The sequence below is a fragment of the Arvicanthis niloticus genome, chromosome 1, assembly GCF_011762505.2.
Source record: "Arvicanthis niloticus isolate mArvNil1 chromosome 1, mArvNil1.pat.X, whole genome shotgun sequence".
Lineage (NCBI taxonomy): Eukaryota > Metazoa > Chordata > Mammalia > Rodentia > Muridae > Arvicanthis > Arvicanthis niloticus.
The window spans coordinates 45,702,512-45,774,087 of NC_047658.1; the positions used below are offsets into that span (position 1 = coordinate 45,702,512).

Consider the following 71,576-nt stretch of genomic DNA (forward strand, 5'->3'; position numbering starts at 1 on the left):
AAATAAGATAAAAAATAAATAAATTATAAGAAGAGTGATCAGAATTGATATTTTCCCAAGGAAAAGAGAGAACATTGTATTCCCCAAATAGACTTTAAATGACATACCGTCTGCTATTTGATACTGTATTATTCATCCCTTTGTTTTATTCTTCGGTAGTTCTTTGAATCATTTTTAGAGAGCAAAGGAAATTGTGGCAAGCACCATAAACATGTGCCTAGAGGGAAAGCCTCAGAACTATTCAGGTCTTTAACTATCTTTGAAGACAGCCCCTGTGGATCATAAGACAACTGAACATCATAACTGAAAATTGTTACTGACATGATGGTAAACGGTGGTTAGAGGCCTTCAGCCTTAAAGACAAAGGAAAGGACTCCATACAGCAATCCCAGAGTTCATTTACACTTGGACAATTTAAGAAAACTGCAAAGCTTATCACCTTTCTCCACATTGGAAATTTCAGTGGCAACTACTGTCTTTTATGCACATCCATATATCAAAATGAACCATGCATAGAAATGACAGGAAAAGGAGTCTCCCTGTGGTTAGTAAGGTGACAGTTCCTTTCAAAACATTCAGCTTGAAGCTACCATCCCCAGCCAGTATTTCTTGGATACACATCTACCTAAAAAGATATCAATACATGACTTGCACTTGATAAAGAAAACAACAAAATGTACGGGTAGAATCTCTTAGAAAGATAAAACAAGTCAGAGCTAAGATTTGACCTAGCTGAGTTGCTGGAAACACAGTCGGAGAATGGAGTCCTGTGAGGAGAACCCTAAGTGTTTGTGAGAAAACTCCAAGAAACAAAAAGGGTAGTTACCTCAGTTCCTTCAAATGCACGGAATTGTACATGGAATGTACTTTTATGCCCTTCCCAGGTGTAGCCAATAGGAGTGATTTTACTTCAGAGTATTCATTACCACTGGGTATTGGTAGTTTATATGCCTCTAAGGATAAGCATGCTTTCGATACCTGCAGCTTGTCCCTGTGACTCTACACTTTACTCATGAGATTTCTCTTAGCCCTCGGGAGTATAAATCATCTAATGCTCTGAATCAAGTTGGCTAGTGCATGATACTCTCTAGTCAACCCCATTTTTAGGCTCCATTCTCCCAGGTCCTGCCTTTAGAGCAGGAAACAGTGGGTTAATGATATACAGTAACTAGAAGGTTCCAGATGCAATAGAATTAAATATATAATTTGGAATTAAAATGTTTTAGAGTTTTCAAAAAAAAATTCAGATATATTGTAAACTGTTTTTGTAGCAACAACAATGATGACAACAACAACAAGAAGTTTCTTTGTGTCCAGTGTGGTGGGTTAAGCCTGCAGTTCTAACACTAGTGAGGCAGAGGCAGGCAGATTTCTGTCAGTTCAAGTCCAGCCTGGCCTATACAGGAAATTCTATATCGGCCAACCAGGGCATCCCAATGAGACTTTTTCCTCAAAGTAAACAAAACAAACAAAATCACTAAACCATCAACAACAAAACACATTTAGTACAGAATTGTCCACACCTATTTGATAAGTGCCTAAGAGTCAGCAAACAGGGCAGGGGATGGATGTATCTCAGTCGTAGAATACTGCCATACACACAAAAAAAATTAAAATCAGCATCCATTACTAAAAGAATGGCTAATAATTAATTATATTTATCTGTTATAACACTATGCAGATTCTAAAATGTTGAAGAATCAAAAATTTTTTTTAAATTTTTATGGGACTAAGTGATCAGGAGTGGGCCAGTGAGAGCATGGAGGTCGGAGAAGAGGTTAATACAATGGACGATCTCCATTTCTCCCACCCCTGTGTTGTTCTCTGAGATCGAACTCAGGTAAACAGGCTTGCAGCCAGCAAGTGCTGTACCAGCTGACCCTTCACCCCTTTAAAGACTGAACTTCTGTATGAAGCCCAGGCTAACCTCCAATTCAAGAGCATTTCTCCTGCCCGCCACCTCCCAAGTGTTGGTTTACGTGCCACCAATCCAGACTATAAATTTGAAGATTCTTACTGCCATAAGAAAATGCACGTTTTACGTGACAGCACAAAATGTCGAATACAAAGCTGTATGCACACCATGTAATCAACTAGACAATTTGTCTAACGGTAGTAATTCTTGCGAGTGGGATTCTAGATGGTATTTTTCGTTGTAGTGTTCTTTTATTCAGCATTTGAAATAAAACATTTTGGGAGAGGGGGCTGTGGGGGATCAGTATGGATCCTAAGGTCTCATTTAGCTACATATCCCAGCTCCTGAAATGAAACATTTTAAAATAAAGTCAGTAAAGAAGGTACCAGATTCCACACGCAGTCTTCCAAAGAAAACTAATCTATGTTGAAGGCTAAAAATGTCTTTGATTTATTGGAAGATGGCTTCTTTAAAATTTCTTAAATTCTTTTTTTTTTTTAAAGTTTGCTATGATATTTCATTAAAAAGAGATACATTTTATATCAGATTGTCTGTGCTAATGACATTCTGGAGACAAAACTTTAAAGCCCAAGGAACGTTCGTGTTTGACAACTGTAAAGAGTTGCTGGCGACTCTGTCTGAACCATTCCTATGAAGGAGAACGTAAGGAAACACTGAAAAATATACTAAGTCGGCTATTACGCTGCCGACTTAATTGAGGAACTGCTACGGATACAGCTGTATTCTTTCCTAAGACCAAGGAAAGGAAAGATTACAGTCCTTTGTGTTTCAGAATTCCTTCGAATCTCCTCAGAGCTTGGCGCTAACGGTGGCTGGGAATCATTTCGCAGTGTTTTGGTTCTTTGGTTCCTCAGAGGTCTGGAGTGCATTCGGGAATGCCTGCCCAACAAAAGAACAAAAAACCCAAGATGTGGAGTGAAGTAGGTCCCCACATTCCTTGGTCAAAACTGCACATTTAAGCTTGGGCTCCGCCCACCCTGCACCCCCTCTCCCTTTAGTCATTGATCACACCGTCTCATTTGTATTTTATCACTTAATATCAATGCTGTTTTAATCACAAGCTTTGAGATTTGTCATAAAGTACTCCCCCTCCCTCCCAACTAACACCGTAATAGTTCGTTTTATCCAAAATGTTTATTTATTAAACCTCTAACGTCTTTGGGAGCCAGGGAGGGGTCGTATAGAGATAGGCCAAAGGCCTCATAATTCGCAAATATGGTAAAGAATTTGAAACCTATTCTAAAAATCTTTCAAACGTTTAGAATAACGCCTGTTAACTTTTTATTAAAAACGAAACAAAAAACCAAAACAACCCCCCAAACCTCACATAGCTGTTCTCTCAGACCCTTACAAAATAAATTCCACCGGGTCAGGAATGTGTAGGAATGTGTACGGGGTGGGGCAAGTAGAGTTATAAGATTTGGGTAAGAAGGGGAAGTTTCAGGTTTTCGTTGCAAGTCGATAATGCTAGACAATTCTGCCTAATTTCCCTACATTTTAATACATAGAGAAACAGACTTTTAACAAAACAGACACGTTTGGATTCGGCCACACAGGCCGCCCCTATAACGGAAAGATCCCGAAGCGCCCTGGGGTGGTAGGGTGGTGATGGCCGCTTCCCGGCGGGTTCCATCTCTAACCCTGCAGGTACCCGCAGGGTCCGCGATCCGCATTTCTCCAGCCCACGACTGGCCGCGCCCTGATCTAATCGCTCCCCTAGGAGGACGGGAAGGCCCAGAGGAGAAAGACAAAACGGAGAATGCAAAGTTAAAAAAAAAGGCGCCGCGAGACCCAATGGGTGTCCTGGATCCCGGCCAGAGGTCTCGTGACCGGAGAGCCGGCGACCGCACCCTGGGCCTGTCCACGCGGCCTCCCAAACGGGCGGAAGCCGGCTACGCCCAGGACGCGGGACCCAGACCGGCCCTTCCACTCCGCCCTTCCGGACGCTCCAGGCTCCAAGGGCGCAGTCGACGCGCCCCTCCCCCGCGGCGCCATCTTGTTGTTTTCCTGCATTCCTCCGCCTCCTCCTCCCCCCACCCCACCCCGGCCACGTGGCGCGCGGCTGCGGAAGAGACGGCCCCAGCCCAACTTCCGGCCAGACCGGTTCCAGCCGGCTGCGGGCCTCAGACTCGCGGCCGCCCCCTGGTGGCCAGGCGCGGCGCTGCGGCCACGCCTTGCCTCCTCCGCCATTTCCTGCGCGGCGCGCGGCACGTCCACACCCCGCCGCCATCCCGTTGGTGCGCGGGTTGTGAGGGGGAGGCTGACCCGCGCCAGGCGTGGGACCGCCTCTCTCTCTGAGCCCGCGGCGGGGGAGAGGCCGCTGCTGCAGAGATCGGCGCTTGGTTTAAACACTTTAACTTGTGCCGCCCTTCTGCCCACCGCAGCCGGTCCTGGGTTTTCTGATTTACACGTTTCCCGTTAGAGTTTCATTTCCAAACTAGTATTTCTCGGGTGTTTGCTGTGGACGAGACCCGTGCGTCCTCTTAGTCATCATTGATGGCTTCCAGGACAGTGGTCCCGCCCCGGATCACAGACCACTTAGGCGGGGGCTGACGATCCTCTGAGGAACCTATGAGGTTCTCAAATGATGATGGTCAGCATCTTAAGAAGCCTCCTTGGCGGTCTCCCCACACTTAACCTAAACTGAAAGCTTTGGAATGAGTGAGACCTGACAGTCATTAACACAAGCTCCTGTGGGGATTCTGAAACATACTGAAGACCCTTTCTGTACCTGGCAGCCCTTCTAATAATAGGGAAGATACCTTCAGGGGGTGCTAACGCCCAAGCCAGACTTTGTACTCTTCCTGTCACACTGGTTTGTCAGAGAGGAATGTTCACATTTCCACGTACAATGTTAGAGTGTATGGAAATCCTCCAAAATTGTACGTGCATTCGTTCGTACAATATACACATAAAACCTATGGGAAGGGTCAAAGTTTAAACATGGCTTACGTCCAATAGAGGAGGAATTGCACGTGCATTCGCTTGTACAGTGTACACATAAAACCAATGCAAAGGTCAGAGAGAGTTTCAACATGGTTTACCTCCAATAGAGGAGGTAGGTTGCTAGGAAGGACCGGGAAGGTTTTTTTTTTTTTTTTTTTTTGTAAGTGTAATTTTCCAACTTGAACTATTTGAGCGTTTATTCCAAAGAAAATAAGGAGTTATATTCAGAACAGTGTTAGAGCTAAAACTAGAATCAAGTCCAAATGGCTTCAGATTCCATGTCTTCTGTTGACAACACATGAAAATCTAGTTTAAACATAAAATATTCAATAGGGTTGTATCACCCCTAACTGTGCTAGTTGTAATAGCATGTTGTATGATTAAAATAGCATAAATAAAATGAAACCAACCCCTTAAGGATAAGGCATTGCTCTCTGCTGCCTTATGTGTTCTAATGGTCTCGTGGTTCAGGCTGACCCCAATTTCAACTCTATAGTAGTGGAAGAACCAGACTCTGCTTGTCTCTGCCTCCCAAATGCTGGGATCACAAGCCTGTGTCACTTCACCTAACCTTTGTTTTGTTGGGTTTTGTGTTTTAGACAGGGCCTCACTCTAATGTAGGCTGGCCTGGAACTCAGGCTTGAGTTCCTTGATCTCTAGGTAGCTCCCGTGCTTCACTCTCAAAAGGGCTTGGGTTACAGGTGTGAGCCACCATGCCCAATTTAGAAAATAAGTTAACATTATCGCTGACAGAGACAAGCTGAGGGTGGCATCCAAACTGGCAGCCTCTTGCCCCCAGACTAAGTGTGGGATATAGGCACTCACCACCACAGCTATTTTCATGCTTCCTCTGCCCCATCCTCCCCTCCCCACAGACAGAATTCCTCTGTGTAACCCACTCTGCAGATCAGGCTGGCCTCTAACTCATAGAGATCGGCCTGTCTCTGCCTCCCTGCTCTGTTTTGCCACTTTTCATGAGGAGTTGGAAAGCAATGCAAGTGGGTGACTCTGAATATGTTACTTAACCTCTCATGGCTTCAGATTGCTTCTCCGTTTAAAAAAAAAAAAAAAAGTTAAAACCACTTGCCTCACTGGCTTGTGAGGATGAAATGCACATGTAGATGGATCTGAGGATTCAGCCAATAGTGGATCAAAAATAACTGAAACGTGCCTGTACTGAACAAGCACAGATTGTTTCTCGTGTCGTTTTTCCCTAAGCAATATGATTTAACAGCTTCTTACATACATACATTTGCATTGTACTAGGTAGTTATAGATAATTCAGAAATGATGAAAGGGGCTGTGTGTAGATGTTTATAGGTTGCATTTTATATTAGGGACTTGAGCATCCTTGAATTTTGGTACCCATGGCATGGGTGTGTGTAAGTGTTGAGGCCTGCCCTCCCCCAGCATAGCTGAGGCCATTTTGTTCCATGCCTGCCAGTCATTTTATATTGTTGCTGTAATATGCCTGCCAGTCATTGACACCGAAAAACAGCTTAACTCAGAGCAGTGTCATGCTGACAGCATACCCTGTCATGTTCTGTATATTCTGAGGTTTGTTAATCTCGAGAAATCCCACAACCATAAGCTCCACTAAGGACAGATCAGAATAAAGGTCAGTTAGAACTGCTGCGTCTAATCAGCCAGAACAGCTTGAGTAGGCTGACCACTCTGCCACACTGCACACGAGCTCATTACAGCTTGTGTGTGTGTGTGTGTGTGTGTGTGTGTGTGTGTGTGTGTGTGTTTCTTTATGAGATGTTACTTGGGAGCTGTGAGACTCGTTTGAGGTCCAGCCTCAGCTCCCAAGTCTAGGCTGTGACCTTGATCGATCAGTCTTGTGCATTCAATAAATCAGCACTGTTTAACTGATACCAGAGTCTGAGTGGTTTCTGTGGCAATTCCTGAACCCCAACAGTAAGGAATATTTGTCCAGGAATATCTATAATCTCAGAATTTAGGAGGTGGAAGCCACAGGATCAGAAATTCAAGGTCATCCTCAGGTACATAGTGAGTCCAAGGCTAGTTAGTCTAGGATACTTGAGACTTGGTCTCATAAAGATATAAAACCAAACAGATTTTCTAGGCATGATTAAGTTAAGGGTCTTAGGATGGACTCTCAGTGTCACTATCATGTGTATGTTTTTTTGTAGACAGGAAGGTTCAGATACACATAGAAAGGATGGCCAAGCCATTGCAGATGGAGAGACTGGAGCCGCTTTAAGTTACAGAAAGCCCAGAATGACAGGCTGTACTAGACAACACAAAGGGTGAAAACTACCCTCCCCTAGAGTCTTCAGAAATAGGAGTCCTTACCACCTTGATTATACTCCAGGCCTCCAAATCTCTGAGAATGAGTATAAGCCAGCCCTTTCCCCTTTGCCTGTGTTTCTGCTTGCTACAATTTTACTTACCCAAGGTTAGCCACCGCCTCAGAGGTGTCTGCAAGAGCAGGAAGTTCTCTTAATCTCCAGCCCATTACTGTGTCAGGTCACAGAAGGTCTTCCTTTGACTAGTTACTACTGCACTAAAAATAGAACCCTTTCCCTAGTGAGTGTAGAGCCCAAGTATCTGTATTTTGAAATAAAAACAAGAACCACTAAGGAGGCTGAAGCATGATAGAAGCCAGTTTAAGGCCAATCTGGGTTACAGGGTGAGAGCCTGCCTCAGCCTTCCCCCTTCCCTGAATAAAACAAATCAAAACAGAACCCCCAAACAGCAACTAATCTTCATGTGATCTGATAATTCATTCTCTGTAAATCTCTTCATCTGCTGTGTGCTATGTACTAACATTCTATGATTTTACACACACACACACACACACACACACACACACACACACACACACACACACACAGAGTGAAAAAAAATGTAATTTTGGCTAGGTGGTGGTAGTACACATCTTTAATCCCAGCACTCAGGACTTAGAGGCAATTAGAAAGTGTTGCTCTCTGTGAGTTCAAGGCCAGCCTGGAGAAGTTACATATTGAGTTTCAGGTTAGCCAGGGCTACAGAAAGAGGTTCTGTCTTAAAGAAATCTAGTATCAGTGGGTTTTTTTTTTTTTTTTTTTTTTTTTCCCAATGTATATTGCACAGGCTGGCCTTTAACTTTCTGAATTTCTGCCTCAGCTTCATGAGTGCTGGGTTTCAGCATGCACCACTGTCTTCAGCTTCTTGTTAATTTTTAATAAATACTTGTTGAGCTGTTTCTTCAGGTAGGTCACAGACACCATTTCCCTTAAAACCACTCAGAAGGGGCAGACATAGAAGCATATGTCTTTAATTCTAATGAGGCAGAGGCAGAGGTAGAGGCAGGCAGATCTCTGTGAGTTTGAGGCTACCTGGTCTACATAGCAAGTAGGCCAGGACTACATTGTGAGGCTCTGTCTCAAAACAACACAACAAAACCAAAAGCAGCAGCAGCAACAGCAGCAGCAACAACAAAAACAAAACACTCTAAGAGGAAGATAATGGCCTACTTTAAAAATGAGACACCATTGACACAGAAGGTGAAGTAATTCCAAGGGCTTGCAACTTTCTCAGGGATGGTACCGCCCATAGTGGGCTAGGCTGGCACACATCCATCAGCAATCATGAATCACCCCACAGATGTACCCACAGACCAGTCAGATGGAGGCAATTTCTCAACTGAGGTTCCCTCTTCCCAGGTGACTAGTTTGTGTCAAGTTGACAAAACCTAATCATCACCTCACTAAATGGAGCAAGGAGCCCATGGAATTGGTATTCCAGAAGAGATCCCTTTTCTTTGCTCAGAGGAGTAGGTAAAGTTGCTAGGCTGGGCAGCTGCAGCAGGAGGCTGGCTGTAGCTCAGTGTGAGGGTGGATGATGGAGCCAGGGGAGTGGGACACAGGCCAAGGTAGCAAAGAAAAACAGGGTAGCAGAGCCAGGGCAGGAGGGTCTCAGCCCAGGTGCTGCAGGCTCTCACTCAGCAGCCTGGAAACAGGCAGGAAAGCTCACTGGTTTGGCCAGAGTAATGCCTAGGTTCCTATGATCAGCTCCCAGCATTCCTGTGGTTTTCTAGGAGTTAACATTGAAATGCCTGCTTTCTGGAAAGATGTTCCACAGCTCTCAGGCTCTTGAAGGAATTGTACAAAGCTTATTAGTCATCTGCAGTTTCTGACCATTTTTAGCAAGACAAAAAGGGAAAAAGAATCTTACACCTCACACCTCACAGTATGTGGGAGAAACTGCATTGGAACCTTTAATTGCTAAAACAGATGTTCTCAACCGATGGGTCTCCTGTGTGTCTGTGTGTGTAGAGTGACCCTTTCAGAGGGGTGGCCTAAGACTTTTGGAAAACACAGGTACTTACATTACTATTAATAACATTAGTTATGTAATGTAACTGTAGTATGCAATAAAAATTATTTTATGGTTGGGAGTCACCTCAACATGAGGAAGTGTATTAAGGGGTGTCGGCATTAGGAAAGCTGAGAACCACTGCCCCAAGACAGAAGAGCTAAAGAAAGGAGGTAGGAAGAAGTTATGAAAAAGACTTTGCTAAACAAACAAGGGATCTGAGTTCTGTCACTTGATACCCATCTAGCTATAAAAAAAAAATGCTGTCGCTGGGCGCACGCCTTTAATCCCAGCACTTGGGAGGCAGAGGCAGGTGGATTTCTGAGTTCGAGGCCAGCCTGGTCTACAGAGTGAGTTCCAGGACAGCCAGGGCTACACAGAGAAACCCTGTCTCGAAAAACCAACCAACCAACCAACCAACCAACCAACCAACCAACCAAACAAACAACCAAACAACCAAACAAACAAAAATGCTGTCTACAGAGGTAGGAAACAATATAACAAACCCTTCTGCACAGGCATCCAATATTAATGAGTATCTGCTCATAGCCAATCTTGCTTAATGTATTCTTACACCCACATCCTTTACCTGATTTATTGATTAATTAATTAATTATAGAAATAGAGACACTCTATTAAGGACAAGAACGCACTCACTAGGTTGGGAGTAGGCTGAAGGAAAAAGCTCTGAAACCTTGGTTTGTTTTTTTGACATAGAAAAATACCAAGCCCTTTTAAAAGATTTGAGAGCAAGTCTGGGTGTGGTGGTGCATGCCTTTAATTCCAGTACTCAGGAGGCAGATAGATGTAGTGAATTCCAGGACAGCCAGGGCCACTAGAGAGACCCAGTCTCAAAACAAATGAACAACCAACCAACCAACCAACCAACCAACCAGAGTCTCCAGGCTGATCATGAACTATCATTTTACTGTCTTAGCATACTGACTGTTGAGACTGCAGGATTTGAAGGGCCAGTCCACCTCCATTTTAGGCTTAAGAGCCAGACTAGGTTCATTCTTGTTTATGATTTAAACTTCTGCTTCTCAGGGATTGAGCTATGTCCCACCTGTAACCTTAACTACAAATGGTTCTGTACTGCCTGTTCCAGGAATGGCAATCATGTCTTTGTTCCAAAAGTTAATAACAGTCTTGCAAACCTACCTTTGTTTCAAAAGGGTTGCTATGGCTACCTGTTGTTAAGGCCACCTTGCAGGCATGTCTCAGGAGGTCATTAGAACTAACTTGTTATGCTTACAGTCTGCTCCTGTAACCCTTATTCTGCTCTCCAAATCCCCATTTGGAAATTCCCTACCCCTGAACTATAAATACCTTGTTGAAGCCTGGCAATGGTGTTGCATGCCGTTAATCTTGGCACTCAGGAGGCAGAGGCAGGTGGTTATCTGTGAGTCTGAGGCCAGCCCGGTCTCCAGAACCAGTTCCAGGATAGCAAAGGCTACATAGTGAAACCCCGTCTTGAACAAACACACGTGCGTGCTTGCGAGTTCGGACACACACACACACACACACACACACACACCCTTGTCTTCCTTACATCAGATACTAACCTCTCAAACCCTACCTTAGGGGGAGGTAGCCCATGTGCACACAAATGAAAAAAAGCTTGCTTTAATTAATTTGGCTATGATGATGTGGGTCAGTGGTTTTTCTCCTCCCATCTTTGGGATTAACAGCTTGTTCCTCTGTGAGTCATTCCTCTGTGAATGACTACCACCTTTAATAATTGTCACAAATTTATTCCTCAATGAGAGAGCCAGGCGGGGCTGGAGAAATGACTTAGCAGTTAAGAGCACTGACTTCTTCTAGAGCTCCTGAGGTTTTTTTTGTTTGTTTGTTTGTTTGTTTTTTGTTTTTGTTTTGTTTTGTTTTGTTTTGAGACAGGGTTTCTCTGTATAGCCTTGGCTGCCCTGGAACTCATTCTGTAGACCAGGCTAGCCTCGAACTCAGAAATCCTCCTGCTTCTGCCTCCCAAGTGCTGGGATTAAAGGCGTGTGCCACCACTGCCAGGCCTGAGTTCAATTCCCAGCAACCACATGGTGGCTCACAACCATCTGTAATGGGATCCGATGCCCTCTTCTGGTGTGTCTGAAGACAGCTACAGTGTATTCACATACATACAACAAATAAACAATTGTTTAAAAGAGGGAGAAGAGAGGAGAGAGGGACAGAGAGAGAGAGAGAGAGAGAGAGAGAGAGAGAGAGAGAGAGTCAGACCATCAGACAGTAGTTCTGATGCTGAATGACAAATAAATCTTTATTCAGGGAACAAATTGCTGGGCTGCTTCCAGGAGAACGGAATGCAGCAACCCTAAAAAGACAAGTTTGGGTTTTATAGGGTGGTTTAAATTTGTGGCCACTGTGGCTGGAGGCTGTTAAGGAAAAAAGCACTATCGAGATGCAATTAAAACTGCAGTAAGGAAAATATTGCAAGGTGGTGGGTGGGCTCTGGCTTTGGGAAAGCAAGAAGAGGCTGCGGTCAAGTTGTTTGTTGAGACCAGGAGTCAGCAGACTCCTAAGATACATAGAACATTCAGTTTCCATTTCCCAATAGGGCTGGGTCCCACACTGGTCATGTATCTGGGCGAGTCCAACAGTGAATACTACAAACTTATTTCTCTTTACTATTTCAGGCCTACCCATCCCTTTATCTCTACTACCTTTCCCCAATCTGTGACTCTCTTCCTTCTCTCTGGTCTCTAGCAACTGCTCTTTGTTTGCTTTTTTCCTTTAATTTTTAGAAGACTTTTTTTTTTTTTAAAATGTGTGTGTATGTGTGTGTGTGTGTGTGTGTGCACGCGCGCTCGCACGAGCTAATGTGTGTTGGAGTGCTGACAGAAGCCAAAAGTCAGAGTTGGATGCCCTGACCCTGGAGTTACAGAAGAGTGTGAGCTACCGTGTAGGTGCTGGGAGCTGAATCCAGGTTCTCTGCAAGAGCTGCAAGTAGTCCCTTGCTTTGTTCTTTAAAATGTATTTATTTATTTTTGTGTATGTATGTGTTCTGTGTATGTACATGTGTGTACTGTGTGTGCCTGTGTGTATGTGGGGGGCACACATGTAGAAGTCAGAGACTAGCTTTTGGGAGTCGGTTCCTGCCTTCTTCCTTACCTTAAATGGCAGCCTCTCTTGGTCGTAGCTGTGCCTTGTACAACAGGCTAATGCCCCAAGAGGTGTTTTTAGAGGTCTCCTGATCCTCCTGTCTCTGGCTCCCGTTTTGCCACAGGAGACTGGGATGATAGACAAGCCACCCACCTTTACTGTTACTTGTTGAATCCCGTCCCGGCTCCTGCTTGTTTTGCTTTTGAGATTGCACCTTACTCTCTGCCCCAGAGCAGCTCAGAACTCACAGCAACCCTCTTTTTTCAACTTCCCAAGTCTCTGTTACCTATCTGCTCTCTCAGGCATTCAAATCTTCCAGGGCAATCTTACCAAACAGCAAAGGATCCAGTGTCACCACCTCCACCCTCAATGATTTACATCTTTTGGAATCTCCTTCAGGATCAAGATTCCGGAAAAGCCCAGCCCCGCTCCAGTGACCACCACCCTCCACTGGCTATCAGAGAAGGCTCCTCCTTGGCTCTCCCTTTCTGTCTCTCACCTTCCACTTCTCACCTGGGCTGCTTCACCTTGTGCTCACGTTTTTTTCTCCAGCATGCGTCTGTTCTTCTGCACATTGAGTCACCAGCCTTATCACGCAAAGGGTAGTATTTTATGTGCACACACAGTGTTAATTTCTCTACCTAGACTATAGGGTCCCTGGGGGCAGGGGTTGCATCTTCTTCTGTTTATCCTGACAGCCCCCACTGGTGCCGGGTACCCAGTAGGCACGGAATACACGTGTTGGTGAAAGAATACTAGTGCATAAGTGGAGAAGACTTCATTACCGTACTTAACACTATTGCTGCCATCTAGCGGGAACACAGTGTTATATGCTGGTCCTAGTCCCTAACACTGCAAGCTCTGCGGCCTTCAGGAGGAGCTGTGGATCACTCTGTGTATAATAGACATCTGTCAAGCACTTGCCTTGTCTTGGGTATCGGGTATTTTATGCCACTGCCTGCTTGAAACATGAGTGAGCTGCCTTTGGAGGTCACAAACTAAGGAGGCTTTATTCAAGCTCCATTGCCGTTTTATACTGTCCTTCACTATTTGAGCCATGTATTAGTGAGACATATTAAAATCCACCCCAACCCACCCCCAAAAAACAAGAACAAAAACAAAAACAAACAAACAAACAAAAAACAAAAAAAAAACCAACAGCAAAAACCCACTGGAATCTATTGAATGATTGCAGAAGTCCAGAACAAAACTCTCCATGGTGGCAAGAAGTGTATCTTTGTGAATAGATTTTGCAAATGGCTTGTCCCTTTTCCATAACTTTACTCGCTCAGTCACATAATTGGTGATAGGAGAGGGGAGGATGTGCTCGTGTACTGACATCGCAGGACAACGGGTATGCGGCATCTGTGCATAGCTCAGGAGCAATCTCCCTTGCATATATTTCCTAACTGCTTGACTTTGTGACTGGATAGTCTGGCCTTCATGTCCCTACAAAGTTGCATATCTTCTGTAGAGTCAACAGTAAAGTGTTTTGGATACAGGTTATGGTGGCTCATGCCTGTAAACCCAACATTACTTAGAAAAGGGGACTGCTACCAGTTTGGGTCCAGTCTGAGCCTCAGAGGAGACTCCAGATCAGCGTGGATGGAGGCGGAGTGAGGAAGACCACAAGTTCAGGGCCTGCACTGCTCATAGACGGTGTTCAAGGCCAATTTGGGGGAATTGAGTGAGACATTTCAAAAGAAGAGGAGGATGAAGAGGGGGAAGAAGAGAAGGGAAAAGAAGAGGAGGAAGAAGAAGAGGAGGAGGAAGAGGAGGAGGAGGAGGAGGAGAAAGAAGAGTGAAATCTCTAGTGTGATTGAATACAATCCTATTGTAACCTGCAGGCAGAAATGAAGATACTCTAAATAGACACTCGTGCCCTCCAATCTGATTATCGGACTACTGCAATAATAAACTCCAAAGAAATGGAAATTTCTCCAGGAATCTCATGCTGAGGGAAGAAAGAGACATCAGGCAGAGGGGAAACCTGTGTCCTACAAAGAGATTTCAAACTGTTGTAATAACTTGCTAGACCACTTTATAAAATGATACTGAAACCCAGGTAATAGTCGGCTGGTAGGCAGGACCACACCTTGACCAGGACCACTTAGATGTTTTACCCTCTATCACGCCTTTGATCCCAAGACTCAGGAGTCAGAGACAGGCAGATCTCTGAGTCTGAGGTCAGCCTGGTCCACAGAAAGAGTTCCAGGACAGCCAGAACTACACAGAGAAACTGTCTCACAAACCAAAACTTTAATCTCACTTCAGGACCCAAGACACTGACTTGAGGGATCTCTTTGTATCTCTTCCCAATGTGGTCATACCGAATAAACCTTCTTTTCTGATTTCCTCTTTTAATTTGGGTGTTTTAGTTGGCTTGTTGAGGTTGAGCGGCTGGACCTGATTGGGGGCACAGACACAGACACAAACACATACATACAGAGACAGACAAACAGATAGACAAACACATACACACAGAGGGCTAGGAACATATTTCAGTAGAATACTTGCTTAGCGTCTGTGAGCTTGAGTTCTATGGCAGCTACTTCCAGTGTTTTTCTTTTATTTTCTGAGACAAGGTCTCTTGTCGCTCAGGCTGGCTTGAGTTCCCTGTGTACCCAGAGGTGACCTTGAACTTCTGGTCTCCCCCGCTCCACACTGAAGCCATTATAAGTGTGCTGCCACACTTGGCTCAGGCTGTGTTGGGGGAATCAAACCTAGGGCTTCAAGCAGGCTAGGCCAGCACTGTACCAACTGAGTACCACCTCCAGCTCTGGACTCTCTTGGTAGATTACAAAAAGGATGCACACTCACAGATGTGCATGCCTTTGTGGTTGCCTGTCGTTTGTGCCTTTTAATATCTTTACATTTTGTGCCAGATGTTTTTTAAAAATAATTGAACAACCACCCAAAGAAAGAAATGAATGGTATTTTTTTTTTTTCAGCTCTTATCTGGAGGGGATGCTCACAAATAAATGTTAAGCAAACTAGTAAGATTCAGGTGTGGTGGTATATGCTTATAATCCCAATACTCCCAGGGATAAGACAGGAGAATCATCAGTTCAAGGACAAGATCCTGTCTTTAAACAAAACAAACAAATTGGCATTAAAGTGAAAAAAAAAAAAAAACCAAGCAAACCTAAAATTAAAGTAAATTAAACTTTGTTAGTTGACTTTCTTGAATTCTCAGTAAAAATTAACCATTAACCCCACAGGAATTTTGGCAGTAGTTAAATCATAGCAACACGACTGAGATCCTATCTTTCCAGTATTTAGGGATTGAATTGAAAGCGCTCCATCTGCACTTGGGAGGCAGAGGCAGGCGGATTTCTGAGTTCGAGGCCAGCCTGGTCTACAGAGTTAGTTCCAGGACAGCCAGGGCTACACAGAGAAACCCTGTCTCAAAAAACCAAAAAAAAAAAAAAAAAAAAGAAAGCGCTCCATCTAAATGACTTGAAGGCTAACCCTGGACCATACGCCATTCATCTCAGCAGGTGCTTTAGTGCAGGCTTCCGGGTTCCATCCTCTCTAAGGTATCCATAGCAACAAGGAACACGCTGAAGATGAACTGGATAGCCTCTTCTGAATCAGTGCGTATGTCAGACTCAGAGGCCCAGCTGAAGGGCTGATGGGTCCCCTTTGTGCAGAGTGAATGTTGCCTGATTGCTGAGGCAGCTGTCAGAGCAAACAGCTCTCATTTGTCTGACAGCCTCTCCAGGGCCCCGCACTTCCCCGGTATTCACCCTACTTTCGGCCATGGGGTGAGAGGAGATTGTCCTTCCTCCCCTTCCTTAGACGCCTGAGAATACACGCTGGCACACTAGCGCTATGACAGACAGGCGAGTGAGTCACGTGTGTCCTGGATGTTTGTGACAAATATTTTTTTGTTTTTTTGTTTTCAATACTCCATTTTATTTATTCGTCAAAAATATCTTTAGCGTGGCTGGAGATGCAGCTCAGCTATGAAGAGCACTGTCTGTTCTTCCAGAGGTCCTGAGTTCAATTTCTGCCAACCACATGGTGGCTCACAACCATCTATGATCTGATGCCCTCTTCTGGCACGTAGGTGTACATGCAGATAGAGCACTCATACATCAAATAAATAAAATCTTTTAAAAAAATGTCTTTAGAGGCTGGAGAGATGGCTCAGTGGCAAAGAGTACTTGCTCTTTTGGAGGACCCGAGTTCCGTTCTCAGCACCCACATAGTGGCTCAGAGTCGCGTCTAACTCCAGTTCCAGGAGATCTGATGCCCACTTCTGACTTCCTGGAGCATCAAGAATGCACTTGGTGACCACACATACATGCAGGCTTAGTTGCGGTTTTTATTGCTGTAAAGAGACTCCATGATCACAGCAACTCTTATAAAGGAAAGCATTTACTTGGGACTGGCTTACAGTTCAGAGGTTTAGTCCCTTGTCATCATGGCAGGAAGATGGCAGGACATGGGCGGACCTGGTGCTGGAGAGGTAGTTGAGAGTTCTACGGCTAGATTAGCGGGCAGCAGGAAGAGAGTACCACATAGGCCTGGCTTGAGCACCTGAGATGACAAAGCCCGCCCCCAGTGACACGCTTTCTCTTACAACAGCACACCTACTCCATCAAGGCCACATCTCCTAATAGTGCCACTGCCTATGAGCCTATGGGGGCCATTTTTATTCACACCACCACACAGGCAAAACATATATATATATATATATATATATATATATATATATATGATAAAAATAGTAAAATTATGCATGAAGAGTGTGAGCCATATGCCATCATGTGCATGTGAAAGTCATAGGACAACTTTTGGAAATTGGTTCTCCTTCCACCAGGTAGTCATCTAACTAGATGGTCAGCAAGCACCTTTGCTCACTGAGCCATCTCAGCAACCCTCAAATACTCCAGTGTAATAAAAAGGTGGTATTCTCATTATGCCTTGGCTGTTCTATCATATAACCACAGGGACCAAATTGCCAAACGTAGGCAGGAACATATCTAAAGCTCCCACGGTGCCTTCTCCCACCCCAACAGCAGGCACTATGGGTTTCAGAGTTCTAGGCCTATCCCATCTCTTTGTTCTCTCCCCTCCCTCTTCAGAGGCTAATTATGTAGCCCTGGCTAGCCTGGAACTGGCTAGGTAGACCAGGTTGGCTTTGAACTTACAGTGATCCTCCCATCTCCACCTCTGTACCATCACACTCAGTGAGAGTGTCCTGAGTTTTTAAAACCAATGTGCCGTCCGTCCACACTCATTGGGTGCCCTGAGCCATGTGCTTCCACTGATGAAGTCTGCTAATGGGTTCCTGCAATATCTGTCAGCTAAACGCACTCATTACAGAGGAGTGTCAAGAGTCTGTCATCATGTTGTTAGCTTCATCAGGCGCTCCTTGCCGAGTCACTTTACATGCGTACATGTTGAGTGCATACAAAGTTAAATTCATTCTTTTCTTTTTTATGCATTTATTTATTTTTTCTTTTAAATATTATTTTATTGTTTCATGAGTATGGATGTTTTGCCTGGATTTATGTCTGTGTGCCACTTTTGTTTTGTTTTGTTTTTGTTTTTGTTTCGAGACAGGGTTTCTCTGTGTAGCCCTGGCTGTCCTGGAACTCACTCTGTAGACCAGGCTGGCCTTGAACTCAGAAACCCGCCTGCCTCTGCCTCTCAAGTGCTGGGATTAAAGGCATAGGCCACCACTGCCCGGCTGTGAACCACTTTCATGCCTGCTGCTCTCTGAGGCCAGAGGGATCCCCAAATAAAGTTAGAGATAGTGCTGGGATTTGAATCCAGGTCTTCTGAGAGAGCAGCCAGTGCTCTTAACCATTGAGCCATCTCTCCAGCCCCCCAAACATTTAAATGTTTAATTTATTTTTATCTTTGGTATGAGTGTAGTTTTGCAAATGGGTTGTGCACATGAGTGTGGTGCCTGTGAAGGCAAAGCAGACTTGCCAGACCTACCTACCTGTCTGTCTGTCTGTCTATCGATCTGTCTTCCTCCCTCTCCCTCCCTCCTTCTTCCCCTCCCTCCCTCCCTCCTTCCCTCCCTCTCTCCTTCCCTCCCTCTCTCCTTCCCTCCCTCCCTCCCTCCCTTCCTTCCTTCCTTCCTTCCTTCCTTCCTTCCTTCCTTCCTTCCTTCCTTCCTTCCTTCCGAGTACCCTAAGCTGGCCCTTACCTTCCTATGTAGCCAAAGATGATCTTCAATTCATGACTGCCCTGCCTCCACCTCCCAAGTGCTAGGATTACAAGTGTCACCATCATGACCAACTCTTACTTTTTTTTTTGGAGGGAGGTGTTTTACTCTTCTTATCTTTTTTAGTACCTGAGTTTAATTCTTGCGTTAGTGTGCAAATCTTTTAAGACCAACCAAGTTCTAAATAAAAAGTACTGAGGCAGCCAGGTAGTGGTGGCACACACCTTTAATCCCAGCACTTGGGAGGCAGAGGCAGGCAGATTTCTGAGTTCGAGGCCAGCCTGGTCTACAGAGTGAGTTCCAGGACAGCCAGGGCTACACAGAGAAACCCTGTCTCAAAAAAAAAAAAAAAAAAAGAAAAAACAAAACAACAAAACAAAACAGTACTGAGGCTCTGACCAGGTGTCACTGCTGATGTTTATAATCCCAGCATTTGGGAAGCCAAGGCAGGAACACTGAGAATTTGAAAGCAACCTGAGATACCAATGGACCCAGTATCCAAAGCAAGCAACCAGTCAGCCAGACCAAAGGGGAAAATGGTGTTACTGACTCAAGGTTCATAAGCAAAGCATTTGTGAGACAGTTTCCGATTATTTAAATAGTTTTGATGTTAGTGCATGCTGTGATTGAACTCTAAAGTTCAAATAATTGAGTACTGGGGCTAAGAGATGGTTTAACAGTTGAGAGCTCTTTCAGAGGTTCTGAGTTCAATTCCCAGCAACCACATGGTGGCTCACAGCCATCTGTAATGGGATAAGATGCCCTCTTCTGGTGTGTCTGGAGACAGTATAATATACTCACATACATATAAATAAATAAATCTTTAAAAAGAGCAATTGCATACTATGGCTTGGACAGATCTCTTTACCCTTAAAAAAAAAAAAGATTTCTTTTAGATCAGGATATGGCAGGACATATCTTTAGTGTCAGTAGTCAGGAACCAGGACAGGTAATTCTCTGAATTCCAGGCTAGCCTGGTTTCCACAGTGATTGATCCACACCATCCAAGGCTACACACAGAAACTATGTGAATATGTCCATGTAACGGTCTGCCATGCTTGCACTGGTCCCTGAGGAGGCCAGAAGAGGGCATCTGAAGTCTTTAACTGGAGTCTGTAAGCTGTCTGAGAGGGAGCTGGGACATGGGTACCGAGAACTACGTTCTAGAAAAGCAGCACACGATTAAGCATTGAGCCACCTCTCCAGCCACCAAATTTACTTCTTCAGGACATATTTTACTCTTCCACGGAGGAAAAATAAAACAGGCAAAACATTTGTGGATATCTTCTGATTTTTTTGTTTGTTTGTTTGTTTTGTTTTTTGAGACAGGGTTTCTCTGTGTTGTCCTGGCTGTCCTGGCACTCACTCTGTAGACCAGGCTGGCCTCGAACTCAGAAATCTGCCTGCCTCTGCCTCCCAAGTGCTGGGATCAAAGGCGTGCGCCACCACTGCCTGGCATCTTCTGAATTTTTGCTTGTGTGTCTTTTGTTTATTTGTTTGTTTATTTTTTTAAGATAGGGTTTTTCTGTGTAGCGCTGGCTGCTCTGGAACTCTGTAGATCAGGCTGGCCTCAAACACAGAGATTCTCCTGCCTCTCCTCTGGAATATTGGGTTTAAAGGCATGTGCCCACTGATTGGCATCCGGCTTTATTTAATAACAAAACAAAACAGGGTTTTTAAAAAGTTCATAAAACAGATAGGTGTGGTAGCACATGCCTTTAATATCAGCACCTGGCATGCAGAAAGTAGGTGGATCTCTAATTTCAAGACTAGTTTGGTCTACAGAATGAGTTTCAGGATAGCCAGGGCTACACAGAGAAACCATGTCTCAGCCCCACCCTCCAAACAATTCTTTGACCACATAATTTTCAGACTGCCTTGTACTCTCCCCCCCCCCCCCCCCATGAGCAGGACTGAGAGACCTTGGTTGCCACAGCAAGGTCAAGTGACGGGATCTAGGTGGAGTTACCCACCTTGGCTGCCCGGAACATAGCAGAACTGCCCCTGGGCTTGCCTTGAGACATCTCCGGCCGAGACCTGGAATGGACTATGGATTATCCCACCCATCTGAAACCAGGAGGGGTTGTGGGTTGGGTCTTCCCCTTTAAATTGAGAGCTGAACATTAAAGCTTTGGGCCTTGATCAGAGAACTTTGTCTTGGCCTCATCTCTTCTCGCCCTCCTTCCCCTTTCATTCCCAGACCCCCTTTCAGGTGAATCCAGTTGACTTGTGGCCGTGGGGGGCTACACTGCCTTAATATCCTTGTTCCCAGAAATAGAATCTGTTTTAAAACACCTTCGAATGGACCGCAGCCAAGATACAAGCCCTACAGATGTGTCAAACAACTGCCTCTTTTGATGACACCTTCAAACTTGTATGAACAGGAGACATCATCAGTAAAGGACAGCATCAGAAACCCACAGGAGGCCTCACGATGCTTCTGAAAGCTGAACATTAGAATGGATGTTCGAATTACAAGCTGCTTTTATTGCGACTATGACTCTAAATTATGTATTATCCTTTCTATGAAGGCCAAAAGCTGATTGATGGGACTTGGACATACAGAAGCAGTGATCTAAGCACAAGGCTGGCCATCTTCTCCCTCCATCCTCCCTACCCATCCCCACCAGAAGCTAAAGGGCTTAAAGGAGCATAAGTGACCTACTTGGAACAAGAGGCGTACCTGGGTTAGAGGAACAGCTAAAGCTTCTCTCCGTTGCTTTCTTCCAGATTGTATTTCCATAGCAGGACAAGGTTGGCATGGCCTCTAAGAGAGCCCATGCAGTGGGATTCTGTGAAGGCAGGGGAGATCATAATGTATTTGAGTGTGGGTAGGCCAGATATAGCCATTTAATCCAGGAGTTCAGGGCCATGAGAATCATTGGTTCAGTAGCCAGTACTGGGCTTCCAAGACTGCGTCACTTTCTCCTGACCTCTGACAGATAGACACAGGGAGTCTATTCTTTTCACCAGCTATGTGGGTATCATGAAACTCAGAGTCATCTTTTAAACAACTTAAATATTTCATAACTGGTCCTGGGCAGGAGCTAGTGGCCGGAGCAGGAGGAGCTATGAGAGGTGGTTCTGAATCCCTGGCTTCATCTTTTCCCAGCAGAGTGACTCTGGGCCATGTAAGCTTGCGGTTTTTCCAGGTGAATGCGAGGCTACCTATACTGGGCTACTTTTTCTTTTTAATTGAGCTGGACTGGGAAGCTGTGGAGTCTAAGCCTGTTTGTCTTTGAAGAGGAGGTAAGGATAAGGAGGAGAGGTTGTGTCTTTAATTGAAACATGGCAGGTGGTTTGTGACAGCAAATGGCACCCTATCCCTGAATGGCACCAGGCACACAATTCATGGGGGTGGGGGTCTGCCAGGTTTGATGGAAGGATATGCAAATCTGACTCAATTCACAGCCCCACTTAACAGTTCAGTTGTAATTGCATCTAATTGAGGCTTATTCATAAATGTCATTGATGTAAAAAAAAAAAAAAACCTGCAAATGTAGAGGAGTCCACCTCAAAGAGGGATGATTACTTCACAGTGGAAACCCCACCGAAGAACATCACTGTTGCTAGGACAACGGAGAGTGAAGCTGGTTGCCCACGGTTACCCATGTACCAAATGTCATTGGCATATGAGTGTTAGCTTTGAATGGGCCTCAGGAGCACAATGAGGAAGGGCAATGGGAACTGCCTAAGTGAGTATGAATGAGACAGCTTCCTTGCACCCTCCCCCTGCCTCGGGCATCTTGGAGGACCCCCCTTTCCTAGCCTTGTCAACTTACTGAAGAATCTGTCTCATTATAGGCTCATTTCCTGTCTATTGGAACCCAAAGGTCCTCAAACAATCATTTTTTGGGGGTAGAGTGGGGTGGGTTCTTTCTCTTTAAAAATTTGTTAAGGGGCTGGAGAGATGGCTGGCTCAGTAGCAGAGAGCGCATACCTGCTCTTCCTGAAGAGCTAAATTCAAGTTCTCAGTACTTGGATTGGGTAGCTTACAACCATTTGTAAATTCAGTTCTAAGGGATCCAACACCCTCTTCGGGCCTCCTGGGGCATCTGCATACACACAATACTTACATTCATGCACACACATGTAAATATTTGTGTGGATATATGTATACACACACACACACACACACACACACACACACACATATATATATATATATATATATATACACACACACATACATATATACATGTATATACACATCTTGGAATGAGCTCTGTAGACCAGGCTAGCCTTGAATTCAGAGATGTGCCTGCCTCTCTCTTCTGAATGCTGGGATTAAAAGTGTACAGTGAACCCAACTATATAGAAATTATTAAAAAAAAATTTTTTTTGGTGCGTTAGTTGTGTAATGGTTTCAAGATGTAGAATTACTGGGCTGATTCATATAGATTTGTAATTCTAACTTGCTTTCCATAGATTCTGTATTGATCTGCATTCTCAGAAGCAGAGTCTGTGAAAATTTTGCATGGTTTAAAGGCTGCAACTTTCCTTGGTGCACTTTGTCCCACAGGGGAAACGTAGTTATCTTAGTTTCTCCAAATGCTATGAAGATGGCCTGTTGCTGCCTTTTTTCTCTGTTTCTAGAAAAAGCTCCAAAGAGACCAGCTCAAGTTTCAACAATCTATCCACCACTTCCAGTGTCCTCCAGATAGGAAAAGGCATTGTCCCTCTGTTCACAGATGGACCTGAACCCTGGGCATACACCTTGGATGTTTTTCAAGAATACTTGGGGTCTCACAGCATAACAAAACGTTACACACTGATTTAGGAACACAGGGTGTCGTCTGCTGAGTGTGGAAGAACTTAACGTCTCCACAGCCCAAATCTAGATTTGAGGCCCCTCCTTCCTTCCTTTCATTTTTTACATCTGTTGTTCTTTTTTAAAAATAGGATCTTTAGGATCTTACTCCATAACCCTGGCTGTGACAACTTTTGAACTTTTGGCAATGAGAGGCTGTGCCCTGGAAGGGTAAGATGATCTAAAGACCTTTCCTCACCAAAGCTGCTATTGGTCCTGGTGTTTTTTTTTTTTTTTTTTTTTTTTTTTTTCTTTTTTTCTTTTTTTCCGAGACAGGGTTTCTCTGTGTAGCCCTGGCTGTCCTGGAGATCTGAAGATCAGGCTGGCCTTGAACTCAGAAATCTGCCTGCCTCTGCCTCCCAAGTGCTGGGATTAAAGGCATGTGCCACCACTGCCTGGCAATCATTTCCTATTTTCATATCTTGTTGTTTTTGCAGTTTTTCTGTAACCTACTGTGATGGTTTGTATATACTTGGGCCAGGGAGTGGCACTATTAGGAGGCGTGGCCTTGTTGGAGTAGGTGTGTCAGGGAGTGGCACTATTAGGAGGCGTGGCCTTGTTGGAGTAGGTGTGTCAGGGAGTGGCACTATTAGGAGGCGTGGCCTTGTTGGAGTAGGTGTGTCATTGTGGGCTTGGGCTTTAAGACCCTCATTCTAGCTGCCTAGAAGCCAGTATTCTGCTAGCAGTCTTCAGATGAAGATGTAGAACTCTCAGTTTCTCTTGCACCATGCCTGCCTGGATGCTTCCATGTTGATGATAATGGACTGAACCTCTAAGCCAGCCCCAATTAAATGTTGTTCTTATAAAAGTTGCTTTAGAGCTGGGCAGTGGTGGCACGCGCCTTTAATCCCAGCACTTGAGAGGCAGAGGTAGGTGGATTTCTGAGTTCGAGGCCAGCCTGGTCTACAGAGTGAGTTCCAGGACAGCCAGGGCTATACAGAGAAACCCTGTCTCGAAGTTGCCTTAGTCATGGTGTCTGTTCACAGCAGTAAAACTCTAACTAAAACACCCACCAAGTCTAATTAGGACTGCATGCATGTGCACGAATGGGGTGATATTTATTGGAGCACAGGCAAGTTACTAGTGGCTCTAACACTGAATTCAATGATAACCCCTTTCTCAGAAACCACTCGGCTCTCAGGGAGGGGGTACAGGTTCATGAGCTCCTCTCTCCACCTTTTCAAAAAATGTATTTTAATTTTTTTTTAAACAAGATAGGGTTTTCTGTGTATCCCAGGCTGTCCTTGAACTCAAAGATCAACCTGCCTCTGCCTCCGAGTGTTGGGATTATAGGTGTGAGGCACCATCGCCTGGCGTGATGATTATTATTTTTATCTGTGACACTAGAGATGGAATCCAGGGACAAGCGCATACTAGTCCTGAGAACATCCTGGCTCTTAAGTTTTCTCCTTCCTTCCTTCTTCCTCTTCCTCCTCCTCATTTTGAAATAGGGGATGAGGTTTTGTTATGAAGAAGTTGAGAAGAGCATTGAGGCTCAGGGGTTTACAAGGTCATGGAAGTTACAGGTTCACATGGCTCCTCCTCTACAGTGTATAAGCAGTAACCAATTGCTGGGGAGAAGAGACTCTGGGGGAGCTGCCTGCGGGATGAGCTGAGAGCTTCAAAGATGCAGCTTTCAGGAGTCTTCATCAGCGCTGTGGCGGGGCCTTTTGATGGCACAACTGCCTTTAACCAGCCTTGCTCCTGCAAGACACCCCAATGAAGCTGGGCTGTGGTGGTGCATACCTTTAAGCCCAGCACTGGAGACGAAAAGACAGGTCAGTCTCTGAGTTCAAGGCCAGACTTGTCTACAGAGTGTGTTCCAAGATAGGCAGGAGTCCACAGAGAAACCCTGTCTCAAACAAAACAAAAACAGAAATATAAGCAGCAGCAGCAGCAACACAACAGCAAAACCCCCAAAACAAATAAAAAAAGGAGCTGCAATGAAGTAACCGGTTCACCAAGCTAGATTTGAATGGAATCAGTTTATCTATCTGTTTGGGTCCCCGTCTATGCAGGTCTGTTCACATCTCCCCAGGAAAAGTCACGAAGTGAGTTGCTAAATTCCTTTTTACAAGAGATTTCTAATTTCTTTACAAGAGATTGTCACCCTCTCCCCTTAGCATCTCACTAGCTGGAATTGCAGGTGTGGACCACCATGCTGGTTAAGTTAAAGGTGCTGAGATAACATTTGTGGTTCAGAGTTTGTAGTGAACTTCTTTGAGTCCTTGTCAGTAGGGGAGATGGCACACAGTGACACACAGGGAGATCATGTTCACACTGGGATTTCAGTTCGCTCGAAACCGTTTGATTTTATTTATTTTTATCACTTGTTAGGGCAGTGCCCAGAGAATAACAAACACATTCCCCTTCCCTAGCCACCTCATGAATATTATGTCCTTTAAAACTTTTTATTCTCGCCGGGCAGTGGTGGCACACACCTTTAATCCCAGCACTTGGGAGGCAGAGGCAGGCAGATTTCTGAGTTCGAGGCCAGCCTGGTCTACAGAGTGAGTTCCAGGACAGCCATAGCTACACAGAGAAACCCAGTCTCGAAAAAAAAAACAAAAACAAAAACAAAAAACAAAAAACAAAACAACAACAACAAAACAAAACAAAACAAAAAAACCTTCTTATTCTCAAACTTCCCAGTGATGAGGATGCATTACACTTATTTAGAAATAAGGGGTCTCGCTATGTTGCACAGGCTGGTCTTGAACTCCTGGGCTCAAGTGATCTTCCTGCCTCTGCCTCACAGAGAGTAGTTGGGACTGAACATGATTGCATCACCTATATCAAATATCTATTTATCCACCTATATATTAATTTTCATCTATCATCTATCTTCTTTCTATCTATCTATTATCTACTTATCACCTATCTATCTCAGGTATTCAGTCTATGTATGTAGGGATGTACAAATTTGCATGCACACAAGTGGAGACCACAGGTCAACTTCAGATGTCTTTCTGAATTGTTCTCTACCCTGTCTTTAATTTTTATTTATTTATTTAATTTTTCGAGGCAGGGTTTCTCTTTGTGGTATGGGCTGTCCTGGACCTATATAAACTAGGCTAGTCTCCACTTCACAGATGTTTGCCTGTCTCTGCCTTCTGAGTACTTGACTTAAAGATATGCTTCACCAGACCCCGGTAACAACTTATTTTTGAGACAGACTCTCACTGAACCTGTAGCTCATCAAATTGGCTAGTGTGACTGACTAATGAGCTCCTGGGATTTGGCTGTCACCTCGCCGCAGTGCTGAGGTGTCAGACGCACACGGCTGTACTGGCTTTCGCTCGGAAGCTGGAGATTTGAATTCAGCTCTTCAGGTACATGCAGCTGGACCTCCCCGGCTCTGAATTACAGACATATAATGGAAGAAAACAAGATCTTTGACAGGAAAGAGAGTGGAATACTGTAAAAACACAGCATCTGGAGGAGACCGAAGCTACTAGAGTCTGGTTGATAATGCGTGTGGTTGATAATGCGCCGGTGTCTCAGCACTCAGGCATGGAGACTGCGACCACCGTGTCAACACTATTTCAGTAAATTCGTAGCCAGAAATGCTTCAGTGTTTGTAATGGAGATTTCGAAAACATATTAAATAGGGGTTTGCTGGTATGGACAGAGAGCCTGCTCTCAAAACAAGTGACCACTTATCCAAGGGAAAGAGGCATGCAGAGGAACCAAGAGACCAAGAGAGAAGCCAGTCGGAGCCAAGAGAGGGCGTAGTCAAAATGCTTGAGCTACATAGGGACCAGAAGCTGGGAGAAGGGAAGCAAAGACCAGCACCTAGGCTGGAGAGGTTTAAGCTAGGGGGTGGGGTGTGAGGTGCTGGGAGGAGCCATGGAACAGAAACAAAAGCCAAGCAAGCAAGATGGGCACAAATCCTTTTGCCATTCCCAACCTTAACCTAGAAGTTATTTCCCCCGTTTCTCAGACGGGGATGGGGGAATGGGGGGAAGACGACGACAAGAAGACAAGAAAAGTCAGGAAGACAAGAGTGTCAGGAAAAAGGGAAGTGAGCTAAAGAAAACAAGAATGCAGATGCGGAAGCAGACTGACAAGACCCAGGGTGGCTCCAGATCTTGGGCTGGGCTTCTCTGGCCAGCCCGAAAGGGACCCAGCCCGAGAGGGACCATACACCTGGACTGGCTGGCTTTAAGTATTTCTTAATTCCTTCCTTCAGACTCTCCACCTAATGAATATCCACTTTGACTAACCTGTCCCCTACCCCCAGTGGAAAATTTCTCTGTAAAACATGAGTTTGGGTAAAGTTTTACTTCATTTAAAATAAGTAACAGTGGTTAAAATAAGTAGCAGTGGTATCTAGAAGTGAGAGATTAGACCAATTGCAGTCAACATACTGGGCCAAATGTTTAGCTTCCTGGATGTCAGCAGCTAGGAAGAAATTCACTTCTTAATGAGGAATTTTACCAACTAGGGATTGATATGCAAATGTATGCAAATAACAATTCCTCCTGGGGCCTCTTGAGACAGGGATTTGGTCTTAACAGGATTACCTCACTGGGCCAATTCAGTTGGGTAGAAAAAGCCATTGCAAATGGGATTTTCATATTAATAAGAACTGCCGGTGGATTGAGTATCACGTCTTGATGTATCTATTTATAACTCTCTTAACATGGCAGCGATTAAACAGCAGACAGAGCTTTGTAGTTGGAGATCAGGCTTGCTTAGGGCGCCAAGGTATTCGAAAGCCAGAATCTTTTTCTTTTCTTCTTCTTTTTTTAAATGTCTGCTTTTTAAAGACAGGGTCTCATATAGCCTAGACTGGGCTCAAGTTCAATATGTGACCAAGGATAACTTTAAACTGATCTTCCTGCCTCAACCTCCCCAGGGCTGGAATTATATGTGTGTGCTATCAGGTTCAGTTGAGAGTCAGGTCTTAGATAAGGTAATGCCCAGGGAAACCACCATTCACTCTAAAGGCCGTGTTCAAATAATGAGGTATGAACAGTAATGTCTTAATGTTAATTATAGACAATTTACAGAGTACGTGATAGGACTTTTTCATTTCTGTCCCCCCCCCCCATCCCATGAGACTGTGTAGCCCTGGCTGCTCTGGAACTCACTCTGTAGACCAGGCTGGCTTTGAACTCAGAGATCTGCTTGCCTCTGCCTCCTGAGTTCTAGGACTAAAGGTGTGCACCACCACTGCCTGGCTTACTTTTTAAATTTAATAATTTGTTTTTTTTTTTTTTTTTGAGACAAGGTCTCACTTTTTGCCCTGGATATTCTGGAATCCATAGAGCTCTACTTCCTTCTATCTTCTGAGTGCTGGGTTAAAGGAGTGTTCTACCATGACCAGCTACCTGCTTAGTTAAACAGAAAAAAAAATTTTAGTCTAACATAATATGTTCATGCCTATAATCTAGCATCTAGTACTCAGGAGGCTGAGTGTAGCCGCCCGCGGCCACAAGTCAACTGGATTCACCTGAAAGGGGGGCTGGGAATGAAAGGGGAAGGAGGGCGAGAAGAGATGAGGCCAAGACAAAGTTCTCTGATCAAGGCCCAAAGCTTTAATGTTCAGCTCTCAATTTAAAGGGGAAGACCCAACCCACAACCCCTCCTGGTTCCAGATGGGTGGGATAATCCATAGTCCATTCCAGGTCACGGCCGGAGATGTCTCAAGGCAAGCCCAGAGGCAGTTCTGTTGTGTTCCGGGCAGCCAAGGTGGGTAACTCCACCTAGATCCCGTCACTTGACCTTGTTGTGGTAACCAAGGTCTCTTCAGGCTTGCTCATGGTAGGGGGGGAAGGTACAGCTGAGGTCTGAGGTTTGCTATGAGTTCTGTTCAGCCTGTGCTGCAAAATGTATTTACAGGTCAGCCTGGGCTAGAGTGAGTCTCTATTTCAAAAAAGATTTAAAGTTGTTTGGGGGATAAATCCTAGGGTCTAAGGCTAGCCCAGTGTATTTTTGAACTGGTAATAAAGTCTAAACATTATACATATTAACAGCATAACGTGCAGTAAATACACATAGATATTTCATATTTAAATATTTAAATCAGCCTAAACCTATTTATCTCACAGTTAGGGTTTCTTTATGGTGAAAACGTCCCAGGCCTTTTTAATTTTGAGCCTTTGAGTTCTACAGTAGTGTTACTGATAGTCAATGCTCTGTGCACAGTATGCAGAGTTTCTGTTTCTCTCTGTAGTTCAGTCCCTACTCATCAGCCTTTCCCATCCCTCACTCTATATAGTCCACCCCCCCCCATCACCATTCTATAGGCTTACTTTTCTTATGCACATGAGTTCAGGGTCTGAGGAGGTAGGAAACATCAGATCCATGGGAGCTGGAGTTACAGACAGTGGACGTGAGATCTGGGAACTGAACTCAGGTCCTCTGGAAGAACAACAGCACATAAGAGTTTAATCACTGAACCATCTCTCCAGCGTGTCTACTCTCATTTTTTGTTTTTTTTTTTTTTTTTTTTTTTTTTTTTTGTTGTTGTTTTGTTTTTTGCTTTTTCGTTTTTTGTTTTTTTTTCCTCCCTATGTAACAGGCTCTCAGACCTTACTAGGTTCCTACACCTAAGCACAACTGACACCATGATAGAAGCAACATCAGGCTTTGGAACCCAGCACATAAGCAGCAATGCTTGACAAAACAGGAACAAAGGATAAGTCAGTGTTGCCAGGATGTGGCTGGAAAGTCTCTAAGTGTACTTGTCAGATCCAGACAAAGCTCACTCGGTACCTATGGTTCCTCCCAGCGCTTCTCACCCCACCCCCTACTCCAAACCTCCCCCTCCCAGGGGCTGGGCTTTGCTTTTTGCTTCGCTCCCCACAGCTTCTGATTTCTATATAACTCAGTCATTTTGGCTAAGAACCCTTTTGGTTCTTCACCTCTCTTCGTTCCTGGTCCTGCCCCCTGCCCCCTGCCCCCTGCCCCCTGCCCCCTGCCCCCTGCCCCCTGCCCCCTGCCCCCTGCCCCCTGCCCCCTGCCCCCTGCCCCCTGCCCCCTGCCCCCTGCCCCCTGCCCCCTGCCCCCTGCCCCCTGCCCCCTGCCCCCTGCCCCCTGCCCCCTGCCCCCTGCCCCCTGCCCCCTGCCCCCTGCCCCCTGCCCCCTGCCCCCTGCCCCCTGCCCCCTGCCCCCTGCCCCCTGCCCCCTGCCCCCTGCCCCCTGCCCCCTGCCCCCTGCCCCCTGCCCCCTGCCCCCTGCCCCCTGCCCCCTGCCCCCTGCCCCCTGCCCCCTGCCCCCTGCCCCCTGCCCCCTGCCCCCTGCCCCCTGCCCCCTGCCCCCTGCCCCCTGCCCCCTGCCCCCTGCCCCCTGCCCCCTGCCCCCTGCCCCCTGCCCCCTGCCCCCTGCCCCCTGCCCCCTGCCCCCTGCCCCCTGCCCCCTGCCCCCTGCCCCCTGCCCCCTGCCCCCTGCCCCCTGCCCCCTGCCCCCTGCCCCCTGCCCCCTGCCCCCTGCCCCCTGCCCCCTGCCCCCTGCCCCCTGCCCCCTGCCCCCTGCCCCCTGCCCCCTGCCCCCTGCCCCCTGCCCCCTGCCCCCTGCCCCCTGCCCCCTGCCCCCTGCCCCCTGCCCCCTGCGCCCTGCGCCCTGCGCCCTGCGCCCTGCGCCCTCCCCCCTTCCCGCTCCCTTTCCTTCCTACTGTCCTCTCCCCTCTCTCCATTTCTCTCTGTCTCTGTCTGTCTCTTTCTCTGTGTCTTCATCTCTGTGTCTCTGTCTCCGTCTCTGTCTTTCTCTCATCTCATGGCCCAGCTCAGTTTGGACCCTTCCAAACTGTTCTCTGGCTGTTCTTTCCCTTGTGTCTATAATAAAACCCATCTCAACCTCGCCAGCAGTCATGTCCTCATTTTTATTCAATGCTAACTTTGTGTTTTGGCTTCTGTGGTTCTGTTTCTTGCTAACTGTTCTTGCCAACCGCAGTGTGTCAACCCAGTATATGGTTTTTGTGCTTTAATGACCAAGAACAGTGAGGTTTGGGGGCTGCTTGATTTGGGCAAATCCCAGTGCAGCTGGTGAGTAAGACCTTTTATTGGGCTTTATCAGTGCCCATGTGTTCAGTGGGAGAATCATGCGATATAGGTGGTTCTATTCTAGATGACTTTTTTTTTTTTCTCCCAACACTGGGGTTTCTAGTACCTTCCATGTTTCCACAGGGAGGGAGTAGCTCTTCTTCCCTTTTTTTTTATTGGCCTCACACTTACAATCTTTCCAACAGTGTCTTCTTTATAGTTTCCTGAAAAACAATGCCATAGGCTTGATGAACTGTCAGAGATTTGGTGTCTGTGGGCTTTGGGTTATTTATTTATTTATATGAAATTATCTCAGGGAAAAGTGACAGCTGTTTAAGTGTGATTTAATCACACAATGTTTTGGTGTTTTTAGGGTTAATAGGCTAGAGATGAGAAAAAGAAAAAGCATGTCGGCTTAATCATTATTTACACAATGCATTTTATGAGTCTACATCAATTGTGTGTTGTTGACCTTTAGTGAATATAGGCTTAATTAGGTAATTTCATTGTGTTTAAAGACACAACATGATTTATTTTCATATGCTCTTGATTTTTCCCCCCCGAAGTCTACGCATGCGTTTGTCCACTGTTAAGGCCCACATGTCTTATCTTTTTTTTTTTCTTTTCAACTGTTTTCTGGTTTGTGGTTTGCAGAAATCTGATGTCACTGACATACAGTACGGCTAAATTGTTTAATTCCCTAGGACACACTACTTTAATGGAGACCTGTATTTCCAAAAGACTTAAACTTGGTGACATGAAATGGGACTTTTTTCGGTAGCACTTTGTGGCTAGACTCTATTATCTTAGGCAGTAAGTGTGGAGCAGCTGAGGTGTTGGTTCGTGGAAATGCAGACTAATTGTGACACAGAGGCGTACTTGCCGCTCTTGAGGAAGATTGGAGTTTGGTTCCCAGCATTTATTTATTTCTTTTTCTTCTCTCCTACATTACATCCCAACTGCAGTTTCCCCTCTCTCCACTCTTCCCAGTCCTCCCTCTCTCCCAACCCTGTCCCGATCCACCTCCACCCTCTACCCCCATTTGATTCAAAAAAAAAAAAAAAAGCAGGCCTTCCAGGGATATTAACCAAATACAGTATAAGAAGTTACAACAGGACTAGGCACAATCCCTCATATCAAGGCTCAACGAGGCAACCCAGTAGGAGGAAGGGTCCCAAGAACAGGCAGAAGAGACAGAGACACCCCACGTGTCACAGTTAGGAGTTCCACAAGAACACTCAGCTACACAACCGTAACATAAGAGGACCTAGCTGAGGCCCATACAGGGTCTGTGAGGATCCATGAGCCCTGTTTAGTTGATTCTGTGAGCCATGCTCTCCTGGTGTTCTTAACCCCTCTGGCTTCTGGAATTCTCTTCCCCTCTCTTGTGGGGTTCCCCTGGCTCTGCCTAGCGTTTGGCTGTTAGTCTTTGCATTTGCTTCCATCAGTTGCTGGACGACGCCTCTCTAATGATGGTTGGGCAGGCACTGATCTGTAAGTGTAGCAGAATATCATTAGGAATCATTTTATTGACTTTTTTCCCCCATCAGTCCTGTTTGCTTCTATTCTGGGTCTCTGGGCTGTCCAGCCTCTGGTTCCTGGCCATCCAGGAAGTGTGAGATGTGGACTCCCTCTCATGGTGGGTTCCTCAAGTTGGACCTCAAGTCATTAGTTGGCTACTCCCACAAGTTCTGTGCCTCCGTTGCCCCAGCACATCTTGGTACTGGTTTTCAGTACTTATATAGGGTGGTTCACAACTGCCTGTGACTTCAGTTCCAGGAGACAGGATGCTTTCTTTCTTCTGGCCTCTGTAGAGACCAGGCATAAATGTGGTGTACATGTATGTAGATATTCACATATACACACAATTATAAATAAATAAATCTTAAGCAGAGGACTGTGTTCCGTAAGTGCAGGCTAGGAAGTCTGACAGGAAGATGATAGAAGATGACCCAGTCAGACTCCAGAGGCTCCCCTCTTGTAGGCTTTTAAAATGTTCAGGGCACTGCAAGATTCTTTCTTGATAAAATAGTAATTTTGGGTATTTCAAAAAGAAAAGCTGCCGGGCAATGGTGGTGTACACCTTTAATCCTAGCACTTGGGAGGCAGAGGCAGGCGGATTTCTGAGTTCGAGGCCAGCCTGGTCTACAGAGTGAGTTCCAGGACAGCTAGGGTTATACAGAGAAACCCTGTCTCTAAAACCCTCCCCCCCCCCATAAATAAATAAATAAATAAATAAATAAATAAATAAAATAAAATAAAATAAAAAAAGAGAAAAGCTTCAAAACTATGATACTTGAGTGGAAACATATGCAATCTAAGAACAAACTGTCTTATAAATGTTCATTTATATAACTGGGTTTTTTGTTTGTTTTTTTTTGTTTTTTGTTTTTCAAGACAGGGTTTCTCTGTGTAGCCCTGGCTGTCCTGGAACTCACTCTGTAGACCAGGCTGGCCTCTAACTCAGAAATCCGCCTGACTCTGCCTCCCAAGTGCTGGGATTAAAGGCGTGCACCACCACTGCCCGGCTCATTTATATAACTGAATTTTACTGTTTCCTCATACCAAATATACAACTATATGAACTATCCTTAAACAACTAACTCATGAGAGAATTGTATATTGCGACATGTGTGTACAAGCATACACACACACATACATACACACACACACACACACACACAAACACACACACGGAGTTTTGTGTTTTTTGAGACACAACCTTATATGGACTAGGCTAGCCTTCAACTCATTATATAGCTGAGGCTAGCCTTTAATTCCTGATCTTCTTGCCTCTACTTATCAAGTGCTGGGATTACAGGCATGTACCACATGCCTGGTTATTTTATATATATAGTAATTTTTAAAAAAGATTTATTTATTTTATGTATGTGAGTACACTGTTGCTGTCTTCAGACACACCAGAAGAGGGCATTGGATCCCATTACAGATGGCTGTGAGCCACCATGTGGTTTCTGGGAATTGAATTCAAGATTTCTCAAAGAGCCACTTGGGAGGCAGAGGCAGGTGGATTTCTGAGTTCGAGGCCAGCCTGGTCTACAGAGTGAGTTACAGGACAGCCAGGGCTACACAGAGAAACCCTGTCTCGAAAAACAAAACAAAACAAAACAAAAAAGATTTCTCAAAGAGCAGTCAGTGCTCTTAGCCGCTGAGTCATCTCTCCAGCCGTATATTATATATCTTAATGTAATTATATGTTGTTTGTTTTCATAGAAACATGTCTGCTTCCTGGTGCAATGACATATGAGTTGCATTTCCCCACAACCACAGAGCAGTCTGTCACTATAGTTTTCCCACTGTGGTGGTACTGTATCCCCTCAAACCATGGGCCAAAATAAGTCTTTATTCCCTGAAGTTGCTGGAAAGCTTTTCCCTGGGTTTGACTAGTACAGACCCAGAGACTGCTGCATCTGGACAAAGGGGGCCAGGCTACACACTGAGCTGGTAGTGGAGCAAAGCCCCATCATCCATGTGGTGCTGGATGTGTAGGTAGGTAGAATGTAAGAGGGAGGCCCTCACAGAGGATAGTGCCAACATTCCAGAAAGCTGCTGAGGCCAGGCAACATGTGGCAGGGTCATATTTCCTGCATGGATGACCCAAGTGGAACTCAGAAGAACTCAGGACATTGGCGATGCCAGAAATTTGGGCTGTCTGTCAAGGACACCTACTTATATGGAGTTGTGGGGTGGAGCTGCCCCAGTCTTCTGAAATCCAGATAGTGAAGTGGAAACTTACCGGTTCTTTGGAAAGTCAGTTTGTGTTGGATGGTGTTTTGCTGGGGAAAACACGTGAAGGAATGTGTCACTAAAGTGACACAGATGAAAGGTTAAGGCAGACATGTGAAGGGACGTTTTGCTAAAGCAGACACAGGTGAAAGGATGTTCTGCTAAATCAAGCACACGGAAGGATATGTGATGAAGGCCTCTTCACTAAGGACACACATTTATTGGTTTACCTTACATTGTGAAGCTGACCTCCATTTGTCGGGACTCCATAGAGAGAAGTGCATCACAAACCTTGTGTTGGTGTGCTGCAACTTCTTGCTGCTTCCACAGACTTGGCTGATTGGCAGAGTGATGTCAGCTGAGACAGACTCCCGTGGAGTTTTGCTAAGGCAGACTCATGTGCTGAGGCAAGACCCGTGGAGGACACGTGATGTTTGGAGTGAGTACATAAAAAGACTCAGTGGCCTATGAGCTGGGCTTGCTGGACAAGCTAGCTGTGCAAAGCTTGTTGGTCTTGTGACTTCACTGATCTTCACTGAGAGATGCACAGCTGAGAACTTCTGCTGCTGTCCCTCCAGGTCCCTCCTGCTGACTTGTGTTGATTTGGCTGAGACTTGGCTGTTCCGGCTAGGTTGTGCCACTGCTGCTGCTATCCTGACACTACCAAACTAGACTACTGATACATCCGTGAAGTGAGCTGCTGACCTGTGAACTGAACTGCTGATTTCCTGACAATATAGATAGGGTTTCTAAACAGGTCCTCTTCCCCTGTATCCTTCCTTTTCCACTACCTCTGGTGGATGATGGGCTAGAAGGGAGGTTAAAGCATTTAAGAACCATCATTAAATATAGGGTTTGAAAAAATTAAGGTTACAAGATAGTGTCACCAGGAGCCCCTGGTGGCAATGTTTTTCCCGCCTGGGTTTCAGTCTAGCTTTGGTCTGATCTTTTGCTACCTTCCTATTCTTCTCACTTGGGACGGGAACGTCCAGTCTGTGCTGTTGTATATGGAAAGTATTTAATTCATTTAAAACGCAATTTTCTTTTCTTTCCTTTTTTTAAAAGTAGGTATGTGTGCTTGAATGTATGCATGCGTGTGGGAGCCTAAGGAAGCCAGCAGGTTCCCTGAACTGGAGTTACAGGCAGTTGTGAGCCATCATGTCGGGGCTGGGAATTGAACCCTGGGTCCCCTGCAAAAGCAATAAGTGCTCTTAACCACTGAGCCATCTGTTTAGCTTCCTTCTCTCTTCTCATAGTTAAGAGAGTTTCAGAAGAAACACTGGACTTGGAAACAGTGTTAGAATTGTAAGACTATGGGGATGCTGATTTGCAGGGAATCTCTAGGGGTTGGAGCCTTGCTGGAGGAAGTGGTTTGATGGAGAGTAGGTCTTTAAGTTCGTGGCTGGGTCCTACTTCCTGTCCCATTCCTGTTTCCTGGTCCACTGGGATGTGGTTAAGTACTGCCACGTGCTCTAACCACTATGGAGCCGCCAGTCACCATCCCTTCCCGTTAGTGGTCATATCCTTTTAAACTATAAGCCAAAATAAACCTGTACGAGTCAATTTAGTAAGCAGCAGAGGAAGCTGGGAGCAGTAACGCCTGCTTTCAATCCCAGCATGCAGGAGGCTAAGGCATGACTGGGAGACTAGCTTGGCATGTGTGTAGGAAGGTGGCAGCTCAATAGTAGAGCACTTTCCTGATGGGCTTAAGGTCCTGAGTTTGATTCCCAGTGCTATAAACAAAGGCAACAAAACCTGTTGGTCCCATGTCCCATGTTCTTTGTCATAGTTAAACAGCCAAACTTGGGATTTTCTTTGTAACACCACGGCAAGAGGCTGAGAGTGGGCTCTAGTGAACACCCTGAGGGTGAGCCCGGAAGCAGCTGATTTTTCAGTTCAGGTCCTGACCCTGGCTGACACCTTGATTTTAGCCTTCTGAGAGACCCTGAGGCAGGATCTAGCTAAGCCAGGCCCAGTGTGTTAGTCAGCTTTCTGTTGCTGTGACAAAAAACTCTCGGTAAATAACTTCAAAGGAAAAAAAGGTCAATTTGGTTCCTGGTTTCAGCTCACAGTTGCTTGACCCGCTTGCTTTGAGCCTTGGGCAGCGCAGTAGTGTATCTTGGTAGGAGCACACAATGGAGACACAGAGAATGGCTTGGGTCCCTATATCTCCTTTAATGGCGCGTGCTCCTGACCTGACTTTTCTACATACCCACACCTTGTTCCACCACCTCCCAACAGCCTGGCTTTTTACTTGCACTCTTGAATGCTGTACAGCCTGAGGCAAGTTCCATGTGGTAGGAACTGGTGTTCCCCACAGCCGTTTGTTTCTGCTCCTCTCTTTTTCTTGGAAACACCAAGAGGCTATGTCCCAGCTCCTTGCATGTGGATGCAGTCCTGGTGTTAATTGTTGGGCTCTGAGCAGAAATGCTCCTGGTCTCCTATGGCTGAGTTGAGTAAGAGCTGTGGGCTCTCTCACTTTCTTTACCTAAACCTGTCCCTGGAAGGGGAGGGTGATTTGAGCTGACACTGGTGCAGAAGGTTGTAGTGTGGAGAGAACTTGGTTCTCTATAACAACTGACCACTAGAGGGAGTCCTCCCCACTTACTGGACAAGGTTGTAGAAAGGCAAACTTGTTGCTATTTGTTAAACTGAGATTCCCGCTCCCCTCCCCCCTCCCCCCAGCAATTCTCTATTCTGACAAATGTGATATCCAATCTCTCTGAGTCGTGGCTATCTCTGGCTACCCGGTTAGTTAAATGGAATAACTTGGTGTACAGTGCCGGTGTGTGGTAGTGGTCCAGTTGTTTGTGAGCTCTGAAGAGGACGCCCGTTTTTGTCAGCAAATTCACATGCTCACACCATCACCAGAAGGTGCCAGCGTGCCAGACACCTGACTGGACCAGCCTCTGTCCTAAGGATACTGGTTGTGGTGCACTGCACTCTAGAGACCCGGTGTTAGCCCCAGTGAGGAGCACAGTGGCTGAAGCTATGAGTTACAGGCACAGCAAAGGGTAGACTATAGACTCTTGGTGCTTCAGCCTCAAGACTAGCTCCACGCATTTTTGGAAAAAGTGACACTTAAAGAAAAAAATTACAACGTCCATCTACATTCTTTCTTCCTGGGGAAACGTCGCTTTCTCTCCACGATATAAGGATTTGCCTGCGTAAATTAATCTTTTGGCTTATGCTTGGCTCCAGATGCAAATGGATGGCCTTCCTTCCTTCTCTGTTCCAGGGTCCCATGCTTATGTGTTTTGTTTGAATCCTGTGGGCTCTGTGTGAGGCTGTGCAATGGTAAATTGGTCTGGGAACCCATCCCACGTTCCAGTCTTTCCCAGCCCCCTCAGCATAGGGGTCTCTTGAGGCTACAGGGACTATTTAAAGCACTTGTCATTTCAAAGACAAAGTGTGGAGGGCTTATAACTCTGAACGTGGTCTTTTCCCTTTTCCCTGTGGAGCGTTCTAGAAGCACCTCCCATTTCTTTATTTCTTTGTGGACCAGAGGAAGATTTGTTTGCAATCCCACAAGAATTAGAAAAGTTTCCACTTCTGGGTGTTTTTATTTAAAATCCAGACACCATGGGGCTGGAGAAATCCATCTGCCTCAATTAAAAAAAAAAAATTCTATTGATTCTTAAGGATTTTACATTATGCACCCTGATCAAACTCACTCCTCAGGCTTTCCATGTCCTCCCCCCCACCATTGTGACCTCTCCTACACCCCCCAAAATAAGATAAAAATCGGACCCAAGTCCAATTTGAGTCAGCTGACCACTGGAGCATGGTCCACACCCTCTGTGGCCTGCCACTTAAATAGAACCGAGTCCTCCTGCTTCCTCACCAGAAGACATCAATTGTGGGGAGCTACACTTAGCATCCTCATCACACCTTTAAGGGCTCCCTTTCTGTTTAGGTTCCCACTTTTTTTTTTTGGTCGGATTAGGATGGGGGGAGTAGCCTGAATTCTTAGTTCTCCAGGTTTAGTCTTCCAAGTGCCCAGATTACACACTCAGTTTAGAGGGTAAAATATGTTGGTCAATGTAACTTTTTTGTCGTTATTTAAAAACAATGTGATTAGGCAGAAACAACCCTATTTTTTGGGGTTTCAAAAGTTGACAGAAGATGGCGCCAGAGAGCTGATGTGGAGATGGATGGGGTCCAGCGCTGAGAAAGTCCCTGAAAACAAGTGGTCTGGGAGCACTTAGCATCTTAGCATCCTGGTGTGTGTGTGTGTGTGTGTGTGTGTGGTGTATGTGTGTGTGTGTGTGTGTGTGTGTGTGTGTGTGTGTGTGTGTGTGTGGTGTGTGTGTGTGTGTGTGTGTGTGTGTGTGTGTGTGGTGTGTGTGTGTGTGTGTGTGTATGTGTGCGTGTGTGTGTGTGTGTGTGTGTAAAGCCATCATTTGTATCACAAGACTTGCAACATGCTTCCCACAGATTTTGCCACCAGGACACCATCCTCAATATAGCAGACATGCAGGGCGTGGGGCTGCACGTCCATCAGTATGCACTTGTTGGTCCAGAGAGAAAGATCTGGAGTTGAAGGTCATCAGGGACTACATTCCAAGTGCGAGGCCAGACTAGGTTCATGAGCACCTATCTTAAAAAGCAGAGCCCATCAACCACAGAATAAGAAAGAAAGTTGGTAAAGACTATGGCGGCACGAAGTCCACCATCTTGAAGATGTTTGTTGTTTTGGTTTTATTTTTCATTGTGAAGGATGGCGTCTGGGGTGAAAGTGTCCAACCACTGAACTACACGTCCTTGCCATCATATCGAGCTATTATTTTTTCGGATAGTCTCCTGTATCCCAGGCTGACCTCACACTCACGATATAGGTCAAGCTGACCTTGAACCCCTGACCCTCCTGTCAACACAGGAGGATCTGTGGAGGAAATGAGATATCTCAAACTCCATTGTGAGTCTTTGCCCTTTACAGTTTGAATAGAGAAGGAAGCTTTGTTTTAGGCTGGGGGAAACAGTGTCTCATGTGATCCAGGGTGACCTTAAAGTCCCGACCCTCCTATCTCTACTGATAAAGTGTAGTGATTATAGCCTTGAACCTCCTCACACAAGTTCATGGGGGAGTCAGGAAGCTCAGGAGAAGAGAAAGGCCAAGGCTGGACACAGACCCTTTTCCTTCCAAAGGGCCTGTTACCTTTCAGGATGATTGGGTTTGGCTCTCGACCAGGTTTCCATTTACTGAGCAGGAATAGCTCCTGAGGGAAGAGATAGTATCTCCACTGGGTAGTCAGGGAGCAGCAGAAACAGCCAGAGTTGCTGGAGGCTCCATCTGGGAGAGCTCAGCTCACTGGGGGTGGAGAGGAGGGAGGGAGTGCTGGGGAGTAGGAAGAGCAGAGAGGCCAGGGATGATCTGGCCACATTTCACAGGGTACCTGGAGCTGTCTGCGGGAGGGAATGATGGGAAGCTCTTCCTGGGGGAAGAGTGACTCAGTTGTTCAGAGAGATTGAAGGACCACTTTGCTTCTGAGATTTTTGTCTCAGATCAATTGAAAGGAGACTGAAAGGAAGAGTCCACAGGTGCCTACAGGTATGCAGCAGATTGAATCATTGACTGAGACTGCCGGACAAGGCTGGCTGTTTGCCCATCTAAGCCCAGATCTGAAACAGCTAGCCTAGGCTCAAGTCGGGAGAGGGAGGACCTAGGTAAGGCTGGCAAAGGGGACAGCCTGGAGGAGGTGAGGTAGGAGTTAGGTCCTGAGGGATGAATAGGAATTGGCTAGGTGAACTATGAAACAAGGGGCAGGGGTGAGCCATGCTGTGGGAGATGCTGAGACTCTCCCAATGTCGTATCAGTAGATCATAAGGTTTCCTGTGCTGGTCCTTGAAGTATTTAGTTGAAATTGAAGAGAAGCATGGACCAGGTTGCACTGGTCATCTATGTATCTTATAAACCTTGTCAGAGAGTTTGGGTTTTACCTTGTAATCAGCGGGGGATCTACTGAAGGGTTTGAAACAGGGTGGGCAACACCTTGGGGTGTGGCTTTTTAATAGATAGGAGAGGAGAAAGAAAGGTAGGCTTGAGTGGATATAGAAGTGACTCTTCCTTCAGACCAGGCTGGCTGTATTCCTGGTAGAAATGGGCGTCAGAGTGAAAACTGTGGAAGGACCAGAAAGTACTCTTTCCACAGCACAGCTCCAGGGCCATCATTCCCATGGACGATTGTGTGAAGGACACTTCCTTAAAATTGCTCGCCACACATCTAAATATCCTGACATCTCAGAGAGGAGAGATCAGAGAAGATGAAGAGGATGAAGAATGGTGGTTTGATTAAGTCAAAGAGAACTACAAGTACTGGAGAGAGGACTCAGTCCATGGAATACTTGCCTTGCAAGTACTGGGGAGAGGGTTCAGTCAACAAAGTACTTGCCTTGCAAGCCCAGTATGGTGGCATGTTCATCTCTTGTGCTTGTAATCTCAGTGTTGAGGAGGCAGAGGTGGGTGGACCTTTGGGGTTCACTGGCCAGCAAGTCAGGCTTACTTGTCAAGTTCCAGACCAATGAAAAACTTTGCCTCAAAACCATAACACACAAGCTGGGGGAGATGGCTCAGTCAGCAAAGTGCCTATCACATGAGAACGAGGGCCCTAGTTTGGACCTGCTCCACCCATTTAGAAGCCAGGCATACTGGTGCATGTCCAAAACTGTAGTGGCTAATGGTGAGTTCCATGTTCAGTGAGAGATGTTGTCTCAAATATTAAGGTGGGGACTGGTTAGGAGGCATTGGTACTGAAAGGTCCGGGACTCCCCAGAAAGGAGGTCCACTTAAGTCACAGGATAGCACACACCTAAAGGACACACGAGAGACCGTCTTGCTGTAAAGCACATGAGGTGGTTTATTAAATCAGAGCTCTGGGCCAGCCCATATCCCCATATCTCACATAGGGGATAGAGGGACTGACCTCGTGGCTCAGGGGTCTAGCGCTTATATATGGGAGGGGTGGGGAAAAGTCGAACTTTTGTGCGGGTGCACAGGATTGGTTGTTTTACTTTTTTTGAACACTAGTAGGCCGTACCACGGGGGCAGGGTGTAGTTCCTCCCTTGGCCAGCCAGTTTCTGGGATGTTCTTAACAGGCCTTTGTCTTGTAACTCCCCCTCCTCTGTAACTAATTAGATGGGCCCAAACCTGCTGGCAGGTGCTTTTCTGCCCAAGGTCTAAGGCGAAAAATGTACACATATTTCATAAGATGGCCTTTATAATTTTTCACTCTACATCACCCGTCATCTAACCAGAGAACACAGGAAAGGACAGCTCTGTGATGCCTCGGTTGGGAGAAATGGGGAAGGGAGAAGGGGTCGAGAGTGGTATGGTTTTGGTACAAACTCTCAAGAGCAGGAGTTTTCTGCTGTCTGCCCACCTCAGAGCACCCAGTTTCTTTGTGGTCTCTCATAGCCACCCTGTGGGCTTGTCTAAGGCAATTGAGGTCAGGGTTAGATGAGACGCTCTGGGGTCTGGAACAAGAACAATAAACACCACACAAAGAAGCCCACAGGATACCCTGTGTTGTTTCCCTGGCCATCCCAAACAGTGCTCATGTGTCAGCACATGAGCAACGTTAATTTTTTTTTGGGGGGGAGTCACACTTCTTCAGAATAACCATGTGAAAGGAAAGCACCCCCCCCCCCAACACCTGGGCCTTATAAGTAAATTCAAGCCAAATGCAATCAGTTTCCCTTGGTACTTAGCTCAAGGTCCAGAGAAACTGGGATGAACTACCCGATGGAGCCCAGAGTGTGCCTGCCTACCGAAGGACTCCTTTCTGAATATGGAGAGACAGCCTGTCTGGTTTCCAAGTAGGGAGGTGGAGCCTGCCCTTCCCCCAGGGTCTATGCTCATCTTCCTTGCAGGAAACATTAAAGAGCATCCATAAAAGACATACTGCAAATTTTGTAGGCTGTAAAACTCGCAGATGAATTTTCCCATCCTGTTTTATGAGCATGGGTTTTAAAGCCTTCGCCGTGCCAGGCCACCCCTCTAGTGTACATGAACTTCCTCTTCAGGTTATGAGTCGCACTGTGAACTCAGCTGGAAGATCTCCGATGACACAGGGTGACTTAACATCTGGAACTCGTAGAGGACATTGTTCCCTTCCCCCTGTAGATAACAGATGGGAGATGTCCCTGCTTCCTCTGTAAGTAGCATGATCTATGTGGAAGCTGAGTTAGGATCCCAAGCAGGCAGGAGCTATCACAGTCTCCAACAGTATCTAAAGACCTCAAGGGTCAAGAAAGAGAGAAACGATGTTTAACACGAAGGCGCAAGTTCGTATTACACAGCCTTCATCATTTGGAATTGTAAGTGCTCCAACATCCAAAACTTTGAGCCATGAATGACATGATTTATACGTGGAAAATCCCACTCGACCTTGTTTGATGAGTTGGGAAAAATGCAGGCAGATTAATAATATGGTATGAAATCACCTTCAGACGATTACAAGGAGTATATAAAATGCAAATGAATTTTGTGTTTAGATTTGGGTCTCATTCCCAAGAATTACATTATGCATGTACAAGTCTCTCACACCCCATATATCTTAAAACCCCTTAAATTTGTTCTTCTGATCCCAAGTATTTGGAGGAGAGGTGTTCAACTTGAGTCTCTAAGAGCCTCCAGTCAGAGGAAGGGAGGGTAAGCAATGCATGGTTGCTGAGGTGGAAGGCAGTGGAATACCCACCTTGCATGTGTGAGATACTGGGTTTAGCCCTCAGCCTGCAAAACAGAACCAAAGCAAAGCAAACCAAAACCACCCAACTCACCAGTACCAAGAGCAGAATCCAGATGTCAGAGCTGGACAAAGCCTTTGAGGTCATTTAATTTAGTTTATTAAATCTACACTTTGGCCACCAAGGCCAAGATCATGTTAGAGGTTTTATTAAGTAATCTCCAAAGGCCTCTGATGTTTTAAAATAATTAAATTTAAAATAATTTAAAATAATTTTCTTCCTTTCTTGCCCTCCTCCTCCTCCTCTTCCCCCTCCTATGCCTTTGTTTAGCCAAAGCCAGCTTCAAACTCAGAGTGATCCTCCTGCCTCTGCCTCTTGAGTGCTGAAATTATAGACATGAGCTGCCATGCTCGGATAAAAATAATTCTTTAATTTAAAAAAGCAAAGTTAAGTTTTAAAAGTAGGACAGTTAAATGAGACCCGTTTGTTATTGTCTAATAATAGCTCAAAAGTTTTCTCCTGGCCTAAATTAGGAAACCTCATTAGGGAACAGGGTTTTTGTTCACAGGAATCCACAGAGCACTGCCTACTTACTCCCGGCCTCTGCGGACAGCTGTGCCGTCCCAGGTTCAGGCAGTGGTTTCTGGGCCTTCTCTGGGTCTGGGAGGGATTAGAGTCTCTATGAGATGTTCTTTATGTAACTTCCTAACTCAATTAGAGCTCACTTCAGCTTTCCTGGAAGGGAGAGGCTTCTGCATGCATTCCTTATCACTCATGGTGGTGAGTGAGCCTACCCTAACAAGGGCAGATTTCCAGCAGTATGGTGGATGGGGTAGGGTATCAAAATAGTCCATTGTGTAAGGGTGTTTGTTGCCAAGCCTGACAACCTGAGCTCAATTCCTGGGACTCATGGTGGAAGAAAAACCAATTCCTGCAAGTTATTCTCTCTCTCTCTCTCTCTCTCTCTCTCTCTCTCTCTCTCTCTCTCTCTCATATATATGTATATATACACACACATATATATGTATGTATAGATATATATACACTCATACACATACATACTCATAGTAGAGAAACAAATGTTAGTAGAAGTAATGCTAACGAAACGCCATCTACTAGCTGAGAGTAGTGGCACATGACAGTGATTTCAGGTAGACATGAAGGTCAGAAGTTCAAGGCCATCCTTTGCTACACAGCAAGTTTAAGGAACTCACTCAATAGAGAGAGTGAGTTCCAGAGAAGCCAGGGCTACACAGAGAAACTGAAAACAGTAGAAAAAAGGCCTATGGATATAGCTCAGCAGGAGATTGCTTGCCTAGCATGTCTAAAGTCCTATACTCCATCACTAGTAAAACACACACACACACACACACACACACACACACACACACACACACACGTGGTGGTGGTACACTGTCATGCCGCCCTTCTTAGCAGAAGGCTCAAGGGAAGGCAGTGGTTTGCAGTGTGCTTTGGACCTATCTAGGCATCCGTGACACACATCCATCTGATAATACTGTTTATTGTCTATAATTTGCAAGGCCTTGGGCTTGAACATTGAAAAAAAAAATAACTGAAGTGAAAACTGTAGTTTCTTTGGAAAGTTAGCTAGCTCAAATGATGGCTCGCAGGGACACACAGGTGAAAGACGTCTTGCTAAAGCAGACACATGAAAGGCTGTTTTCCTGAAGCAGACGCAGGTGAAAGGATGTTTTGATATAGCAAACACATGAAAGGACGCTTGATGAAGGGGTATAAATGTGACCCCACAGACAGTGGGGGATGAGCACTGAGCCTTGGTTTGGTTTGCTCCGCCTTGCTGTTCTTCCCTAGTGACATGAATATATTGGTTCACCTTACATAGTGTTGTTGAGCTCAACTGAGCTCAGCTTGTGAAAAAGCTGCCCAAGAACTGCTCTCATACATACAGAACTGCTCATACAGACCATACAGAACTTGCTGCTTCAGCAGCCTTGCCTCAGGCCGGTTGTTTCTGGAGGTTTCTTGGGGATTGAACTACAGCTGCTGCTTCGTGCCTGGTGTCTGCCTGCCTAGAGGTCTGAGTGGTCTGTAGCTGCTGTCATATTTGGTGTTTGCTACGGGACTGAACTGCTGCCAAAGAAGATCAAGCTCGCCCCCAAAGATCCAGTGCTGAACAGGTCCACTTCCCCCATGTGCTAATAACTTTTCTCCTCCACTACCTCTGCTGGATGGAGGAGAGGTTGAGCCCTTATTAAACACTAGTTGCAAAAAATTTATGCCTATGGACAACCCATAAAACAAAGATCTAGGCACAGAGTTCAGATTTCCAGAGCCCAGGTAAAAAGCCAGGCAAAATATGTGCAGCTCTGAGGAGGCAGAGAGAGGAGGATTCGTGGGGGCTTGTTGGCTAGTGAGAGACCCTGTCTTAAAATATCAAGTGAGTGGCTGGGTGTGGTCTCAGTATTTACAAGGCAGAGGCAGGCGGATCTCTGTGGTTCTACAGAACCAGTTCAAGGACAGCTGGGACTACCTAGAGAAAACTTGTCTTAAAAAACAAAAACAACACCCCAAACCAAACACCTCCAACCTGCAAAACAAAAACGACACGAATACATATGTGTATGCACAAATATAAAAATAAAATCTGCCGAATCCGTTTTTGTTGTGAGTGAAGTATGTGGCTTCAGGGCTGACACAGGGGAAGGGAAGCAATTAAGAACACACTTTAAAAATCTGACAGGACTTGAGGGAGAATTAAACAGTTTTACAAAAATATAAAAAATATATAGGGTGAAAAAATATAGGGTGAAGACACCTGACGACAGCTTTTGGCTTTCACCCTCTCAAACTCTATCCCATGTACATGTCTACACACGTATGTTGCATACAGGCACTCGTACAGACCAAACTGAACCAAGCCACCACCAACAAAAATGCTGTTTTGCAAGTTGAGAGGCACTGGTCTGGCTAGCATGGTGTGTGGCTTCACCTGCTCTCCTCTCTCTCTGTCTGACTGTTGTCTCTCTCTTGTGTTCCTCCTTTTAGAAGAACATTGCACCCTCCCCTTAATAAATAGTAGCAATAACAGCTGTCTTAGGGTGTAGATCCTAGGCTAGCATTAGAATGCAAGTGGATTATTTAGGAGACAATCCCAGGAAGCATGGATGGAGAGGAGGAGGCAGACAGAAGGAAGAAGGGATAGAATCCAGTGGCACAGAGTTTGATGAGCTGCCTTTCACTGTGGGGCTCTGGGAGGCAGTAGTTCTGAAGACTCCAGGAGGTCTTGTGTCCAGCACTCTACAGAGTCCCTCTCTGTAGGGACACCAGTTTGTCACTGACTCCCTTTATTGGTGAAGTCGCTTTTGTTTATTCTTCCAGTGTTCACAGAGCAGCTGTCCCCCCTGCCAGAGCAGCTATGGGGGGACATTGAGACTCAGCTGAATCTCTGCACACAAGCCTAAGGACCTAGTTTTGTTTCTGAAACCTACGGAAAAATGTCAAAGTCGTCCTCTGATCTCTACATGTGTGCGGTGGCACCCTCTGACCACCCCCCCCACATATGGTAATTAAAAAGTAAAGGGGGTGATTAGACTGGTGTGTTCCCACTGTCCGACATTCCCATGTGTCATGTGATCTCTTCCAGTCTACACTCTCACGGTGATGTCATAACTTGTTGTGACACAGCTAGGAGACCAGTACCACGCTGTTTAGACCCTCCAGCTGCTGGGATCACAAGCTATACACACCTCTTTTCTTTAAAAAGTACTTGGCCTCAACTAGTTTTTAAAGTCGCATAAAACAGCCCAACGAGTACACAGAGATTATTCAGTAGTCAATGTAGGACATGTTGATCAGAATGGCAAATGCCCATAGCTACGCCCCAGCAATTCCACTGCCCTCTGTGTGATGGGGACGTGCTTTATACGCCGAGTAGGACTTTGCATTGCCGTTTGTGGTAGTAACAGAGTGGAAATCAACTTAGTCACCAGAAAAGGAATGGCTTCTTTCTCCTCCCTTAACCTCCTTTCCTGCAGTGTTGGAGCGGGGATCCAGGCCCTGTGCACGCTAGGTAAGCCCTCACGGACTCCCAGCAGCAGAAGTGGAGGTGACTGTTTCTGATTATTCTCTTACTTTGTGAAAACAGACACTTCCAGGAGCAAAGACTCTCCAGTGCCGAGGACTGGGGGCCTCTTGGAGACCTGGAGATGGTGGGTGGGAAGGAGCCGGGTGAGGTGGGCTTTGTTATTTCCTTTCTCAATATGTAGGAGTTTCACACACTTCCAGTTTCCTGAAGAAGCCATTTAACTCCCACCCAGCCTTTCTCAAGAAGTCCTCACTCCGGTCCGCTGTGCAGTTGGCTGTGGTTTGCTAACGTCTTTTGTTGATCATTTTCTTCCCCCATGGCCGAGGGACTTGAAGTGGATGGCATGATAGGGGCCTGGAGAACAGGGGGCTGCCTTGAAAACACTCTGCTTTCCGTTTGAGGGGCTGTGAAAAGAGACACTTTGGCTGTCAGCTATTATTGCTGAAAATTGTGGCTTAAGTCTCCTGGCTGGGGACGCACAAAGGATGGACGATTGGGGCTTGGATTGCCCAGGGCACAGGGCAGGAAGTTCAGCCAAGCCTCATCAAAGTGCATAGAGAGAACAGCTGTGAGAAAAATATCCTGGCACTGCCTTTATTCTGAGGGGCTGCATGGAGTGCTCTCAGCCTAGTCTCTGACACCCTCCTCGACACTTACGGCATGTGGCTGACTTCTGTCTTTACCTTCTCTGGACCCTAACTTCTCTTCCAGGCTTGCTTGCACTCATCCAGCCTAGGGTGATGCTGTGAGCATTCCCTGGCTGCTGGGAAGAGGATGTAGGTGATTAGAACCAGACATCCTCCAGGAGTCCTCCATGCCTCTTTGAAGTGTTTCCTTGAGAATGAGATTGGGTTGGGTCACTGGAGTTTGAATGAGGGTGGTTATCATAGCCGAACTCAGATGATGACAGGACCCCAAAGTGCCTGGCTGGGAGGTTGACATTCATCTGCTTTTTTTCCCCCAGGAATCTCTGGCACATTTGTTTTTCATCTTGGTTTCTTGACCTGGGATACACAGTAAGATGAAGATTCCCAGTTCATATCCTTCCCACATCCCTAGCACTCTGCCCTGTGGGACAGTGATCACCTCTGAGCTTTCAAAGTGGAAGGCAGGACAGTGGGTAGGCAGCAGCCTGAGGGGGGGGGAGAACCCCAGCTCCTCAAATCTCAGTATCTAACCCTTTATCAGACGGGTCCCTGGAGGAGGGGGGTGGGCTGGGGAAGCTGGACTATCCTGATGGTGGTTGCTTTCCTTGGCTTTGCAATCCCCGGGGGTCATGGAAAATAACAGAATCTCCACAAGTTCAACATACAGGTTCTCAAAACATCATCATCATCATAATCACCACCACCATCATCCCCCAAACAAAATAATAACAATAACATTACTAATATTAATAATAATAATCCCAAACAAATAAACAGAACCTCCCCCAACCTCTCTTCCTGCTCCACACCCCACCTCTTAAAAGCAAAATATTGTGAAGTAAAGGTCGCAGACTGGTTGGTTGCCGCTGTATCTGGCTTTGCTTGTGTTTTAGTTGGCCCACAGAGTATTTTCTTTTTTTCAGCCAACATTTAAACACTGGGGAGTTTCAAATAGCAATCCAGAGCATACGGAGATCCCAACTGTGCTCGGAGTCACACAGCTACACAGTGGTTGTTGTCCAGTTCCCAGACCCAAATGTCTTGTCTTAGCTGGCCTCTGACCCTGTGCATATGTAGGTTTGTCATCTTTAAGCCGAAGACCTGGAAACCCGCTGTCTTCATGATATTTTTCTGGATAAGCTTTCTGGAGTACTGGAGTATCTCTGTACTATTTTTGGATTCTTCTCCAGGTTTGATAACCCTTCACTGGTGCTATTAGTGCCTATCAGGCTTGTGAAGCAGGAGGCTCTGGCGTTTAAGGCCAGCTTCAGCAACCCAGTGAGTTTGAGGTTAGCCTGGGCTACATGAGACCTTGTTTCAAAAAACCCCCAAAACAAGGGCTGGGAGATGGCTCATGGGTAAAGTGCTTCTTATATAAATGTTGAGGACCAGGTTTGAATGCCCATAGCCCAAATAATATTTACATGTAGTTGATGGGGAGATAGGAGGCAGAGATAGAAGCCCAGAAGCTCATGGGCTAGGTAGCCTGATATATGCATTAGAGAATAACAAGACAAAACAAAAGGGCCTGCCTCAAAGTGGAAGGCAGGACTCTGTCTGTCTGTCTGTCTGTCTGTCTCTCTCTCACACACAGAGGAAAAGTAAAAACTGAGCATAGTGGTGCACACCTTTAATCCCAGCACTCGAGAGGTAGAAGCAGGAAGATCCCTGAGTTCAAGGCCAGTCTGGTCTACGGATGTCTTAGGGTTTTACTGCTGTGAACAGACACCATGACCAAGGCAAGTCTTATAAATGACAACACTTAATTGGGGCTGGCTTACAGGTTCAGAGGTTCAGTCCATTGTCATTAAGGCGGGAGCATAGCAGCATCTAGGCAGACATGGTGCAGGAGAAGCTAAGAGTTCTGCATCTTCATCTGAAGGAAGCCAGTAACTGACTGGGTATCCTCCGGCAGCTAGGAGGAAGGTCTCCAAATCCACCCCCACAGTGACACACTTCCTCCAACTAGGCCACACCTTCTAATAGTGCCACCCTGGGATGAGCATATGCAAACCATCACAATAGAGCAAGTTACAGGACAGCCAGGGCTACACAGAGAAACTTGTCTCAAAAAAGAAAACCCAATAAAAACAAACAACCAGACAAGAAAAAGAGGAAGAGGGGGAGGGGGAGGGGGAGGGGGAGGGGGAGGAGGAGGGGGAGGAGGAGGAGGAGAAGAAGACGACAGTAAAAGTAAATCCAATCAACCAACCCAAACTTGCCTAGACAACCTAACATTTAAGTCTCTGCTGAGATCTGGGTTTATAGAACTTCATTATTTAATTTTGAGTTATATGACTTTGTGAATTTATGACTTTTTAGAATTTGCATGGTACATAGGAAGTCCGAAAGTGGGTTGTAACCTACATTTCTTCAGTTTGTAAATGCAGTTACAAATTTGTTCCAAAGTCTCAGGTGGAGTTAGCTTAGTTTTTTCCCCTAAGAAGCTTGTCTTTGTCTTCTAAGTTCTATTTATTGCATCAAGTTGCACCTGATATTCTCTTATTATTATCCTAGTGTTTGTAGGGTCTGTACTGATGTCTCCTCTCTCACTTATGATATTAGAATTTACTTTCTCTGCCTGTCTCTGTTTCTTTCTCTCTGTTCAGATTAGCTTTTGAAATAGCTCCTATTTAGTGATGTCCACTTGCACCCATACAGGGTGTCTGTCTGTACTATCTTAGACCCCCTGAAGAGCATATTCCTCTGAAGGCTCCAAATCTTCTTATTATCTTCTGGATAATATTGTAGCAAGTACGCAGGTCAAACAACCACTGATTCTTGGAGTGACAGACCCTGTCCTTTGCTGTCAGGCAGCTGGAATAACTATTCACAGGCCTGGAGTTCTTGTTATTGTTGTTTCCAAACCTGAATGAACAAAAAATGCCATTATAAGTATGGCATGAGGCATCTGAAATTTAGGCAAAATTCACTTTGTGGGGTGAATGTTGACTAGTGGGAAGACAGGACTGTTTGGCCAGGGCCAGGGTGAATTTAAAGAGGAAGAAGAGGGAGAAGGGGGAGGAGGAAGGAGAAGGAAAAGGAGGAGAGGAAGGAGGAGGAGGGGGAGGAAGAGGAAGAAGAGGGGGAAGAAAAGAAGGAAGGGAGGGGGAGGAGAAGGAAAAGGAGGAGGAGGAAGGGGAGGGAAGAAGGAGCAGCAGCTCAGGAATTTTCAGGTTACACCTGTGACACCTGTTACAAATTCCCCCGCATACTTCATCCTGTCACTGTACTGGAACTGGCAGATTAACTCATTCTTTCCTCGCCCATGTTCTGCTCTCTGAGATCCACGTTCTCCCTGCAGCCCATCTGCATGCTCGTGGATAGAGTGAATCTACCTGCCTGGTGACCTATTCTGTCACTCTGGTGCTTGTTGTCAGGCAGAGGCAATGATGTCTGCCTATCCTGCCTTCCTTGAGTCCTTTTCCTCTTTCCTCTATTTTAAAGCCCAATGATAGTGATTCTGGCTCTGCTTTTTATGGGATCAGGGCTAAGACAGTAGAAAAAATTGAAGATGCATTAGGTGGATTTGGCTGTGACAAGCTAAGGAAATAATATAATAAAGAACACTTAATCTTGATTTTGTGATGGTGTATGTATATGTTCAGGAAGGGGTGTGTGCATATGTATGTGAAAATTCGTGTGTGTGTCTCTCTCTCTGTGTGTGTGTGTGCATGCACATGGAGGCCAGAGGTTGATGTTAGGTGTCGTCTGTCTTCCAGCTCTCTTCACCCTATGAAGTTATTGATAGATGTAGTCTCCCTATGTAGTCCTACCTGGCCAGTAACTTGTAATACAGACCAAGCTGGGCTTGAATTTACAGATAACCATTTGCTTCCCCCTCCTGGATGCTGGAATTAAAAGTATGTGTCACTGAGCCTGGCTTCTTCATCTTCCTTCTTTTTCTTTTTGTTCTACATTATTTCTTTTTTATGTGTATGACTATTTTGTTTTCCTATATGCATATGCCCCTTGCCCCCACCTAGTGCCTAGGGAGACCAGAAGAGAGCATCAGATCCCCTCGGGCTGGGGTTCTAGACCGTTGTGAGCCACCATGTGAGTGCTGCAAATCCCAGTCCTTAGCAGGAGCAACAAGTGTTCATAACTGTGGAGCAATCTCTCCAGACCTTCAGCGTGCCTCTGTGTGTGTGTGTGTCTGTGTACATGCACATATGCGTACACTATGGTGCCATGGCATGTCTTTGGGGCACAGAGAGCAATTTTCTGGAGTCAGTTATTTCTTTCCCTGTGGGTACCAGGTATCAAACTCAGGTAGTCAGGCTTAGCAGCAATTGCCTTTATCTGTTGAATCATCTCACTGGTCCTTAATTCAGATTTTTTGATGGAAAAGCAGAGCCTATTATTTTTGTATATTTATAGTGTAAATTTGACATGACATGCTATCTTCTACGTATGTATTATGTGTACTTTAAGTGACTATTTGAGAATCCTGTTGTTTTACATTAAAAATTCAGATTTTTTTGTTGAGCAGAGGTGGCACACGCCTTTTCCCCCCCAGCATTTAGAAACAGAAGCAGGTGGATCTCTGTGAGTTCAAGGCCAGCTTGGTCTACATAGTGAGTTCTAGGACAGCCAGGGCTATGTAGAGAGATGTTGCCTTGAACTGCTGCCTCCCCAGTCCCCCCCCCCCATGCCCCCAATTCCTGGAAGATGAGAAGGCTCTGTGGGTAAAGGCATTTGCTGCCAAGCCTGACAATTTGAGTTTAATTTTAATCCCTGGAAACCATGTGGTAGAAGGAAGGAATTAATTTCTTCAAGTTTTCCCCTGATCTCTATCAGTGAGTTATGGCATGCACACAAATAAAAAATGTAATTACTTAAAAATAATATATTAGATTTCTTTGGAATACTGGAAGATCTAGAAACCTAGAGTGATCATCAGCTGGGGTTGGACAGCAAGCAGTTGTGCTATTTTAATGGATGGGCCTGTGCCTGCTGGAGACCATCCCAACATTTCACAGTGATGTGTCCACTTGTACACACACAAACACACACACACACACATGGCCCCTCTGTCCTCATTTATAGACTATGGCTGGCCCCTGGTGGACATTTAAGCTTGACATCTCCAGAGGGAAGGGAAATTTTGCTAGGGGTCATGGGAGGAATTGCTTCTCAGAAAGTGCACTGAACTAGAGCAATAGGTTATAGATTGCCGAACCCAGTCTGAAGTTCTGTGATCAATGTAGGAAGTGGACCAAACAGCATATAGAGCAGGCCAAGCTCCCTCCTGCATCTGCTGAGAAGTTTCTTTCTTTGAGGGCTCCCTGGTCTAGCGAGAGGGTACTGTCTGCTTGGCACCAAGTAGTATAATGAGGAGGTAGCAGCAGAGTCCATGAAAAGGAAAATACATGTGTAGTATTGGATCCTCTGGTGCTTCTCGGAGTTTAGAACACTGGCTGGGTGGTGATGGTCATGGGGTACATAAGGTGATCCTGGGGCTGTAGCTCAGCTGGTAGAGTGCTTGCCCAGCACGATTGAAGGCCTGGGTTCTATTTCTACCACTGCATCAATCACCTGTAATCCCAGCACTGAAGAGTCAGGAGAGCATAAGCAGAATCTTTGGATGCACTGAGTTCAAGGCTAGCCTGGAACACAGGAAAAATAAAGAAATAGGTAATGATGACTTCACTGATTTCAAGGGTGTTATCTCCTTATCTCTGTCGAGATGGCTTTCTTTTTTTCTGCTTGGTCAGTCGATGAGTCTTGGGACTAAGAAGATGGAGCCGTGACTCCAGCTGTTTTCTGTCCCTACCTGGGCTCCATCTGCTCCACAAGTAAGAAGGTGACCCTTGAGCTTACATAGGGAGACCAGCTGACTTTCCTGCCTGTCTTCCTTCTCCCATGGTACCTGGTCTTTGTAATTGAATGGTATTTGTAATATTTTCCAAATGCCCCTCACACCTTTTGTCTTAAGATCTGATTAATAGGTGCATGAATTAGGTGGAGCAGACAGGCTTCATTTAAAATGGAAAAGGAGCCATAGTGAGTCCCTCGCTGTTCAGCAGAAGAGCCGGGCTCCCACTCGGCCATTTAGGTCTTTCTTCCCCCAACTCCCAACCTGCCATTGGGGATTATTTTTTCAGACACTAATTATTTATATTTTTTATTTAAAAATTGTTAGCATTTTTTATATAGTATGTTTTGATAATATTTATTCCCCTCCTTCAAGTCCTCCTAGATCCTCCCTGTCCTTTTACCTACTCAGGTGTGTGTGTGTGTGTGTGTGTATGTGTGTGTGTGTGAATGTATGCCATGTGTGTGGGAGTACCCCGGGAGCTAGAGAAATGTGTCAGGTACTCTGGATCTGGATCTGGATGTGGAGGTACAGGGTATGTACCCTATGTGGGTACTGGGAACTGAAATCAGGTTTTTTTGGGAGAACAGGAAGCGCTCTTAACTTCTGAGTCATCACTCCACATCACTGGGGACTTTTAACTGCTAAGGCTAGGGCAAACAGTGTCTTACAAATGATTGAACAGAGTCCAATAGTCAAATCAATTTAATAGGTACAACTAGATTTTACAAATGAAATGGAACAAAATGGATAACATCAGCACTCCTCGTAAGCCAAGTCTTATTCATCACGTTTGCTGCAAGCCTGCTACTGTTTGCGTGTCTAGTCTCCTACTGTTCCTTGGTTGGAAACAGACTCGAGTCTCTTTAGACTTGGATTTTGGATGCTGTGAAGCCTTATCGGTTATTTCTGCCTGAGCTTAAGGGAGCTCAGACTGCAGTGATGGGCTGTTAGAAGTCTTGCTTTTGCACATCTGACAGTTCAAAGCGGGAATGTATGCACAGACAATAAGACTTTTAATGTACTATGACATTGGATTAAAAAACATATTACCGTTGCCCTTGGTTACCTCCCAGGATGTGAAGGTAAGTCCCTATTGTGGAAGACAACACATACTTTGGACAAAAGACCTGGAAGAATTGAGCTGGATCTGACTTGGAAGCCTCTTCCCTAAGTAAGGACTTGCTCTCAGTGCCAGAAGGCATCGTACAAACTGCTAAGAGAGAAAAGCGACCACCCAGCTGTGACTCCCAGAACCATAGTGACCAGCATGGCCAGGTATCCCCAGAGGTGAACTAGCATTAGCTCGTATCTTGGTAGTAACTGACAGCTGTCTAATTGGACTTGCTCAGTAGGAGGGAATTCAGGCCTGGTGTTGTAAATTTAGCCAAATCCCCACAACTGGGTAGACCGTGGAACCAAGAGGAGAAATGAGTGCTGCTGCTTCCCTAAGCTGGTGTGCTTCCTCACTGCATTTATGTAGCGTGAAATATTAAAACACACAAAGCACGCTATCGCTGGCAAGGCTCAGGCGGGCCTCGTTCTCATCTTTGGCGAACCCTCTGACCCAGAGCTCTGAAATCTCGCCACCCGGCTCACTAAGTTTCCACTGGCGGGTCACTACCAGGTCAGCCCCATGCTCCTAAATTCCCACGGCCTTTTGGGGCCTTTTGCAAAACCCATGCTTTGCTGCCCGTAACTTTCTCTCTGGAACCCAGTTGATCTGCCTCGTGAAGGAAAACACCACACAAACTTAGTTCAGAATCAATGGTAACTCAATTGCTGGGCTTAACAACTAACATCCAATTATAAGTCGTTCTAAGTTAAATCCTCCGGTAGAGTGTTGAGAACCGCTCTGCCCCACGTTTGGGGGCCAAAATGTCGGAGACCGCACTATCAGTGTTGGAACCGGCACTGCCAAAAGCCTTGGGGGCTAAATTGTTAGAGCCGGCACTGCCCCAAGCTGCTCCAGTCTGCCGGTCCAGGGTTCAGCAAGAGAGAGAGAGTGAGGATGGACTGGAAGAATGGAGACCAGACAGAGTGTGATTCAATCCCGTTTATTCTTCAGTCTCTCTTCTTCTTTCCAAGTCCCTAGTTCCAAGTGCCAAGTCTCAAGTCCTGGGCTTCGGCACCAAGTCTCAAATCCTAATCCTACTTCTAAGTTGCTAGTCTCTTTCCCACTTCCAAGTTACCTGCCTCAAGTCTCAAGCCTCAAGTCCTCTTTCAAGTACAAGTGTCTAATCCAAGTTCTCTTTCCAAGTCTCGAGTGTCTAATAAGTTTCTTCTGTCTGCCTCTCACCTTTTTCATGTCTCACTTCTAAGCCACGCCTTTAAGTCACCTGTTTAAGTCACGCCCTTAGGTCTTATCGCTAAATCACATCTTTAAGTCACACCCTTAAGTCTCGGCTCTAAATCACACCTTTATTGAATCACACACCCAAGGGAAAATCCTGGGTATTTAAAACAAGATGCTATCAGAGTGTGCTCAGCTGTTGTAGGCTATTGTAAGCAAGTCTCTTGTCAAGGTATATGGCTCAAGATGGCTGCAAGGATGATAGCCGCCTTCTGTCGGCTCCCCACAGTAGAGGATCCAAACGGATCCACCACCTGAAATGGGTCTCCACTACCTACATTTTCGCCTTCATGCTCCTGTCTTCAGCCCACTCGACTCTCCTGCTGTCCCTCTGTCCCACCTGGAAGTCCCACTTACTCACCCAGTGACTGTTTTCTTCATTTATTAGAAGGGTCACTTGAAGTCCTGAGTACAAGATTCAATCTTGCCCCAGGCAGCCCCTCTTGGGAAAGCTGAATTAGCATCAAACTACAAACAGCACCAGGGCTATCCACAACCTGCTTAACTACTCATTCTTAGGCCCACAGGTAAGGGTGGTTCTTATCCCTTGTCTAAGTCAGTGTTTTATTGCTCTGAAGAGACACTGTGATCACAGCAACTGTTATAAAAGAAAGCATTTAATTGGGCCTGGCTTACAGTGTCAGAGATTTAGTCCATTGTCACCAAGGTGGGGAGAGCAGTGGAAGGCAGACAGACCTCGTGCTGGAGAAGCAGCTGAGAGTTCTACATCTGGAACTACAGCCAGCAGGAAGAGCAAGACCCTGAGCCTGGCTTGAACTTTTTTTTTTTTTTTTATTTCCAATTTTTTTTAATCTTAAAAATACATATAAATGAAAACCTGCTCTCCAAATGCAGACAGGCCTTTGCCTATCGTGTGGTATTATTTATATCACGAAACACTGTCATATGAAAATCAGCACGTAGCTCTGAAGCACACAGACTGTAAGTGAGGAGCATCTTCCTACTCACACAGAGCCCAGGTGGGAAGCTCAGACGCTAGTCTGTCCCTTACTGTCCACCCTTGGGAGGTAAATAGTCACACATGGTCAAAGATGAAGGGGGAATGTGGAAGCTACTCAGCCTCCTTAGACACATACACAGGTACCCAGGCCACAACAAGGCCCCTTCTACAAAGTCAGGGTAGTGTGTTTCTCAAAGGGAGAAGAGAGGCAACATTTGAATAAAAATGCAAAGCTGAAGAAAGAGACTAGATGATCAAACCATTGCGTCTGTGTTTCATGGAGAAATCAGGAATCCTCACAGGATGATGACCTATAGTCCAGGGCATCATATGACACCAGCACCTGTTGGTAGAAGCCATGACCTCCCTACAGTCATGTCTACACAGGCGTCACAGAGTGTCTTTTTATGGCAGACAGCTGATAAAGAGGTCACATGGTAAACCATCACCCCCCAAAAAATTCAAAGTACAAAATCAACTTTATTTTAAAGATCTATTTTATGTAGGTGAGTACACTGTAGTTGTCTTGTGACACACCAGAAGAGGGCATCAGATCCCATTCCAGATGGTTGTGAGCCACCATGAGGTTGCTGGGAATTGAACTCAGGACCCCTGAAGAGCAGTCAGTGCGTTTAACTGTTGAGCCATCTCTCTAGTCCCCCCAAATCAACTTCTATGACTCAAGAGCTGAACCAAGTCTAAGATTTCTCTACTCTAGGGTTTATCCTCAAAACAAAATGCCTGGTCCACAAAGCTCAACAACTATGAATAAGAAACTGTACAAAGAGAAGAAGCCACCATCCCCTTCCAAGGCCTGTTTCCTACGCAGCAGTTCTAAAGGCACCCACCACAGCCACACATTCTGACAGGCTGTGATTGGTGAGACTGTTTGGCAAACAAGTGCCCAGAGGCAGGCGGCTGCTGTCCCAAGCTCAACAAAACATGAAGTGGCAGTTCTCATACTGCAACATAAGCCGGGCAGTAACAGAGGAAAGACTGAAGGCAAGAAGAGGCGTTGGACTCACTTCCATGGCTACAGGTAGGTGCGGTTTCTCATAGTGGAGGCTGCCTCTCAGCTACCAGCTGTCAGTTACCATCTCCTTCTCATCTTCATCTTCCTTCCTGTCAAGTTCAGAGGTGTCTGAAGACTCATGAAGCAAGACATATTCTCTGGTACTGAACCCAAATGTAAGTATGTCACTTTCTTTCAATTCATAGTATCTCTGTGGCTCAATGCGCTGGTAGTTCAAGATGGTTCCGTTGCTTGAGCCGAGATCAATCGTGTAGGGTTTCACCTCCCGACCAACTGTGTTGTCAGCACGGGTGTACTCTACAAGTCGATACTGGAAGACTGCATGTTGCTTTGAGCAAGAGGGATGGTTGATGGGAATGTCTGCGATGCGTCGATGTCTACCCAGAAGGTACGCACTCTGCCTATGGATGTACAGGATTGGAAGTAGCTCATCATTTTTAAAGGGGTAGAGACGCCACCGTTTTTTGGGGAATCCGGGCTTCTGGGGGCTCACTGTATTTAATAACCACACCCCGAAAGGTATTAGTGTCCTCAAGGAGTGCCCCAGAAAGTTCAAAGTTTGTTTTTTCTTTAATGGGCACCTCTTTGCTTCTGTTCCCAGCAGGGTGAGGGATCACCTCCTGAGCCCCCCTGCCAGCACTTTGATTCTGTTGGCGATGCTCCCAGCGCCTGGCATTATGAAAGTCCATCTCTTCTTCCTGAGCCTGCAGGTTCTGGCTGTCTCTATCCCGACCCTGACCACCGACAGACCTCTCATCAGAGTTCTTCCTTTGGCGGGAATGGCCCCGGTGCCGGTCTCGCTCCTGGTGCTGTCGATCTTCTCGTCCTCTCCATGGAGGGTCCTCAGGTTCCTGCTTCACTTTGATCATGGAGTAGTGAGGACTCCGCTTCTCTTAGTCCGAGGAGACGTGCTTCTCCTGAAGGACTTGCTTTTCTTTTTGGTGGGGACCCGTTTGCTCCCCGGGCTTGGCTACCGCGGTGAGCTGTGGTGTCTGGAGCATCAGGCCAGCTGTGTGCTACGAGTTCGGGGCTCAGAGGCTTCCGCTTCACCACCACGGTCGCCAAAGTGTCGCCTGACCAGTATCACTGCCGGCCTCTTCGCTCCCGCTTGCTTTCTCCCACCTTCATCCTGTGGCCAGACCAAGAGTCACTTGTTGAGCAGAAGGATGGCTTGAGCTTTTGAATCCTCTAAACTGATCCCCAGTGACACACTTCCTCCAACAAGGCCACACCCACTCCAACAAGGCCACACCTCCTAATCTCTCTCAAGTAGTGCCCACTCCCTAATGACCTTGCATTCAAAAGATGAGCCTATGTGGCCATTTTTTCAATATTAAAATAATTTATTTTACATTTTCAATAAATACTTGCTACATAGTCATATCCCCAATGATAAATCAACTGTTCCGAGTTAGCAAGAAATGAGGTTTATAAGATTTTTATATAAAAAAAATTATCCATTATGCAGCATTTAAGAATAAAGCTGTCTGCTTTTCCCCCTCCTGCCTGGGGTCCAGGCTAGGCCAAGTTCCATTTCCACCCACAGGAACATACTTGAGTAAAAAATTCTCAGAACATACTGACTGATAGTCACCTGACCCTCTGGAAAGTCCCTGGTAGAGTTCAAATGTGTGTCATGCTTTCTAGCCAATAGATTTAAAGGTCAATATGCTTAGCCAATAAGTTTGAACTGTAACCGTGCTGATGTGACCTGTGCCCCTAAGAAGTATAAAAACTGCTTGTAATAGGCATTTTGGATAGCCTTCTAGTCACTCGCCTTGAGGGACTAATTGAAGGTCGACCCTGACCGAAAATAAACCTCTTGCTTTTGCATAAAAAAAAAAAAAAAGCTGTCTGAAGAACTCAAATTTGACACACCTGTGGCAAGTTTTAGAAAGAACACTAATCAAAACTAATATCAATATATGTCTATTCTATAACCTCCAAATCTTAATATATGCCTATTCCCGAAGCATCAATCTAGTCATCATGTGTTTCCTAATTGCTACTCTCTCCACTTCCATACCTAAAATAAGCCCTGATTATAGAACAGTGAGCCGTTATGGGACTCTTGGTATTATTGCCCATTACAGTTCTGGTTGTTCCTGGGCATGGAGTACACACCTTTAATTCCAGCACTTGGGAGATAAAGGAGAGTGGATCTCTTGAGTTCTGAGGCTAGCCTGGTCTACAGATTGAGTACTAGAATAGCCAGGGCTACCACAGAGAAAGGAACCCAGTCTTGAAACACCCCTCCCCACTCTTCCCAAGGTTTTTCTTTTTTTGATTGTCTTAACAGAGGGGTGCTAATGTCACTAAACATCTAACACAGGCCAGAGTCCTACAACAAGATGATCCAGGCCCAGCGACGGTATCCTCAAAGGTTTTCTCAACTCTTTAAAGTAGAACTTGCTCCTACCTTGTGACTAACCATTTTTGGCACTATGATTGTAAACATTTTTCTGAATAGCTAATCAGTTACCATTAATACCAAAACTAACAGTTACCTTTAAGTAGTGAAATAATAATTTCAGGGTGGTTAAAGAACAAATTCAGCTGAGAATGACAAAAATTAATATACAGAACTGGCCTTTCAAATCTGTGGATCAAACAACCAAGGGCTTAAAGCAACTGTAATATTTGATGTGTGCTGCACATGCAGACGTCTCATTATCTTAAAGCATAGTACGACAATCATTTACATTAGCATTTATGATGTGTTCAGTGCCGCAACCACGACAGAGATGAGGCAGAGTGTGGGGGGAGATGTGCATAAGTCATATGTAAATACATCATCTTCTTTAGACTTGAGTATTCAGAGTATCGGTTACACAGGGATTCCTAAAATTATCATCCTGCGTGAAGACTGAGGGAGCCACTTACTCTCCTTTGAACCTGCTCTGTCTGTTATTATTGTTGTTACAATTATCTTTAGGATTAGGGACTCAACAACCCATGACATCATGCCTCCAAGGTAAGCATGGCACCTCTGAGCTGCTGAGTCCTGTCTATTTAATGTATTAGTGCTGTTTAAAGTAGCTGAACAGTTTCTTCTGCTCAACTTTATGATGTATGATAAAAATCTAATGATATAAAAACACTTGGCAATTAGCAAAGTGTCCTGAAAGTGTTTGTCAAAATGTAAAAAAAAAAAATGAGTTCTAGTTATTTTTTTAATCTTGTCAGAGCTAGGTATTAGGACAGGCTAAATTAAGTTTTACTTATGGCATAATTTCACAATAACCTTTCCTAAATATCTATATCTATCTATATCTATATCTATATCTATATCTATATCTATATCTGTATCTATCTCAGTGCATATATATGGGATATATAATATAAAACTGTAAGTTAGTTGAGTTTTTTTTTTCTTTTTTTTTCTTAAAACAAATTCTTGTTGTAAAATACCAATGTATCATACAAGGGAGCCTAATTTAAAACCAAACCAAACCAAACCAAACCAAACCATTCTTACTAGGTAGAAAAAATTTCAAATCATTTAAGCATTCACACTCTATGTATTTTCACATGGTCAACAAATGGACTCAAATGGTTTAAGTTATCCCACCATTTAAAGAGGAATGTATCTGCAATAATCTTAAACCATGGAGTTAACTTAATTTTACCACTGGCTGCCTTTTTCATACTTTCTTTGAGTTCTTCCTAGGATTCATAGCAATAGCTTTTGATCTTGTTGGGATCTGGATTCAAGGTTACATTCTTTCTCAGAAACAAAATGCAATCAATTTCATGTTCACCCCAGATACAATCAGACTTGGCCTTATAGTAAATTCTTGTTAAATAATATTTCATTTAGACCAACATCTTCCAAGGGTATTCCCAGCTCAGCTTTTAAGAGTCTCTGTGCTGCTGGTTTTACACCAATGGCATTGCTTTCTTCCAGTTCACCTGAGTTAATTAATGGACGATTACAGCAGTTAGTGGTTGTTGGTGAAACAACCTGGGAAGGCAATTTTAGTGTCTGATGTCTGCTGTAACAGTAGCTTATTTTCAGTACTAAATGAGAAGACACAAAAAGCTCGATGTATTAATCCTTTGTTGATGTTTTCATTCAGGTGACAATTTTTCTTGGTGTCAGCCCCAATTTTATTGTCATTTTTGTCAATAAGAATATATATCTCTGCTGGAAGCTGAACATGTTTTTCATCAAGATGGCTGGTATTTATTTCAGGCATTGTGACAGAATGTCCGATCTGATCTAGAACACAGAGAGTCCAGCTAGGGGTGCTGAGAAGCTGTGTGGTGGTAGTCAATGCTCTCTGCAGCATGTTCCTCCTCCTAACGATATATCCATACCCAATCACTCATGCCAGTGCCTGTCTGTGCCCACATGCCTCCAGTCAATTGCCAATCTGACAGTTGTCAAGCCTGACATCACCGCACCATGTTGGCACTCGGTGGCACCACTGCCAGAGTGTGTGGCTCTGGAAGATGCGCTGGAGGTCTCCAAGGAGTAATTGTGGCCCTGGGACCCAAGCAAAGGTGTTGGTGGAGAGCTGAGATGGTTCGCATGTCTAGCTGCTTCGTGGTGGAAAAGCTCCTTTACTCCTATGAGGCTTTCTTATTCAAACCGCAGCATCCCCCATCAAAGAAGTTGCTTCTTCTTTTAATAGTAGACAGAGACCATGGCAGAAATCCACAAGCACTAGAAATGCAAAGAAGTTTCTATCCCCAACTGAAATATCTCCCATACAACCCCCACCCCTAACAGGGAACATTGTGGAAAAGAAGGCTAGATCATGTAAGAGCTACAGAACCGTGTTGTCCAGTGTCAGAGTCCTCTCTATATGGCAGGGAAGCAATACCCATGAAATCACAACAATACTGCTACCTAAAGAAGACCTGAACAGTGATAATACCAGTTGACTCACCAACATGGGTGAGAGGCATCTCATAAGGCTCCACCCCTAGATGAAGAGCTCCAGGCAATTAATAATGACTGCTGAGAGAGAATCAGATTCCCCTAGAGCAAAGCCCCCCACCCCCAAGTTGGTTATCCAGTACCAAGTGGTTAGTCCTAAACACATACATATGAGCAACACTAAATGGATTCAGCAGGAGATCTATATATGTGTGTGTATACATATATGTGTCTATGTGTATACATATATGTAAATATGTGTATATGTATATATGTGTGTGTATACATGTATATGTGTATACACATTTATGTATATATGTGTGTGTATGTGTATACATATACATATGTGTATGTATGTGTGTGTCTAATAATAATAATTAAAGAACAAGGGACCATGAATTTGAGAGGGAGTGGAAGGACATGGGAGGAGATGGAAGGAGAGGGAGAGGGAATAACATAAATTCATCACTCATAAGAAATTCTTAAAAAAATTTGACCTACAAAGAGTCCCACCCATATGGGACTAGGTACTTCTACAGAGGATGACTAGAACTGAAGCATCATAAGGAAACATCAACACAAGGCTAACATGTAAATTTTAACTTTAACTGAGTATGTCTGAATACAATTTGGTAATAGTCTGTCCTCTCCTTCTACCTTTTCGTGGTTTCTGGGGAGCGAGTAGTGCTTGTGTCAGGGGATGGTAAGTACTTTACTCATAAAGCTGTGGATGAGCCTCCTGTTGGCAGAACTGTGTAAGCTGGGCTCAGGCAGACACAGATATTCAAGGAGAGAATATGACTCTCAGACTGAGAAAGGAATAATGAACGGTCAGGCCTGAGAAGGTTGTCTCATGACTAGCTGTGGGGAGCCAACAGAAGGTGGCTATCATCCTTGCAGCCATCTTGAGCCATATACCTTGACAAGAGACTTGTTTACAACAGCCTACAACAGCTGAGCACATTCTGACAACATCTTGTTTTAGATTCCCAGGATTTTCCTTTGAGTGTGAGAGACTTAAAGGTGTGATTTAGAGCCAAGACTTAAGGGTGTGACTCAAAGGTGTGATTTAGAGATAAGACCTAAGGGCATGACTTAAAGGCGTGGCTTAGAAGTGAGACATATAAAAGGCGAGAGGCAGACAGAAGAAATTATTAGACACTTGTATTAGGTAGTAGGCACTTGAGACTCGAGATAGGCAACTAGGATTGAACACTTATACCTGGATGAGACTCGAGACTAGAACTTGGAACTTGGAGGCACTAGGAACTAGGGACTAGGAACTCAAGACTAGGGACTTGGACTAGGAAGAGAGACTGAAGAATAAACGGGATTGAATCGTACTTTGTCTGGTCTCCATTCCCCGAGTCCATCCTCACTCTCTCTCTTGCTGAACCCTGACCCGTGGACTGGAGCAGCCTGGGGCAGTGTGGGCTCTAACAATTTAGCCCCCAGGGCTTTTGGAAGTGTGGGTTCCAACAGTGATAGAGCGGTCCCTGACATTTTGGCCCCCAAACGTGGGGCAGAGTGGTTTGCAACAACTAGGGATATCATTAAGGAGCAGAGTAGAAGAGAACAAGTCAAGGCCTGGCTACCCAGATCTGGAGGAGGGAGAGTGTTCCTTACAGCATAGCCCAGCAGGCTTCATGCAGTCATCACTGGACATGTAAATGCTTACAAGTGTGAATGATTAGGAAGTCAATTCACATTGTGTCACAGAGGAAACCCAATAAAACAGAAGCCAATCAATCAAGAGAGGTCATTAATAAACAATAAATATGCATGCAACACAGAGTGCTCTTTCCAATCTGTTGCCTACCTGACTTATTTTCTTGCAGATGTCCAGTGGGAGAATTATATGTTTAAAGGTCTATTTAGCAAAAAGAAGAGTATTCTTTTTTCTGGGTGTGTGTATATATGTGTGTGTTTGTGTATGTGTGTGTATATATATATATATATATATGTATATATATAAAATATAGTTCTACTAAGCATTAAAAAAGTTATTAGCATATGTTTATTATACATAATAATGAGTTTATTATTACATTTTCATGCATATACATATTATATTTCAATCATATTCACCAATCATTACTTGTCTTTTTTTTTTTTTTTCTTTTTGGTCTGTGTCTGTGTGTGTGTCTTCTGTGCCCTATAATCTCAGCACTGAAGAGTTGAAAGCAGAAGGATCAGATGTTTATGGCCAGCTCAGCTACATAGTAAATTCAAGGTCAGCCTGGACGATATAAGACTCCTTCTCTAAAAAAAAACCTCAAAATGGTGAAGAAGGATAAAGGCTCACGATTACTGCACCACCAGAATCAGACAGTAAATGACTCTCTCTTAGCTGGGTGTGGTCACACATGCCTTTACTTCTGGCACTTGTGAGGCAGAGGCAGGAGGATCTTGGTGAGTTGGAGGCCAGCCTGATTTATATAGAAAGACTCTGTCTTAAATACAAACCAAAACAAAAGGCCTTCCCTTTCTACCTCTAATCTCTATCTGGCCATTGCTTAGAGCTCAGAAGCATTGATTTGTCCCATCAGTGCTATGAAGTCTGAGGAGCCAAGCCGTCCTGACAGGGCTGCTGGCCAGCAGCACACTGGGGCTGTGAGCACTGGGGCACAAGGTAAGTAAACTGAAGGTCTGGTTAGCTAAACTCTTACTATCTGGTGGCCACATTTCACGGTCTGTTTCAGTAGTGTGGACAGATGAGTCTTAGTGGTGTGGCCAGAGATGACTACAATGTTTCTTTAGGGCTTTTTTTTGGGGGGGTGGGTGGGGGTGGGTGGAGCAATGAATGGGTTTTGTGTTAAAGATGCAGCCACAGAGGCCTTCCAAGATGGAAAGCCTCAGTTTTCCATACTATAGCAAGCTGGTGGAGGAAGTGGGGTAATGAGTTAGGTTGCATGTTACTAGTAGAATGAGCTGCCCTGTTATTTTTGAATGAACTCTCTTTCTCTGAGTCTGGGTCTCAGGTAGCTGAGGCTGGCCTCATGTAGCCAAGGCTAGCCTCAAACCCAGATCCTCTTGCTTCTACCCAAGTGTTGGAATTATCAACATGTGCAGACACACTTGTGAGGTCTTTCTTAACATCCAGATTAGGGATGGGCAAATCTTCTTGTCAGTTTGCAGAGAGGACTTTGGTCACTACAAGTTTCGTTAGAAAAAAAAATCTACCTTAGAGACCTGTCTTTGCTCTTCTTTATGAGGAGTGCCTTCCTGTTCATGGTGTTGTTCAGCCCCAGAAATCTGCACCACAATATTGATAGAAAAATCATGATTTCCATTCAGCTTCTCTAGTCATCCTCAGGTACCACATAGACATACTGACCTTCAAAATCCTTGGCAATCAAGCCTTCCAACCAGTTTTACATCGGGCTTGTAATCTATATTCATACCAGGAGGGATGCTCTTGCCTGAGGCACTTCTAGCTATAAAACTCTTTCCAGGCTCGACCTTTTCATTTATAGTTGAGGAAAGTGATTCTTGGAGTTTAAGTGACTTTCTGAAAAGTGACTCTGAAAAATAGCCATGGAGGGAAGATCTCCTTTGGTTAGCCTGTGATGTGCATGGCACGATACACAAATGCATGCTTTCCTCTGTTGCATGAAATTTGGTGAGATGTGGTAAGATGGCTCTGTGTTTGTCCCATTCCATTTCCTTGCAGAACGATGCCATAGGAAACCTCTTCCCCCCCAGTATAAGCTGGATTCGTAAAGTTGTTACTCAAATGCTCCCACCCAATTCTGACAAGGGGTGGGCACATGATGTGATTGGGGTGGTCAATCAAATGGTGAGTTTTGATGAGAAAATATGGGATTTGTGTTTGTCCTACCAGTGGGACACTAATGAGCTGTCAGTCACTTCCAGCTCCCCAGATACCTAGAGGGTCTGATATCAATCTTTCTCAGTGTGACAGCTCAGCCCCACACTTTGTCCTCTAAACCATTCTGTGTATTTACAAAAGCTTTCTCATTCTGTTATTTAAGATAGGTCTGCTTGCTTGTGTTAAATATCCCAAGTGATACACTTGCTTTCCTAAGGGACAGACTTTTACAGTGACATCGTTGTCCTTGGGTGGGGTTTCATCATGGTGTTCAAGGACAAGATGGCCTGGTATGCAGACAACCAGGTTCCTGGTATGTGTCAGGAATCCATGCACACAAGGTGATCCTGAGTTCTGTCAGCATTCGGTGTCTGTAAAGATAATGCCCACCCAGAGTCCTAATTCTCTTTTAGGTAACATGAAGTACCCAATGTATGAAAAATGCTTAAGTTAATTTTCTTAACGCCTGCCTTCAGCTCTCTCAGATGGATAAACTGTTCCCTGCTGCACAATTCCTTTTGCTGAATTCAAATTTTTGGCTGATGTTTGCTTGCTTCCTACCTTTTCTGGTCAGTTTGGTTAGGTAACTCAATCGCTGATGGGTGAAAACCCTTATTTGCTTGCTCAGAAGGCTTAGAATGAGGAGAGAAAAGAATGAGTCCTGGAATAGTTTGTGACACAAACTAAATCTTAGAGCAGCAGGATTCTGACATTGTTTCCAACAATACAAATGAGGCTGAGTGGTCCAGTCATCCAGAACAACAGGATCGAATCCTGACCTGCGAGGATAAGAATGAGTAACTCAGGACATAGCCTGTGTCTTGTAGCATAAGGAAAAGCATATCTGCCTGTGGAACGGTCTTATCAGTTACTGTTCTTGTCAATGGTCCTAAAGTTCTGAGGATGTTCACAGGACCGTCTGCTCAGAATAACTGTGGATTCAAGGAACAGAAGGCTGGAGAGAGGACCACAATCAGCTGGCACTCCAAGGCCTTTGACTTCCTGGCTCACGTGAGGGATGGACTGAGGTTAGAGCTTCCTTTTGATTCAAGTTCTTCAGGGTGGGATATTGATAGTTCTGGGGTGCTGTATCAGAGGGATGCGACAAGAAAGTGAGTGAGGCAGCTGGGGAGACAGCTTGGTTGCTGACATTCCTGATGAACGAGCAAAACGTGAGTTCAGATCTCCACTACCCTAGAATATCTTGGAGAATGTACTTCTGTTATCCAGTGATAAGGACGTGGGCGAGGGAAGACAGGGGGGATCCATGGAGCTCATTGGCTGGACAGCCTTGCTGAATCAGTGAGTTCCAGGTTCTGTGAGTTCATGGAGAAACCCTGTCTCAATAAAAGAGACAGAGTATGTCGTGGTTTGAATAAAAAGATGGCCTCCATAGGCTCATAGGGAGTGCCACTATTAGGAGATGTGGCCATGTTAAAGGAGGTGTGACCTTGTTGGAGGAAGTGTGTCATTAGGGATGGGCTTGATTTCAGAAGCTCAAGCCAGACCCAATGGCTCATGTTTTCTTCCTGATGCCCGTATTCCAGATGTAAAACACTCAGCTACCTCTCCAGCATCATGTTTACCTGTGTGCCATCATGCTGCCTACCATGAAGATAACGGACTAAACCTCTGAAGTGTAAGCCAGCCCCAATTAAGTGTTTTCATTTATAAGAGCTGCTGTGGTCATGGTGTCTCCTCACAGCAACGGAAACCCTAACTAATACACTGAGTGACTAATGAAGACGCATGATGTCAACTTTGGGCACATACATGCACACATATGTGCACATACCCACTGTACATGCCTCCACATGAACACATGTATACAACATACACACAAGGTGATCACCACATTAAGTAGTCAGGAATCTGTGTGGGGATATGTTTGGGCATTTGTACCACTCAGGCCTACCAATAATGGTGGGAAACTTATTCCTGAGAGATGGATGGAGGTGGCATCCTGTGGCGTTTGCTTTGTCATCCACAAGGGTATTATAATCTTGGGATCAGGCATCTTAAAGTTATTCATTGTGCATAATTCTAGCACAGCTGTGGACATGAAGAATATACCATACAAAGACAGACACACTGTCTGGTTGGGTTTTATTCACACGGTGAAGTGTCCTTTCTTTAGCTGACCTTAACTTTGACCAGACTGCAGCCAGAAACATTGATGACTGATTGCTTCTCACTCCAGCAACTGCCATAGGACCAGGAGCATCCATCATGTGCCAGTGGAGACCCCTGCTTCCCTTCTTCCTCAGCCACTGAGCAGCTGTCAGGAGCCACTGACTCTGAGTCCATTGCTGGGCCTCAGATTTACTGGCTGAGACACTGGCAGCTTCTGAACCATTCTCAGCGAGGCAGCCATCTGGAATAAGATCTTAGAATTAGAAGTTCACATAATACTCTGAAGGAACATGGTAGTCATGGCTGAAGAGGCAGAGAGGAGAAAGGGTGCAGACAGGCTAAAGGCAGGGAAATTTACAAACTGGGAATGTTTTCAGGTAGGTGAATGAGCAGATCGTGGCATATCAGTATTCACTTTGCTATTCACCTAAGAGCCAGCTGCAAAAAGAGGTCTCTGATTCTTAACTGAAAACAAGAACAAGGATAACAAGAACAGAACAACAATAATAAAACTTTAATGTCTTAGGGTTTCTATTGCTGTGAAGAGATACCATGACCACAGCATCTCTTATAAAAGAAAACATTTAAATGGGGGCTTACAGTTGAGAAGTTTAGTCCATTATTGTCACGGTGGGAAGCATGGTGGCACGCAGGCAGACAAGGTGCTGGAGAGGTAGCTTCAAGTTCTATATCCAGCCTGGCAAACAGCAGGAAGAGAGTTGTGAGACACTGGTCTGGCTTGAGCAATCTGAGACCTCAAAGCTCAACCCTAGAGACACTCCCCCTGCAATGAGGCCATATCTCTTAATGGTACCACTCCCTATGAGCATATTGGGGCCATTTTCACTTAAACCATCACACATATTAATATTATCATCATCATTGTGTGTGTATGATTTTGTGTTGGGAACAGGACAGAGACAAGTAAACAGCTCAGAGATGGGTGTTCAAGAGGAAAGATCTCAGCTGGGTGGTGGTGATGCATGTTTTAATCCTAGCACTTGAGAGGCAGACACAGGTGAATCTCTGTGAGTTCAGGGCCAGCCTGGTCTATATAGTGAGTTCCAGGATAGCCAGGGATACACAGAGAAACTCATTGAAAAACCAAACCAAACAAATAAGAAAGCCCCCCCCCCCAACCAAAAAACCAAAAACCAAAAACCAAACCAAACCAAACCAAACCAAACCAAACCAAACCAAAAATAAAACCCAAGAACAAAAATCTCCAGGACCTATTGCTGATCTGGATATAGGAAGACAGAGAAGAAGTAGTCAAAGATAATTCCCAGGGGTTACCTCAGGGCTTAGGACCAGGCCTGGGAGGTTGGTGATGGAGGTGATGGTAGCAGTGAGCATGGGGTAGAGGAATTCACAAACATTCTGTGGATATGTTAAATTTGAGAGGCCATTGCCACAGTTCATCCAGGAGCTGTGTGTTCAGGCATGTTCTGTTGTAGAGCTCACTGAAAAGCTCTGGGCTGGGAAGGGAGACTGGGCAGTGTATCCCTTACTTGTCTTATTGCTGTGACACGATTCTTGACCAAGCAGCTGAAAGGAGCAAGGTTTCATTTTGGCTCGTCAATCAGAGAGTTCGTCATGATAGGGAAAGCATAGAGATGGGACTGGCTTATCTACGGCATTGGGAGTAGGTAGCTGCTCACATCTCAGTAAGGCAGGAAACAGAGGTGGCTATCAACCTCAAGGTTCTACAACAGTGCTCATGGTAGGAGACCAAGTGTTCAAACCCAGAGCCCAGGGGCCCGTTTTATATCCAAACCACACAAGCATCATCATCCTGAGTGTGGATGGGGTGTGGCTGAGTCTACAGAGACCACTGAGGTGACTTCTGAGGGGTGTGTGTGTGTGTGTGTGTGTGTGCTTGCGTGCGCGCGAGCACGCTTGAATTGAGGGGTTCTGGGAAGGTTTTCTGAGGTTCTGGGTATCTTCTAGCACAGTGGTTCTCAACCACTTCCTAACTCTGTGACCTTTTAATACAGTTCCTCATCTTGTGGTGACTCCTGACCATAAAATTATTTTTGTTGCTAGTTCATAATGGTAATTTTGCTTCTGTTATGAATCATAATGTAAATACTTTTAGAGGTCTGCCAAAG

The 71,576-nt window shown here is 45.3% G+C and overlaps 1 protein-coding gene and 2 pseudogenes across 3 annotated transcripts; all 3 read right to left on the reverse strand.

Annotated features, from left to right (window-relative positions):
- Positions 1 to 1,227: 1,227 nt before the first annotated feature.
- On the reverse strand, positions 1,228 to 13,090 carry LOC143442686 (uncharacterized). Of its 3 annotated transcripts, none has more exons than XR_013111077.1 (2): positions 12,833 to 13,090; positions 1,228 to 2,815 (listed from the first exon to the last, which is right to left on the reverse strand). XR_013111077.1 is itself a non-coding variant. In XM_076935906.1 (2 exons), the coding sequence occupies exons 1-2, from the start codon at positions 4,164 to 4,166 to the stop codon at positions 2,756 to 2,758; spliced, it is 639 nt and encodes a 212-aa protein (XP_076792021.1). In that variant the 5' UTR covers positions 4,167 to 5,701; the 3' UTR covers positions 1,232 to 2,755. The 3 variants fall into 3 exon arrangements, 1 of the variants encoding a protein (XP_076792021.1); XR_013111076.1 differs by lacking the exon at positions 12,833 to 13,090 and adding an exon at positions 7,300 to 7,756; XM_076935906.1 differs by lacking the exon at positions 12,833 to 13,090 and adding an exon at positions 3,588 to 5,701 and having other exon boundaries at positions 1,232 to 2,815.
- Positions 13,091 to 58,658: 45,568 nt separating this feature from the next.
- Positions 58,659 to 59,743, reverse strand: LOC117709512 (smad nuclear-interacting protein 1 pseudogene; annotated as a pseudogene).
- Positions 59,744 to 62,125: 2,382 nt separating this feature from the next.
- Positions 62,126 to 62,847, reverse strand: LOC117697911 (isopentenyl-diphosphate Delta-isomerase 1 pseudogene; annotated as a pseudogene).
- Positions 62,848 to 71,576: the final 8,729 nt, after the last annotated feature.

Bases quoted from the DNA above. Each gene is read 5' to 3' on its own strand.
- LOC143442686 (XM_076935906.1), bottom strand. From the start codon at position 4,166: ATGGCGGCGGGGTGTGGACGTGCCGCGCGCCGCGCAGGAAATGGCGGA. The intron at 2,816-3,587 runs GTACCTGCAGGG...TTTGTTGGGCAG, and splicing joins GCGGATCGCGGACCCTGCGG to GCATTCCCGAATGCACTCCA.